A 72089-nucleotide genomic window follows, 5' to 3' on the forward strand; every position below is an offset into this window, starting at 1 on the left:
TATCCCTATAGGCCATCCATCTATGATACACACAAAACACCATGGGGCAGAAAACAATCCCCTTTGTGAGTATCTGAGCAGAAACTGGGAAGAAATGTTGAATGTTTTGAGATTCTGCATATTGAAGAATAAATTACAGCAGCAGGAATCCACTATAATGTCAAAGCCAAGAAGAGCAGACATCTGTGTAGCTCTTCTGTGGGACTGGACATGAGGCCATGCTTTCTCTTTGAAAGAGCTTGTTTATGTGTGCTGCCATGATAGACTTAAGTGGTATTCGTATTATGGCATGCTGTCCAGTAACTGCACATTTTCTCTTACAATACATAGTATTGAAATCTCAGAGCTTCTGCCCTTAACTGGCACATCAAATACATAGACCAGATCAGTATAATTTTTCTCTCCCCCAGTGTTTAAGGATGTCACTCTAAAGAGAATATAAATTGCATCCTGATCACTCTTAGCAGTTACAGTGAATAATTATCAGGTTAATGTAGATTATAGGTGGTTATAATTTGAGGAAACATTTTCTGTGTTCATTAGTGAGTTCGTCTTGTAATGTAGTAGCATGTTAGTGGTTCTTTGCATTAGAATTTCATAGTTTTCTAGAGCTTTCAGTAATGCTGTTAGGTCATTGATGTGAGCTTTCTCCATTTTTCTTATGTGGGCACTTAGTGCTATTAACTTTCCTCTTAGCACTGCTTTCATAGTGTTCCATATGTTTGGATATGTTGTGCCTTCATTTTCATTGAATTCAAGGAAGATTTTAATTTCTTTCTTTCTTTCTTCCTTCCTTCCTTCCTTCCTTCCTTCCTTCCTTCCTTCCTTCCTTTCTTTCTTTCTTTCTTTCTTTCTTTCTTTCTTTCTTTCTTTCTTTCTTTCTTCCTTGACCCAGGAGTGATTCAGTAGTTGACTGTTCAGTTTCCATGTGTTTGTAGGCATTCTGGGAGTTGTATTGTTGTTGAATTCTAACTTTGCTTCATGGTGGTCTGATAAGACACAGTGGATTACTTCATTTTTTTGTATCTGTGGGTGTTTGCTTTGTTACCAAGAATGTGATCAATTTTAGAGAAGGTTCCATGAGGTGCTGAGAAGAAGGTATATTCTTTTTTGTTAGGGTGGAATGTTCTATAGATGTCTGTTAAGTCCATTTGCAGATGATATGATAATATATATAAGTGACCCCCAAAACTATACCAGAGAACTCCTAAAGCTGATAAATACATTCAGTGATGTGGCAGGATACAAGATCAACTCAAAAAAATCAGTAGCCCTCCTGTACAAAAAGGATAAAGAGGCTGAGAGGGAAATCATAGAATCATCACCTTTCACAATAGCCACAAATCCGATTAAAATACCTTGGGGGGTAACAGTAACAAAGGATGTCAAGGAGCTATTTGACAAGAACTTTATGTCTTTGAAGAAAAAAATTGAAGAAGATACCAGAAAATGGAAAGATCTCTCATGCTCTTAGATAGGAAGGATAAACATAGTAAAAATGGCAATCTATAGACTCAATGCAATCCCCATCAAAATCCCAACATAATTCTTCACAGACCTTGAAAGAATGATACCCAACTTCATATGGAAAACAAGAAGCCCAGGATAGCCAAAACAATCCTGTATAATAAAGGAACTGCTGGAGGCATTACCATCCCTGACGTCAAGCTCTATTACAGAGCTACAGTAATGAAAACTGCGTGGTATTGGCATAAAAACAGAGACAACGACCAACGGAATCAAATTCCAAACCGGGATATTAATTCACACCCCTATGAACACCTGAATTTTGACAAAGAAGCAAGAAAGACACAATGCAAGAAAGAAAGCATCTTCAACAAATGCTGCTGGCATAACTGGATGTCAACCTATAGAAGAATGAAAATAGAGCCATATCTGTCACCATGCACAAAACTCAAAGCCAAATGGATTAAAGACCTCTATATAAAGCTGACCGCACTGAACCTGATAAGGAGAAAGTGGGAAGTAATCTTCAATGCATGGGCACAGGAGACCACTTCCTAAATATAACCCCAGTAACACAGACAATAAGAGCATCAATAAATAAATGGGACTTCCTGAAACTGAGAAGCTTCTGTAAAGCAAAGGACATATATCAATAAGACAAAAAGGCAGCCTACTGAATGGGAAAAAAGTCTTCACCAACCCTACATCAGACAAATGACTGATCTCCAAAATATATAAAAAACTTAAGAAATTAGACATTAAAATTCTAAATAACCCAATTAAAAATGGGGGTACTGAACTGAAAAGAGAATTCGCAACAGAAAAATTTCAAATTGCCAAAAGATACTTAAGGACATGTTCTTTGTCCTTAGCCATCAGGGAAATGAAAATCAAAACAACTTTGAGATACCATCTTAAACCTGTCAGAATGGCTAAGATCAAAAACACCAACGATAGCTTATGCAGGAGAGATTGTGGAACAAGGGGAACACTAATCCATTGCTGGTGGGAATGCAAACTTGTGCAACCACTTTAGAAATCAGTGTGGCAGTTTTCCAGAAAACTTGGAATCAACCTACCTCAGGATCCAGAAATTCCACTCTTGGGAATATATCCAAAAGATCCTCAATCATACTACAAGAGCATTTGTTCAACTATGTTCATAGCTACATTATTTGTAATAGCCAGAACCTGGAAGCCACCTAGATGCCCCTCAACTGAAGAATGAATAAAGAGAGTGTGGCACATCTACACATTAGAGTACTACTCAGCAGTAAAATAAAATGACATCTTGAATTTTTCATGCAAATGGACAGAATTAGAAAACATCATCCTGAGTGAGGTAACCCAGACCTAAAAAAACAAATATGTTATGTACTCACTCCTAAGTGGATAAGTGGATACTAGTCATAAAGAAAGGGCAATGAGCCTATATTTCAGGATCCTAGAGAAACTAAGTAATAAGGTGAACCCAAAGAAAAACATATATAGACCCACCTGGAAATTAGAATCAGACAAAAATTTGGGAGCAAGGGGGTAGGGAGTAGAAGGAAGGGGAGAAGGGGGATGAGGAGAACTTGAGGAAATGGGATGGTAGAGATGGAGGAAGGACAGATATGAGACCAAGGAAAGAGATATCTTGATTGAGGGAGCCATTATGGAGATAGCAAGAAACCTGGCTCTAGAAAAATGCCTAAGAACTCACAGGGATGAACCCAGCAATAGAGGGGAGGGTGTCTGAACTGACCTTACCTTGTAGTTAGACTGATGATTATCTTCAACATCACTATAGAACCTTCGTCCAACAACACATGGGAACAGAGGCAATGACCCACATTGGAGCAATGAACTGAGCTCCCAAGATCCAGTTGAAGAGTGGAGGGAGTGAGAGTATGAGCAAGGAATTCAAGATCATGAGGGGGTCATCCACTGAGACAGTTTATTGAGCTAATAATGACAGCTTACCAACTCCAACTGTACTGGGAGTGATCGAGCATGGGAACAACCAAGCCACCCCTGAAGGGGGTTGACAGCTGGGGCAGATTGAGGGGCCATTGATAGTGATACTGAGATGTGTCTCTTCTTGCATGTACTGGCTGAATGGGATCCTTTTCTCTTTGAATGTAAACCTTGCTCAACGTAGACATAGTAGGGAGGGCCTTGGACTTTCAACAGGGCAGGGTACATGGCACTCCCTTAGGGTTGTAGAGGTGGGGGCAGGGTCCATGGAGGGAGAGGGAGGGGACTGGTAGGAGGGAAGGGAGTGCAAATTTGGATTGGTATTTTTTTAAATAATAAAAAAGGAAAAATAAACATATAAGAAAAACAGAATTTCATAGTTTTTCTTAAGAAAGAAAATTAATAGGGTTACTTCCTATATGGATTATATTATACTCTATATACACACATCATGTATATGACTGAAGCACACATCCTATATATGATTTATGCACACACACAGATGGTCAGTATATAGTCTGACTACCATCTGCTGTCAACAAATGAGGTCTAAAGAAACTATGAAAACATAGCTACTGAAAACTTCAACTTGCATTCTAAGGGAATCCTCTGCTTAACAGCTAAGGATTTATAGCATTGGGAGAACCTAGCAATAAAGAAGATATCAAACTGTATAAGCATGAGACTTGGTTGTTGACACTGAAAATGCTTAATTTCTGAATCTTTTTTCTTTACTAAGTAGAAAATGTCCCAAAAATCCTACTGTGGATAGACATATTTCTCTTGGACAATGATTCCATTGGGATAAGCGAGGAAGTATAAAGCAGAGTTATAAGGTCATTACTCTTGTGGCTAATGGGACCGAGGAGCAGGAAGTAGACCACGGGGTAGCTCTTGGGTAATACCTCTCAATGTCATCACTACCTGAGCAAGTGTGTGGAAAGAAGGAGTGATTTCTTTCTTTCTTTCTTTCTTTCTTTCTTTCTTTCTTTCTTTCTTTCTTTCTTTCTTTCTTTCTTTTTTAGGAATTAACAATTTTTTTTTAAAAAATTTCCACCTCCTCCCATTTCCCCTCCTCCCCCTTCCTCTCCAGTCCAAAGAGCAGTCAGGGTTCCCTGCCCTGTGGGAAGTCCAAGGTCCTCCCCGCTCCATCCAGGTCTAGGAAGGTGAGCTTCCAAACAGACTAGGCTCCCACAAAGCCAGTACATGCAGTAGAATCAAAACCCAGTGCCATTGTCCTTGGCTTTTCAGTCAGCTCTCATTGTCAGCCACCTTCAGAGAGTCCGGTTTGATCACATGCTCCATCAGTCCCAGTCCAGCTGGCTTTGGTGAGCTCCCATTAGGTCAGTCCTGCTGTCTCAGTGCGTGGGCGCACCCCTCGTGTCCTGACTTCCTTGCTCATGTTCTCCCTCCTTCTGCTCTTCATTTATACATATAGTTATCCCCTTAGATATTGGAAGTAGATAAGATTGCCAGGCAAAAATTGAGAGATTGGGGGTGGGAGTAAGGGGAGAGATGGAGAGAGAAGTGAGAAGGGGAGGATGGGGGGAGCTTGGGGGAATGGGATGGTTGGGATGGAGGAAGGATGAATATGGGAGCAGGGAAGTAAACAGCTTAATGAAGGGAGCTATTTTAGGTTTGGCAAGAGACCTGACTCTAGAGGGGTTTCCAGGTGTCCAAGGAGATGTCCCCAGCTTGTTCCTTGGGCTGCTGAGTAGAGGGCGCCTGATCTGGCGCTATCCTATAGTCACACTGATCTTGCATATCACCATAGAACCTTCATCTGGCGAAGAATGGAGATAGTGACAGAGACCCACATTGGAGCACTGGACAGAAAGAGTGATTTCTAAAAGATTGGTCTTGCCAACAGCACTGCCCTCTCAAGATCATTAGCCCATCACTGATCCTAGTGGGCATAAACATGTCCATGAGAAATATTTAGGGATGAAACTGTCTCTTACAGGGAGGGAATAGAAGCAGGGTTAAAGGAACATGGGGAGGCAAGGCAAGGAAAAGCAGCTTCCTGAGACTGTCACTTCTTCTTCTTAGGAAACTCTTCAAGGGGAAGGAACTAGAAGGCACAGGGGTGGGTATCAAACAGAATCATCAGGAAAAGGGGATGCTCAGGGGCCCTGTAAAGTACCCAAGCCAGCATTTGTTTAATAGAGTGTTGGTCTTCTCCAATCTGGAATGAAAGAAGCTGTTACTTTCCTGAATCTATATAATTTTTTTCTTTTAACAACTTATGTACTTGTTTAGAAATAATTTTTACATTTTATCAGAACTTTACAGCTCCCTGGTATATCACTTCAAAGTTTCAATGCAGAATTCGTGTACCCATTGTTACACACAAATTATTAAGTATAAATCCACCTTTAAAATAGATTTGGGGTTTTCAAAATGATTCCACAATTATTGATTATAGATATGACTTTAATATACTTTTATTGTCTACAACACAAAACAATACCTCCAGTTTGTACCATTGTTGGGGAAAATGGTTAGAGGAAAACCCAGTAGAACACAACATGAGATGAATTTGTGTCAACTGTAACTTTGACATGCCTCAAAGAACTTGCATGTATGTTAGTATGGAACTATACAATGGTGGCATATGTCTTCATAACATACAAAAGCTAGGATCTAAATTCCTTTGTAGTTTGACCTGGTGAATAGAGCCTATAAATCCTGACTGAAAATATTTACTTAAGTTATAATTTCTGGACTTTTCTTGCCACAAAGATGTTAATACCTAGTACTGGTATTCAACTTCAACAAGGACTGTAAGGCCATAGCAACTAGTTAACATTTAAGTTTATTTCTAGGATTTCTAAAAAATTTGTAGGATTCTCTACAAAATCCTTTTGTTATAAAAAGTGTATCACAATTTGTAATTTAGATAATTGCAATTTAGATAATTGCAATTTACATAATTGTAATTTACATAATTGCAATTGCTATCACTTTAAACACAAGGCCCAGAAATGTTAAAAACCCAAAAGTCTTCAGTAAATATCTGACTATGCTTGCCTCTCCTAAGGTGCACCTGTTCCTCTGTGTAGAACAGATGTGCTACTGTGTTATGGCTTAATTTCCACTGGAAGGATGCTCTATGAACATGTTGAGAGGCATCTAGGTTGTTTACAGGTTCTGGCTATTACAAATAATTCTGCTATGAACATAGTTAAACAGATGTCCATGTAGTATGGTTGAGCATCTTTCAGATATATGCCCAAGAGGGGTATTGCTGGGTCCTGAGGTAAGTTGATTCCCAATTTTCTGAGAAATCACCATACTGATTTATAGAGTGGTTGTACAAGTTTGTATTCCCACCAACAATGGATAAGTGTTCCCCTTACTCCACATCCTCTCTAATATAAGCTGTCATTGGTGTTTTTGATCTTAGTCATTCTGACTGGTGTAAGATGGTATCTCAGAGTCATTTTGATTCGCATTACCCTGATGTCTAAGGATGTTGTACATTTCCTTAAATGTGTTTTGGCCATTTGAGATTCTTCTTTTTGAGAATTCTCTGTTTAATTCTGTACCCCATTTTAAAATTGGATTATTTGAAATTTTGATGTCTAATTTTTGAGTTCTTTGTATATTTTGGAGATTACTCCTCTGTCTGATGTGGATTTGAAGATCTTTCCCCATTCAGTAGACTTCCATTTTTTCTTATTGACTGTGTCCTTTGCTTTACAAAAGTTTTTCAGTTTCAGAAGGCCACATTTATTTATTGTTGTTTTCAGTATCTGTGCTAATTTATTGTTGCTCTCAGTACCTGTGCTACTTGTGTTATGTTTAGGAAGTGGTGTCCTGCGCCCATGCATTGAAGGCTACTTCTCACTTTCTCTTCTATGAAGCTCAGTGTGGTCAGATTTATATTGAGGTCTTTAATCAATTTTGACTTCAGTTTTGTGCATAGGGATAGGTATGGATCTATTTTCATTCTTCTACATGTTGACATCCAGTTATACCAACACCATTTGTTCAATATGCTTTGTTTTGTCCATTGTACAATTTTAACTTCTTCATCAAAATCAGGTGCCCATAAGTATGTGGATTAATATTCAGGTCTTCAGTTTGATTTGATTGGTGTACCTGTCTGTTTATATGCCAATACCAGATTGTTTTCATTGCTGTAGCTCTATAATAGAGTTGATGTCAGGGATGGCGATCCTCTGGAAGTTCCTTAATTGTATAGTATTGTTTTGGCTATCATGTTTTTTTTGCTGTTGTTTTTCCTTTTGAAGTTGACTATTGTTTTTTCAAAGTCTGTGAAGAATTGTGTTGGAATTTTTGATGGGGATTGCATTGAAGGTGTAGGTTGCTGGAAATCAGTATGGTGGTCTCTTAGAGAAATGGGAATTAACCTACCTCACAACCCAGCATTACCACTCTTGGACATATATACAAAGATATCTGCTCAAACATACTACAAGGACATTTGTTCATCCATGTTCATATCAGCATTATTTATAATAGCCAGAACATGGAAAATGTCTAGAAACCCCTTAACCAAAAAACAGATAAAGGAAATGTGGTGCATTTACAAAATGGAGTACTACATAGTGACAAAAAACAATGACATCTGGAAATTTGCATGCAAATGGATTGAACTAGAAAAAAATCCTGAGTGAGGTAACACGGACTTTTTTCAAAATGACCATGGTACTCACTCATAAGTGGATATTAGATGTAAAATAACCAGCCTGTAGTCCATGGCCCCAAAGAGGTTAGGTAACAAAGCGAACCCCAAGAGAAACATACATAGATCACCCTGGGAAGGAGAAATAGACAAGATCACTTGAAAAAATTGGGAATGTGGGAGTGAAGAAGAAGGGAGGACACAAGGGGGGGGAGGAAGAAAGAAGGGGAGGAGGAAGGAGAACATGAAGAAACAAAATGGTTGAGATGGGGAAAGGACAGGGAGGGAGAGTGAGGAAAGAGATATCTTGATTGATGGAGGCATTATGGGACAGGCAAGAAAGCTGGCACTAGGGAAATTCCCAGGAATCCAAAAGACAGCTAAGACCCTAAGCAGTATTGGAGAATGCCTGAACTAGCCTTGTCCTGTAGTCAGATTGATAACTATCTTAAATGTCACCATAAAAACTTAATCCAGCAACTGATGGAAACAGAGTCAGAGAGCCACAACTGAGTACTGGGCAGAGCTCCCAAAGTCTAGTCAAATAGTGGAAAGAGTGAGAATATGAACAAAGAGGTCAAGACCATGGTGGGGATACCCACTGAAACAGTTTACCTGAGATATAGGAGCTCACCAACGCTGGCAAGACAAGGAAGGAACCAGCATAAAACCAACTAGGACCTTAGAATGTGGGTGACAGTTGTATGGTTTGGGCAGACTGGGGGTGGCACTGACACTGTCGGCAGGATTTATCCTTACTGTTTGTACTGGCTTTTTAGAACCTGTTCTCTTTGGAGGAATACCTTGCTTAATCTCAATATAGTAGGGAGGACCTTGGTCTTTCCTCAAATTAATGTGCCTTACTCTCTCTGAGGAGTGGATGGGGTAGGGTGTGGGAAAGAGAAGGGTATGGTAGGAAGGGAGGGAGTGGAAACAGGTTTTGGTATGTAAAATTAAAAAAGACAGTTTTTAAATTAAAAAGTACAAAATGTTTTCTTGATTAACTATTTTCTTGATTGGCATGTACTCCCCAACTTTATCTTCTTTCATTTATTCTAGTTTGAAATATTTTTTCTCAGCTATGTGAATAGCAATCGCTGACTGCTTCCAGGACCTATTTGCTTGGAATATTTTTTCATCCTTTCACTTTGAGAAGGTGTCTTTCCTTTAGATCTGAGTTTCTTTTATGCAACAGAATGATATATTTTGTTTCGTAATCCATTCAACTAATCTATATATTTTGATTAAGAATTCAAGGCCACTAATATTTAAAACTATTATTGAAAATTGTGGGCTGATTTCAGGCATTTTGTTGTAGTAGACTGTGTTTCTGCAATTTTAGCTTTGTTTTCTTTCCACAGTCTCTTGCCTATATTTATTTCTCTCTTACACCAAATTATTGCTTCCAGCATTCTCTACAGGGCTGGTTTGTTGCATATGAATTCATTTAACCTTTTGCATCATAGAAGTGTTTCCTATTGACATCTACTATGATAGGTAGTTTTGCTGGGTATAGGAGTCTAGGTTGGCATTGTGTTTTATAATTTGAAGTACACTGCTTCAGACTCTTCTGGGTTCCAAAGATCTATTTGAGAAATCAGTTGGTTTTCTGATGAGCTTTTTCTTTACTTGTGGCTTGTGTTTTTTCTCCTGTAATTTTCAATACACTTTTTATGCTTTGTATATTTAGTATTATGCATATAATACAACTCGCGGAGTTTCTTATTTTTTCATCTTGTCTATTTGGTATTCTGTGTATGGGCATGTCTTTCTTTAATTAGGGGAAGCTTTCTTCCATATATTTTTTTGATCTGGTCTATGCCGTTGACCTGGACTACTCCCTTAGTAATGCTTATAATTTTAAGTATTTCATATTTTCATAAAGTCCAAAAATTCCTGCATACTCCTTTCTAGTATTTAATTTTTTTTCATATTTACTTGTGTGGCCTAATTTCTCTACTTTGTAATATGATATTCTCTCCTCTACTTGTAAGGTGTTTACTGGAGTTCTGTTACTGGGATATTGAGTTTTCAATTCCATCTTCATTTCAGACTTAGCTCTCTTTACTGTTTGGTTTTCAAATCCTGGATGTCCGTTTTTTTTTTTTTTTTTCCATTCAGCCTTATATTTGTGTTTTCCTGGGTATCAGCCAGGCTTTATTCTCTTTATGTTAATTCTCTTTATTTGTGTCTTTTAAAAATTTATTTATTAATTTGATTTAGTGTATAATAGTACTTTTAAAGATCTGTGTCCTGGGGTTTTAACTACATAATTCTCACTGGAGACCATTTCTAGAGGACGGGTGGTTTTGGGGACAGAGACATCTTGTTTTGACCTTTCATATTGTTTGTGTTTTTGTGAAGAGATTGACTTATGTGTACTTTTTGTTGTTTGTGTGTCTGATGTGGCCACAGTAAGCTGGGGAAGGAGCAGGGCTCCTCAGACTGTCCTGAGGTGTGGGGTATGGTACTCTGGTTCTACTCTGAAGATTGTGGTGAGGGTAGGATTATGACCGTGAACTCAACAAGCTGGGCTAGACTTCAGGCCAGGGTCAGCATGGAGGCAGGGTATGACATGGGGCATGACATGATACGATCTATAGAACAACAGTGAAAATACATATTTCATTTCTAACAGATGTTAAACCATCTTTCTAATATCATGGGCAGGGTATTGATGGTAATTATGAAGGCATAACATTTATTTAGGGTAAGAATTATTTAAGTCCCTGGTATTTGGTCAGTTGATGAATTTTAGCTAGAGATAAATTTAATTTAGAATCTGCACTCAGTGATACAAAATCTAGTTAAATTGCCTGTGTATTCTTTTTATATTTACATAATTAATTTTAGTTAATTTTGGATTTACAAGTACCCATTCGTAGTATTTGGTTATTTTATCTCTATGTATGGTTCTATTTATTTTTATATTCACCATTTAGGAAGACAGATAAAGAAAGAAAAGAGACCACCACAAAAAGTTTGTATATAATTTAATATGAAATAACAATAACGTATACATATAAACACAATAATTCATTTGGTTTTTATATGTATACATGTATGATCATATTTTGAAATAGTTCTTCCATTATTTTTATTTTGAACCTTCATGGTTCTTATAGAGCTTATTGAGAAATAAATTTTGTATCTGTCTTATACAAGCTTGAACTTACATTTTCTGCTGCTGGCAATGGTGCAGACACACTTGTCCCTGCCTGTTGTTTTTTTAGTTTGTGAAAACAGTATGGTATGTTGTTAGGTTTCTGGCTTCTGTCCATTCCTTTCTCATTTTAAGAATATCATGAAGATGCAAGTTCACAGTTAGTGTTTTTGTATGACACATTAGCAATCACTCACATCATCACTTTACATCCTGTAAGGACTGAGGGCTTTGTTTCATCTCATAACATAGGATTGACAAAGATCAAGTATGTTTTGCTACATTTGAGTGTGATCAGTACTAGTTGCCTTGTGGTTGAACTTGTTTTCCCAGCATGTTGGAAATCATATGCCTGATTTAATTCATGTACTCAGAGCACTTTTTTATGCATTCTTAATTTGTTCAAGAGCACTTTGTCCTCTATGGAGGCTCCCAAGGCACAGAAGAGGTGCAGAGACTCCCAGGAACTCCCCAAGTGGTGAAGATCACTGGGTGTCTGACACAGTGTCATCCTTTTGTCAGAGACAGACTCTTAGCTGTAATTTTCTCCTGTAGATGAGACTGGGATTATGCAGAGTACTCAGACAGATGTAACTGGGAAAATGAGTTCCCACAGGGAAGAGGTGACAACCCAGCAGGTCCATCTTTGTTGTTTTTTTACAAACTAGGTAAGTTGAGTTTTCCCATTGGTTGTGCCCTCTTCTACATTCTCAGGCCAGGTCTGTCTTGGTGAAGAGCAGGACTTGACTAGCAGTGCAGTGGGAGAGGAGAGGATGGTGCACCCTCTATATAACCCCATCTGGGGCCTCCCTTCACTTCATTCACAGAAAATTCTCAGACTGCCTAGTGCTTATTTCTCTACTTCATTTGCAGTAAGTGCTTAAGGCTGAAGACCTGGGGGAGAGCCAAGGAGCAGTAGAATGGTTTCCACGAAAACAACAGAACTGTATCTGGTCTGTGTGCTCACTGAATCATAAATAAGTAGCATACATGAAAAGAAAACTTTCATAAAAGGTTATTACACATATATTTGTAGTTTTGATCATCTTAACTGAGGGAGCCATTTTGGGTTTGGCAAGAGGCTTAGCTCTGGAGGGGTTCCCAGGAGTCCGCGGGGACGACTCCTGCTAGGATTCTGGTCAGCAGAGGAGAGGGTGCCTAAACTGACCTTGTCCTGCAGTCAGACTGACAACTAAATTGAATATCACCATAGAACCTTCTTTCGGCAATGGATGGAGATAGAGACAGAGACCTACATCGGAGCACTGGAATGAGCTCTCAAGGTCCAGTTGGAGATTGGAAGGAGGGAGAATATGAGCAAGGAAGTCAGGACCGAAAGGGGTTGCACCAACCACTGAGACAGTGTTCCTGATCTAATGCGAGCTCACCAACGCCAACTGGACTGGGACTGAAGGAACATGGGATCAAACTGGACCCTCTGAATGTGGCTGACAATTGGGGCAGACTGATAAGCTAATGACAACGGCACTGGGATTTGTCTCTACTGCATGTACTGGCTTTTTGGGATCCTATTCTATATGGATGCATACCTTCCTAAGCCTGGATGTAGGAGTGAGGCCTTGGACTTCCTACAGGGCATGGTACCTTGCCCTCTCTTAGAACTGAGTGGGGGAGGTGTGTGGGGGAGTGGGAGGGAAGTGGAAGGAGTGGAAACTCTGATTGGTATTATTTATAAAGTAATAAATAAAAGTTAAAAAAGAAAAGAAACAACTTTTAAAAAGATGGGAAAGTGACTGAAGAATGAGCTCCAGCTCTGGGTGTAGAGCAGGACGGAGAGATGAAATGTGTACTTTGTCTTCTTCCAAGATAGGGTCGAAAGCAGGAGAATTATAGCTTCTGTTGAGAAAATAACAATTCATTGGGAATAAAAGTTAAGTAACAGAGGCAAGATTACATAGAGATTTGTGAAAGAGGCAGGAAAACAAAGCAACAAAAAGAAAGGAAAGGGGATAGGGGAAAGAGATGAAAGGAAGAATAAGGAAAAAATGAAAGGAGAAAGAGAAAACATAGGCTATGTGTGGATGAAAAACCTGGAAAAGAATAGGAAGGGACATTTTAGAAGGAATAAAGAGGTATATTGAAGAGAGAAACAACTTCAACAGAATTTGAGGTTTGATGTTGTGAGTCTTTATCTGAACAGCCACTAAGCTCTCAAATCGGGACAAAGAGACTTCTTATTAATTATGAAAGCTTGGCAAATAGCTTAGATTTGTTCTACCTAGTTATTATAACTTAAATTAACCATATCTTTTAATATACATTTCTTTACATTGGTGGGGGAGAGTTGTCTGTATTCTGTCAATCATATTTTAAATAAACGCTGATTGGCCAGGCAGGAGGTGTAGGTGGGAAAACCAGACAGGAAGCGGAAATGATGCAAGGAGAGCAGGAGGAATTCTAGGGAAGAGGAAGTTGATTCCTCCCACTCCTGTCCAGACTACCGAAGCAGCAGGATGTGAGCTGCCCCACTGAAAAAGGAACTGAGCTACATGGCTAACATAGATCAGAAAAATGGGTTAATATAAGCTACAAGACCTAATAAGAAGCTTGAGCTAATGGGCCAATCAACATTATAACTTATAGAGATTTCTGTGTGATTTTTCTCTGGAACTAAACAATTGTGGGGACCTGGTGGGAGGATAGAAAAACCCCCAACAAACAGGCCCCATCATGTTACAGAATGGCGCCCAACGTGGCCACCTCATGTTACATTACATGGCATAACTACCTTTACTTTGTGAAACCCATGCTGTTTGCTTTGCATCCATGGTGTTTCCTCTCAACTCTGCTCTTCTTCTCCCTTGCATTCTCACTGTCCTGAGAGTTCTCACTATTTATTGACCATTCAGCGTTTTTATCAAACAAATCAGTGACACATATTAAAAGTACATAAAAGACTGTTATACAGCATTTTCCCCTTTTCATCTAAATAAAAAGGAAAAAGTTGAACTCTAACATAGTAAAGCTATATACAATAGGAACAGTTATCAGGTATTATCTAAACAGAAAAGCAAGGTATTAACTTTTAAAAATAAAACTCTATACAGGAAGAACAATTATCCAATAAGAATTATATTTAAAATGTCCAGTCCTTTTGTATTTGACAAATTTAGAGAAAATACTCATTATCTATCCTCTTGATGAGTCTAAAGTTTTGTACTAATTTATCTTCTGTTATAACTAAGAAAACTGTAGCTATTCTTCAATTCCAACAAAGACACCAGCAGAATATACTAGTATCTTAGTAAACAGGAAGTGCAGTGCAAGCTGCTTTCAGACCTATAGAATTACAGACATCTGGCTATCTGGACAGTCACTCGAGATCCTCTTCAATGTTGAGACATCTATCTTTACCCTACAGCCCTCGAATGTCTGGCAGACTTTTTTATGAAACAGGAACTTTTAAGGACTGTCCTCCTTTATATTGGCAAAGTTTGGCAGTCTTTTTCCTTTGTGTCCTGATTATGAAGTTTTTACAGCATACTGTCAGCATTCAAGGCAAGAACAGTTTCTTAGTCCAGTGGCTAACCTTGCCACAAGGAAATGAAACTCCAGAAGGTATTTCTTCAATGCTCATCATATTTTCTCACTATCCTGAAAAGCCTCAGGTTATTCAATCTTAAATGCAATATACTGTAAATCTTTGAAGTGTTTGGAAACCATCTATCTAAATAAATAGGCTTAACCTTGAAAATATACCCAGTATGACTACAAGTTTGATTATTATAGATGACTAACTACTAATATTCATTTCTTAGTTATACATTACATTTAATAAGCTGCATAAGAATAATACCCCAAACAAGAATGGAAACTTAATTTAGTATAACAAAAATAATCTTAAATTTATATAAATATACAAAAATTTATACCGATGTAGATTGAGACAGTGGTTGTTCAAAAGTAAACTTAATAATGTACCCTTTTATCTCATCATTTTTATATCATACTTCCATTTTCCCTTCAGAAAGAGATCCTTGAATCTAATCTCCTTCATTTAACTTGTTCTGTGTCTATGACCAGTAACAATTTGTAATTCTCAAGTGATGACAAACATCCATAACCCAACAAATGACCAAAAACACCCACTCCACCTCTCAGGAATGAGGGCATTGTGTTTCTAAACTGCTTTTTGTTGCCTGTAGGTAAAGGCATCTTTGGGGGACCCAAATTTTTTAAAGAAAATTAGGATAATGGTCAAATCCTGGTTAGAATAGTCTGTGAGGCTGGACCATTTCAGCTATCACCTTTGAGGCTGTTCTGGGTGCAGAATTCTGAGCAAATTACAACAGAGGTACTCTAAGAGGTTGGATCACCTGGATCATCTATTTTCATTGGTGTCTTGTCCCCTTGCTTTAAAAACACAAACTTTGTAAGGTAACATATATAACTGTATTAACTGTAACTGTAAGTTACATATATAACTGTAAGTCTGGGCTGTGTGTTGTATACAAACCTGCCAAAGATGTGTCTTCATCGTTTGTTTGAGCACCTAAAATATACGTTACCTATCTTGTAGCTATTTTAGGTTTATTTCTTTATATCTGTAAGCAGGCTTTCAGGGGATCTTCCCCTATCAAAATTGACATCTATCAAACTTGAGCAAATCCACAGCCTTTTGTTTCCTGTAGAAACAAAATCATAACCTTTTCCCCAAAGCAAGACTTTTTTGATTTTAATTTTGAAGTTAAGGCATTCTTAAAGTTTCCAGACTTGTTTATTTCAGCAATTCCTTTCATGGTCCTGTCTTGCAGCACCTGTCATTTGCTTATCAGCAATCAAAAAATTAGACTGCACAGTAACAATAATAATCATACAGTATCAGACTCCCTGTATATTTCCTATCTCTATGTGACTTATTCTTTCTTTAAAGAATTTTCTCTATCAATTTTAAATTACTTATTTTTTCATAAGTGTCTATACCCTTTTTTCCTTATGCCTACACACATTTTTAAAGACACTACATCTTGTTTAGAGGTTATTTTCCATCTGAACCTGTTTAATGCCTATATGTAACCTTTTCTGTCTGCATGAGCAAAATCTTAAAATGCAGCTTCACTCGTGGTATGATGGTAGCTAGCTCTACCTGATTAGTTTTATGAGAGCTTAGCCTCACTGTTGAGATACTGACCAGAGCCATGTTTACTGCTCCACCATTGAGAAGTTTCTGGGTCCATGCTGCTGTAGGCATTTCTACCTAGTCTCATGCCACCAAGTAGATCACTGCCTGATGCTCATGGACCCCATTCAAGTGCTTAGTAGCAGAACCTCTTAAAAGAGGCATGCCTCTGTATACCACTAGTGCTGAGCCTATCTGAGAGAATACGGCTTCCAGGAGATTGTGTTTGCAAGTTCTTTCTCTTTATCTGTCTATCTCTCTTATTCTCTCTCTCTGGAAAGCTTTTTCAGGCCTTATATAGATATACATGGCCCCACATTGGGTGACATATGCTGCAAATCTTCCCCTGTCCTACCAGCCAGTTCCCATATCATGACATGGAGACTTCTTATTAATTATGAAATCTTGACTGATAGCTTAGACTTGCTTATTTTAATTAGTTCTTATAACTTAAATTAACCCATATCTTTTAATGTATGTTCAGTATTGTGGCTTGGTTACCTTTACTTTGTGAAGCCCATGCTGTTTATTGTGCATCCCTGGTGTTTCCTCACAACTCACATCTCTGCCATTCCTCTTCCTAGTATTTTCTCTGTACTGAAAATTCAACTTTTTATTAAACCAAATATAGTGAAACATATTATGTACAAAAGATTACTTTACAACATTTTGAGGCCAGCCTGTGAAGAAGAAGCAACCTAGAAGAGCAACAATAAAAAATACAAAGCAGACATACATAGAGGTACATGGCCACAATGAGATTTAATGCAGTTAAAGAATAAATTATGAAGTTTCAGGAAAGTAGATGCAACTGTAATTCATGTTTTGTGAAAAAAACCATACTCAGAAGGAGAAATACTAAATATTTTTATGCAAAACAGATTTTATATTATAAAGATTTGTGCATATGCGTGTGTTTGTATTTATATGTTTATAGGTCATGAAAATATAAGGGATCATAAGAGAGAAGAAAACAATCTTAAAAGAGATGAAGAATGTAATGCATATGACATGGAAACAGAAGGGAAAAGAGAATCAACCAGGAGGAGACTGTATACAAAATGTGGAAAGGATGAGTAATGAGTGATTTTATAAGAACACTCAGGGTATGAAGATGCTGCAATAAAGCCCATTACTTTTTATGTAAATGTAAAAAACAAAAAATAGGACCAATAAACTTAAAAAACATACTGCCCTTACTAATATCCTTAGTACAGAGTAGTACTGGATTCTAAAAATGGGATTAGTTGTGATGGTTAACCTCCAATGTCTGCTTGTTGAGCTATAGAGTCAACTGAAAGATGGGCCTCTAGGCATTCCTGTAAGGGAGTATTTTGATTAGGTTAATTGAAGTGAGAAGACCTGCCCACTCCGGGTGGTATCATTTCCTGCTAAGAAGAATGTATATAACCAAATATGATGGTTAATATTGATTGGATGGGATATTCTGTAGGAATATGCTAAGTCTATCTGATCTATGATATATAATTTAAGTCTGGTGCATCTTTGTTGATTTTTAGTTTGGATGACCTATCTAGTTTGGTATTGAATTTACTACTAATATCATATGAGGACTAGTTCTTCCATTTCATGTTTGGTTTATGAAGTTGGAGTTCCAACATTTGGTGTTGTTGGTTTTAATGCTCTTGATAGAATGTCTTCTATCTTTTGATTTTATTAATGAGGTATGTTTCTTGGAGACAATATAGAGTAGGATCTCGTTTTTTCTTAAATATATGAATAGATTTTATTTTTATTTTATAAGAATTCTTTAGAGCTTACTGTTTACTAGAACATTGAGAGAAAGACACAGAGGTTTCAAATTGTTCCCTTTCCCTATCATGTGTAAGCCTCTTCCACTGTATACCACTTCATCACAGTGGTGTATTTGTTATAATCCACAATGACACATCCTCACCCAAAGTCTACACTTCACATTAGTGTTCATATTTTCTGTCTCATTCTTTTTTATTGAATTCAGATTTAATCTGTAGCCCAGATTGTCCTTAAATTTGCCCTCCCATTAGTCTCCAAAATGCCACAAATACATGTGTACACCGTCACACCAAACTAGGGTTCCTATTTTGTATCTTACAATCAGTGGGTTTCCACCAATGTGTAATGGCCTGTGTTCACAACTGAAATACCATATAGAGTTATTTCACAGCCCCCAGTCCTCTATGCTCTTCTTAGTTACACTTTCTTCTTCCTAACCCCTGCCAAGCAGTAACTTTACACCATGATATTCCTTTTCCATTTTTGTTGAGTCCATTACATGGAAATTATTAATGAGAAATAGCTATTAATTTCTGTTTTTGTCTGTCAGTTGGGTTATTGTCTGATAATAAAGAATATTGCATATTTTTTATGCAATCCCATATTCATATCTGGCTTATTTTGTTTGGTATAATGGACTGCTTCCAGCTCACCTTTGCTCAGCATGTCTGAACATGAAATCTATTTTTTCCTCTGCATTAGTGGCTGAAATTTCTTCTATTGCTTACAGTATTCCTTTAGTGTCCTTTGCAGTGCTGACATGGTGTTCATTAACACCCTCAGTTGTGTTTACCTTGAAATGTCCTTATTTTTTCTCAAATTTAGAAGATCACTTGTCTGGCATAGTAGTCCTGACTGGCAATTAATCTATTTTTAGGACTTGAAAGATACCATTTCATGACTTTCTGGGTTTTAGTTTGCTAATATTATTCTGTTATTTGCTTCTGTAGGTGATTTGGTGTTTTTTCCTTGACAGCATTTAATATTGTTTCCTTGCTATGTACTTTTGACATCTTGACTGTACTATGTCATGGGAAGGTTCTTCTCTGGTCATGTCTGTTTGGGGTTCTAAATGTGTTTTGTGTTTGAATGTCTGAATGTTTTCTAGGCTTGGGAATTTTTATGCTGTAATATTGTTGAATGGATATCCTACACCTTTGGTGTTTATGTTACTCCTTCTAGTCCTGTGGGTTCTTGGGTTTGGTCTTTCATGAACATTGTGGTCGTGCTCATTTATTTTTTGCTTCTTGGTGTCTGTAAGCATTATTTTTCATCCTTCTTCATCTGGAAGTCTTTCTTTTCCTTCTTTGAGTCCATTGTTCATGCTTCCCACTGTGCTTTTTTATTTGATTTATTTTTTTCACTTTTAATACTTTTGTCCCTCCTCATCTCAGTTTCATTGTTGAAGTTTTCTCTCATGCTGCTGATTGTTTTCTAGTGTATGAGGTCCTTCTGCTTGTGTGTTGCTTTCATTGGTTAATTAATAAAGAAACTGCTTGGCCTGATAGGGAAGAACTTATGTAGACAGAGAAGACAGAACTGAATTCTGGGAGGAAGAAAGTAAAGAAAGCCACCATGGAGCTGCCAGGTCAGACATGCTGAATCTTTCCAGATAAGCCATGACGTCGTGGTGATACAGATTAATGGAAATCTGTTAAACTAAGATGTAAGAGTTAGCAAATAAGAGGCCAGGCAGTGATTTAATTAATACAATTTCTGAGTAATTATTTTGGGTGTGAGCTAGCAGGTTGGCCCTAACAAAAGGGCTTGCTCCCTACAACAGATTGGCTGCCCAACGTGGTTAACTAACACCATGTAAAACCTGAGAGGGCTTGAAAAGGAATTCTAGACACATAGAAAAAACAGAGTTTAATACAGCTTTTTGCTGTTTGCTGGTGGCATGCCGCAGAGAGATTTTCCTGACTCAGCAATAGCAGCAGAACAAAAGCTGCTCCATTTTAAAATGCAGCTTCCTCATCTGTGCCACCAGCATGAACTCTGGCTATTAAGCATTTCAATGGCATTTGTGTGCCCACTCGGGGTCAAGAGAAAAGTATCTGAGATCATGCCCACGGCTCAACTCTTCCTGCCTGGGCAGATGGCAGGATAAGACTACTAGGCTTGAGTAGGTGGGAGAGCATGGTGAATTCCTACCACCATACAGAGAGATATTTCCAGGCTGCACAGTGCTCTGCATGGCAAATTTGGTTGTAACTCAGATAAAAATAGTTTATGTGCTGCACCCTCATTCTCAGAGTTAAAGTGCTGAGCGTGGCTCCGACCTGGTAGCCCCAGAGCTAGAAGAAATTATACGTCCACCATTTTGAAATTGGAGAGAGCTGGAGCCAACATCCAGAGCAGCTTCAACCAAGATGCTTAACATTTTAAAAGCTCTTCAACACAGTAAAGAATTCACAATAGGACAGATTCAGACATAAGTGACCTCTAAATGGATCACAATGTTGGATAAATGTATGGAGGCTTGGGAGAGAGAAGAAAAAGAATATAGAGAGTCATAAAATAAAGTTAATGCTTTAAAAAAGGGTAAAGTCTTTAAAGAGACAGAGTACAGATAGTCATAGATTAAGAGAAGTAAAGAAATATAAGCAATGTAAAAATGGTAAATTCACAGAGAGAGTCTGGATTCTGTATATTATTGTGTTTTATTTGAATTTTTTGACTGTGAAAGGGCTAAGTACAGAGAGACTTTTCATTGTATGTGCTGCAAAATTACACCAACATATATATTATAAAGGTATTATGACTTCAGAATTTGGGTCTAAGGATATGATGCTTTGGAAAAGAGGTTCTTCTTTTGTTTTCACAGAGGATGAGACCCTGTCAATTGCTCCTAGACCAATATGGTATGATAGACCACGCCCTCATTAAAGGTTGCCATAAACACCCTCAGAAAATTACTTCACTTGTTTTTCCCCTGCCACCGCTGAGGCAGAATCACGGGTGCGTTCAAGATTCAGCCTCATCCATAATTCACTGCCATGGCCGAGGAAGGCATTGCTGCTGGAAGTGTAACGGACATCAACACTGCTCTTGAAGAGGTGCTGAAGACCACCCTCATCCACGATGGCCTCGCACGTGGCATCTGTGAAGTTGCCAAAGCCTTAGACAAGCGCCAAACCCATCTCTGTGTGCTTGCATACAACTGTGATGAGTTTATGTATGTCCAGTTGGTGGAGGCACTTTGTGCTGAGCACCAAGTCAACCTAATTAAGGTTGATGACAACAAGAAACTCAGGGAATGGGTAGGCCTCTGTAAAATTGATCGAGAGGGAAAGCCACGGAAAGTAGTTGGTTGCAGTTGTGTAGTGGTTAAGGACTATAGCAAAGAATCTCAGGCCAAGGATGTCATCGAAGAGTACTACAAGTGCAAGAAATGAATAAATAAAAAATTTGGCTCATTTAAAAAAAATACTTCACTCAACTGCTGACTGAGATAAACCTAGCACACAGGATATACCATAAAGGACCTGATTAACAGCGACCCCATACAGCAAGAAGAAGTTTGGAGAAAAATAACTACGCCCATATTCCCAAATGTTGTTTATAAATCTTTGTTTACATTTAAAGGGAGATATGATATAGATATGAATAATTTGCAATGGTATGGATCTTGAATTATTGATATAAATTTAAGGTCGATCTTATATATATATATATATATATATATATATATATATATATATATATATTTCTGCTCTAGATTAAGGTATTGTGATTGTGTAGTTCATTTAAAATGTTATGTATAATTAGGAAATATAGGTTGTTAATGGATAATCATCGATAATAATCAAGTTTGTCATCATGTTAGTTAGATTTCCTAGATGTGCATTTCAGGTGGATAGACATTCTTCATATCTTTCAAAGACTACAGAATATGGCATTTTTTAATAACTTAGGACTTTTCATGACAATGAGGCACGACTGCTCCTGGCAGCACCAATCTTTTTCAAGAGGAAGATGGGCATTGAAGAGGCTCTTTATGGAGTTGATTAACTATTTCGGCAAAAAACTGCTCTTGCTTGGACTGATACATAAACTAGACATGAAGAGCCCACAGAGAGATGACTGCTGAACTTGTCTAAATGTGAGATGATCCTTTGGGGTTCCTGTTTCATGAAAGGGTCTGTGGGACATTCTGCAGGATACAAAAGAAAGTGACTGTACTGTCTTTAAAATTTCCTGCTTCATGGAAAAGTCTGCTGGATACTATGGGCCCCAATGGTACAGAAAAACTTTGGGTGACTGTTCAGGCAGTGAGATGTCTCTGTCAATTCTAGAGTTTTGAAAGTTGCTTACAATGCATTTCCTGTTTACTTAAATAATATTATATCATTCTGCGGTCTTTGATGGAATTTATAGCTATAAAATTTATAGTTATAGTTTTCTTTTGTTATGATAAAAGATAAAATAGATATAAATATTGTAACTGTAATTGTTGTTTGATAACTGTTTTGTTATATGTAATTTTACTATGTTAAAGTTAAAGCCTTCCTTTCCTTTTTAAGCAGAAAAGGGGAAATGGTGTAGGAGGACATTCTGTTTGTTCATTGCTTTCTTTGACTAATTAATAAAGAAACTGCTTGGCCTGATAGGGCAGAACTTAGGTAGGCAGAGAAAGACAGAACTGAATTCTGGGAGGAAGAAAGCAGAGAGAGAGAGAGCCGCCATGGAGCTGCCAGGTCAGAAATGCTGAATCTTTCTAGGTAAGCCACGACCTCGTGGTGATACAGATTAATGGAAATGGGTTAAACTAAGATGTAAGAGTTAACAAAAAAGAGGCTAGAGATGATGGCCAGGCAGTGATTTAATTAATACAATTTCTGTGTGATTATTTTGGGAGTCAGACTAGCAGGGCGGCCAGAACAAACAGCCCGTTCCTCTTGTTACAGTTTTCCTTTGTCTTGCTGCTATTTTCCTCTGTATTAATGACTTTATTTACAGGTATTGAAGGTATGTATGGAATAAATCTGCCTATGGATATCCTTGTTCTGGTCTTTGATCATTTTTTTTGCAAGAAAACTTCTGAAATGGTCTGATCATTTACTTATTTCAGAATGTTGACTTCACCAGTTGAACTTTTTCAGGAAAATTATGTTAACTTTCTCTGTTATGTTTCTTGTATTTTGTGGTTATAGTCCCAGGTGTGCTAGTTTGTATGTCTCCTCTGGATTTTGAAGAAGTGGTGGTGGGGAATTTCAGCAGTGGCTTAAATCACGGGGATAGTCAGCACCACAGGTTCACAGGTATCCTTGGAAAGCTGACCCCCACACCCTGTTTTTCCCTTAATCAAATTTGTTACATGTTTAGTAGGATATTTGTGCCACTGCAGAAAGCAGAGTAGAAGTTACTAACAATATTACAAAGAGAAATACCATTCAATCCACCATACAACTCCTAGATATATAGACTCAGAAGACATCTACAGAGGTAATGCACATCCACAATTACTGCTGTACTTTTGTTGTAATAAGAAAAGAAAGCATGCAGATATCTATAAGCAGGTAAGCAGATAAAGTAAATATGAAGCATATTCACAGTGGCATTTCTTCAGACTTAGAGAAGAATAAAGTCATAACATTTAAAAAGAAAATTTTGGAACCAAAATTGTTTATTTGGTCACCTAAGCCATAGTCATAAGTATAAATGCCACAGGGGGCTGGCATTCTCTCTCTCTCTCTCTCTCTCTCTCTCTCTCTCTCTCTCTCTCTCTCTCTCTTTCTCCCTCCCTTCATTCTTAAAGTGGAAGGTATTCAAGAGAGGAGTGAAAGTATGGGAGGTGGGAAGGGGCAGGGAGTAAAGAAACACGGACATGAGTGTGAAAATGAGGAATATTTTAAGATAAGGAAGAAACAGGAAGAGGTTGATAGAAGGGATGCAGTAGTATCAGTTTGTGAGACAGATGAATAGGAACAAAATATATGTATGAAAATGTATTAATGAAATATAGTTCATGTGCTAACTTGAAAGTTAATACAAAATTTATTAAGTCTTGTACCTATAATGTGTTTTGTTCCTGAGACCCTGAATAGAGTTCATTTGTGGTCTGAACAAAATGATGTAGCACTTGGGGGCAAAGATACAACCTAGGAGCCCTGCACTGGATGCCAAGATGGAGAAGACCTCCACAGTCACCATGACCTTCCCTTTGGTGCTGTGGTAGACAGGGAGGAAGGTGACCCAGATGCTGCAGAACACCAGCATGCTGAATGTCAGGAACTTGGCTTCATTGAAGGTGTCAGGCAGGTTCCTAGCCAGGAAAGCTACAGTGAAGCTTCCCAAAGCCAGAGCCCCCAGATATCCCAGCACACAGTAGAAAGCAGAGACTGAGCCCTTGTTGCACAGGATGATAATGTGTTCACGTTCAGAGTATGTGTCTGTGTCAATGAAGGGGGGAGATTTTCCCAGCCAGATCCCACACAAGATAATCTGGATCAAGGTGCAGATGGGAACAATGAAGTTAGGTGCCCGTGTTACCAACAACCACCTGATTCTTCTTCCTGGAGCAGTGACCTTGTAGGCCAGAACCACAGTAATAGTTTTGGCCAAGACAGTGGAAACAGCCACAGTGAACAACACTCCAAATGTGGTCTGCTGGAGGATGCAAGTGGTTGTGTTTGGGTGGCCAATGAAGAGAAACGAACAGAGAAAACAGCAGTTAAGGGTGATGAGCAGGATGTAGCTGAGAGTCCGGTTATTTGCCTTCACGATGGGAGTGTCTTGCTGCTTCAGAAAGATCCCAAGAATGAGAGCTGACAGTGCAGAGAAGTACAAGGCCATGCATGACAGACCCATCCCCAGGGGGTCGTCATAATCCAGGAAGGTCATAGATTTCTGGAGGCATTGGTTTCGGTCTGTGTTGACATATTGATGATCTAGACACTTCACACACTGATCTGCATCTGTGAAAGCATGTATATTTGTTATTTCAGGTTAGTTTTCTTTCGTTCACTTTATCCACTCACTTGAGTAGTTTAGCCTAATAGATATCCCTTGTTACTTCAGGCATCAAATGAAAGAATACTTTATGGGGAGTAACATGACTACCGTGTATTTCCTTTAATGTGACATGAACAAAGCTACAGTTTTTCCTCCTGATTCAGCTGTGTGTTGTTTTGAAGATTCTGATATCATTATTTTCCCCTTTCCAGAATCTTACATACTTACTTACAATATACATATTCAATTTGGTTACAATATTGAATTCACATGAAATATTTCCTGGGCTGGGGAGAGCTGATTCATGGGTAAATGAATTGTGCCTAAGCATGATGATTTGAGTTTGAATTCCCAGGTCCCACATAAAAACTTGATGCAGTAGCACAAGCATCTATAATCGCAGGGCACCCCTATTATAAGATGAGAGACAGACAATATTGTCCAGGTGGTCATAGGGCATCTAGCCTGGCTAATGCATCTGTGAAAAAATGTGAAATCAAGCAAAGTGAGGGTGATGACTGACTCTCCAGTTCCATCTGTGCACCATGACACATGTACACCCACACTTCTTCCTCTCTCTCTCTCTCTCTCTCTCTCTCTCTCTCTCTCTCTCTCAATATAAGTTTAATGAGTTAATAAGGTGTTTCTCAAGTTCTTTTCTTGTAATGGCATTTTCAGATATGGTGTTCAAATGGAGTTACCCAGTGAACTGACTTCTCTGGTTAATTTTCTTCTGTCTGAAGGCATTTTAATAAGTAAGTATTGCATTCTAACAGTTTGTCACATGATGGTATGTATCTGCAGTTCTTGTGCTTGGGATGTGGAATCAGGAGAAATAGGAGTACAAAGCCAGACTTAGCTACTTGGCAAGTTAGGGCACAGCCTGGCCTTCATGAGATCTTTTCTGGAAAACAACAACAAATATCAAAAAGGGAACTGTTTAAATGTGTTAACACAACAATTGTGGGGTGGAATTCACTTCATATGGAGACATTGGATTCTTTTTTAAAGATTAATTTTTATTAAAGAAAAATTTAAAATTTTAGTTATATGTTTGTGTGCATGTGTGTGGATTTGTGCACATAATGCAGATGGCCTAAGATCACTTGGAGGTTTTGGAGTTACAGATGATCTCCCAAAGTTGCCTTTGAGTTTCACATACATGCCATGCATATTGGAGTGATTTGAATAAGAATGGCCCTCAAAAGTCACAAACATTTGGATACTTAGATGTCAGGAAGTGGCACTACTTTGGAAGGATTAGGATGTATGATCTTGTAGGGGGAAGTGAAGTGTGTCACTGGGGGCAAGTGTTAAAGTTTCAAAAGCCCAAGCCAGACCAAGTGGCTTTACTCTTGCTGCCTGTAGATCCAGATGTAGAGCTCTCAGCTACTCTTCCACTACCATGTCTGCCTGCATGCTGCCCTGCTTCCTACCATAATGATGATGGACTGAACCTCTGAACCTGTAAGCAAGCCTCAATTAAAGACTTCCTTTTATAAGAGTTGCTGTGTTTATGTTGTTGGTACACAGCATTAGAACAATGACTAAGACAGAAGATACCAGGCACAGGGTGTTGCTGTGGCAGGACTGACCATGATGTTTGTTGGAGGAATGTGGAAGATTTTGGAACTTTGGACCTACAAAATAGTTGGAGGATTTAAGTGGGGCTTAATGGGCCATCCTAATAGGAGCATCTAAGACAGTGGTGATGCAAGCAGTGTAGATTTGATGGCCTGTCTCAAAAGGAGAATAATATTAATAAATAGCATAGAGATATTTCTTGTATTTTAGAGAAAAATGTGGCTATTTTCTGCTCTTGCCTAAAAATCTGTCTGATGCTCAATTGAAGAGTTTTGGATTAATTACACTAGAAGAGAAGATTTCAAGACAGCCAAAAATGGATTGTGTCACATAGTTTATTAGTGGTCACTCTTATGTGTATCTGTAATAAAAAGGAGGAATCTGAACATTGAAAAGTACAATATATACAGTTTGAGGGGAAAAAAAGAGCACATAAAGTATAAAGGAGCTAAATCCAGTGCTCAAGGGGGTTGGAGTGGTTTGAATAAAAATGTTCCTCCATCTGTCTATAGAGAGTGGCATTATTAGGAGGTGTGACCTTATTAGAATATATGGCTTGACTAAAGAAAGTATATCCCTAGGGGTTTGGCTTTGAGGTCTTAACATGTCTCACTCAGTTCTTTTCTTGCTACCTGTAGATCAAGATGTCGAAATCATAGCTACCTCTCTAGCACTATGTATGCCTGTGTACGACCATGATTCCCACCATGATGACAGTGGACTAAGCCTCTAAACTCTGAGCCAGCCACAATTAAATGTTTTCCTTTATAAGAGTTGCCATGGTCATTGTGTCTCTTCATAGCAATAGAGATTCTAACTAAGACAGACATAAACATTCAAAGAAAAGCCCCATAATAAATGTAATAAAAGGCACAGCCCCTCCCCCCTCAGCTTCTGCGGCAGGGTCTTCAGTGTTCCATGGGACCCCTCCTTCCCCGCACTGCTGCTGGCCCTTTGTCTCCCGGGTCCTGGGAAGACCAGCTAGCCCTGTTACACTGCTGAGGAGCTCTTCCCAGAGAGGTGAGTGGGTGCTCGCCTGGGCGGCCTGCCTGTCCGGGAAGAGAGCACAGCCCCTCCCCCCTCAGCTTCTGTGACAGGGTCTTCGGTGTTCCACGGGACCCCTCCCTCCCTCCACTGCTGCTGGCCCTTTGTCTCCGGGTCCTGGGAAGACCAGCTAACCCTGTTGCAAAAACTGAGGAGCTCTTCCCAGAGAGTGCTGAGGAGCTCTATCCAGAGAGTGCTGAGAAGTCCTACCCAGAGAGTGTTGAGGAGTTCTATCCAATAAGTGCTGAGGAGTTTCATCCAGAGTGGAGGAGATGGGCAGGCACCAATGCAAGAATTCCTCCAACAACCTGAAAGGCAACATGACATCTCCAGAATCCAGGGAGCTCAAAACTAGAAGAATTGAACACCCTACTCCAGAAGAAATAGAAGAAATCAACTCTAAGCGGATCTTTATGAAAATAATAGAGGAACTTAAACAAGAGGTGAAAATCTGCCATAAGGAAATGGAAGATAAGTATAACAAAAAAATTGAGGAAATGAGTAAAGAAATGGAAGAGAAATATACCAAAAAGTTTGAAGAAATGAGTAAATCCGTAAATGAAATTCTGGGAAACCAAGAAAAAACAATCAAACAGGTAATAGAAACAGTTCAAGATTTGAAAACTGAAATGGAGTCAATGAAGAAATCACAAACCAAGGGCCGGCTGGCTATGGAAAATCTGGGTAAACGAACAGAGACTTCAGAAACAAGCATAACCAACAGAATAGAAGAGATAGAAGAAAGAATCTCAGACTCTGAGGACACCATAGAGAAATTAAACACTCTGACCAAAGAAAACAGCAAATCCAACAAATTCTCATCACAAAACATTCAGGAACTGTGGGACACAATAAAAAAACCAAATCTAAGAATAATAGGAGTAGAAGAAGGAGAAGAATTGCAGATCAAAGGTCCAGAAAATATACTCAACAAAATTATAGAAGAAAACTTTCCCATCATAAAGAACGATATTCCTATGAAGGTTCAAGAAGCATACAGAACACCAAATAGACTGGATCAGAAAAAAAACATCCCCTTGCCATATAATAATCAAAACACAAAACATTCAGACTAAAGAAAGGATATTGAGAGCTGCAAAGGAAAAAGGTCAAGTAACTTATAAAGGTAAACCTATCAGATTTACACCAGACTTCTCTATGGAAACCATGAAAGCCAGAAGGTCCTAGATAGAGGTACTGCAGAAACTAAGAGACCATGGATGCAAGCCCAGACTACTATACCCAGCCAAGCTATTGTTCACTATCAACGGAGAAAACAAAATATTCCAGGATAAAAACAAATTTAAACAATACGTAGCTACTAATCCAGGCTTACAGAGAATATTAGAAGGAAAATCACAACCCAAGGAATCCAACATTCCCAACACTGCCTACAATAACTCAGACATCTAGCGAACCTTCACAAGCACAACTCAAAGAAGGAAAACACATACACTCTACTACCCAAAAAAATGACCGGAGTCATCAATCACTGGTCATTAATAACACTTAATATCAAAGGCTTCAACTCACCTATAAAGAGGCACAGACTTAGAGATTGGATACGAAAACAGGATCCAACATTCTGCTGTTTACAAGAAACACACCTCAACCACAAAGACAGACACCTACTCAGAGTAAAGGGTTGGGAAAAGGTTTTCCAAGCAAATGGATCTAAGAAACAAGCGGGTGTGGCCATTCTAATATCTAACAAAATCGGCTTCAAACTAAAATCAATCAGAAGAGATGGAGATGGACATTTCATACTCATAACAGGAACAATTCATCAGGAAGAAGTCTCAATCTTGAATATCTATGCCCCTAATATAAAGGTACCCACATATGTAAAAGAAACTCTTCTAGAACTCAAGGCAGTCATCAAACCACACACACTAATAGTAGGAGACTTCAACACTTCTCTCTCACCAATGGACAGGTCAATCAGAAAGAAACCTAACAGAGAAATAAGAGATTTATTGGAGGTACTGAATCAAATGGACTTAACAGACATCTATAGAACACTCCACCCAAATAGGAAAGAATATACCTTCTTCTCCGCAGCTCATGGAACCTTCTCGAAAATTGACCACATACTTGGTAACAAAGCAAACTTCCACAGATACAAAACAATATTAGTAACCACCTGTGTCTTGTCAGATCACCATGGATTAAAATTAGAATTCAACAACAATGGTACCCCCAGGAAGCCAACAAACTCATGGAAGTTGAACAGTCAACTACTAAATCACCCCTGGGTCAAGGAAGAAATAAAGAGAGAAATTAAACTCTTCCTTGAATTGAATGAAAACAAAGACACAACGTATTCAAACCTATGGGACACTATGAAAGCAGTGCTAAGAGGAAAGTTCATAGCATTAAGTGCCCAATTAAAGAAAACGGAGAAAGCACACATTGGAGACTTAACAGCACACTTGAAAGCTCTAGAAAAAAAAGAAGCTGATTTACCCAGGAGGGGTAGAAGACTGGAAATAATCAAACTGAGGGCTGAAATCAACAAAATAGAAACACAGAAAACAATCCAAAGAATCAATGAAACAAAAAGCTGGTTCTTGGAGAAAATCAACAAGATGACAAACCCCTATCCAAACTAATCAAACGGCAGAGACAGAACTTGCAAATTAATAGGATCAGAAATAAAAAGGGGGACATAACCACAGACACAGAGGAAATTCAGAGAATCATTAGATCTTACTACGAAAGTTTATATGCCACAAAGTTGGAAAATGTAAAAGAAATAGACATTTTTTTTAGATAAGTACCATATACCAAAGTTGAACCAAGAACAGGTGAACAATCTAAATAGACCTGTTAGTCGTGAAGAATTAGAAGCTGTTATCAAAAATCTCCCTACCAAAAAAAAGCCCAGGACCAGATGGTTTCAATGCAGAATTCTACCAGAACTTCCAGGAAGAGCTAATACCTATACTCCTTAATGTATTCCACAATATAGAAACAGAAGAGTCACTGCCAAACTCCTTTTATGAAGCTACAGTCACCCTAATACCAAAACCACACAAAGACACAACTAAGAAAGGGAATTCCAGGCCAATCTCACTCATGAACATTGATGAGAAAATTCTCAATAAAATACTGGCAAACCGAATCCAAGAACACATTAGAAAAATTATCCATTATGATCAAGTAGGCTTCATCCCAGAGATGCAGGGATGGTTCAACATGCGCAAATCTAACAATGTAATCCATCATATAAATAAACTGAAAGAAAAAAACCATATGATCATTGCATTGGATGCTGAAAAAGCATTTGACAAAATTCAACACCCATTTATGATAAAGGTGTTGGAGAGACTGGGGATAAAAGGATCATACCTAAATATAATAAAAGCAATATACAGCAAGCCGACAGCTAACATCAAATTGAATGGAGAGAAACTCAAAGCCTTTCCACTAAAATCAAGAACACGACAAGGTTGTACACTCTCTCCATACCTCTTCAATATAGTGCTTGAAGTTCTAGCAATAGCAATAAGACAACATAAGGAGATCAAGGGGATTCGAATTGGAAAGGATGAAGTTAAACATTCGTTATTTGCTGACGATATGATAGTGTACATAAGAGACCCCAAAAACTCTACCAAAGAACTCCTACAGCTGATAAACACCGTTAGTAATGTGGCAGGATACAAGATCAACTCCAAAATATCAGTGGCCCTCCTATACACAAAGGATAAAGAAGCGGAGAGGGAAATCAGAGAAATATCACCTTTCACGATAGCCACAAATAGCATAAAATATTTTGGGGTTACTCTAACCAAGGAAGTGAAAGGCTTATTTGATAAGAACTTTAAGCCTTTGAAGAAAGAAATTGAGGAGGATACCAGAAAATGGAAAGACCTCCCCTGCTCTTGGATTGGGAGAATCAACATAGTAAAAATGGCAATTCTACCAAAAGCAATCTATAGATTCAATGCAATCCCCATCAAAATCCCATCAAACTTCTTCACAGACCTTGAGAGAACAGTAATCAAGTTTATATGGCAAAACAAAAAACCCAGGATAGCCAAAACAATCTTATACAATAAAGGAACTTCTGGAGGCATTACCATCCCTGACTTCAAACTCTATTACAGAGCTACAGTATTGAAAACAGCTTGGTATTGGCATAAGAACAGAGAAGTCGACCTATGGAATCGAATAGAAGACCCGATACTAACCCACAAACCTATGAACACCTAATTTTCAACAAGGGAGCTAAAGGTATACAATGGAAGAAGGAAAGCATCTTTAACAAATGGTGCTGGCATAACTGGATGTCAACCTGTAGAAGAATGAAAGTAGATCCATATCTATCACCATGCACAAAACTCAAGTCCAAATGGATTAAAGACATCAACATTAATCCATCCACTTTGAACCTGATAGAAGAGAAAGTGGGAAGTAGTCTACAAGATATAGGCACAGGAGGCCACTTCCTAAGTAGGACCCCAGTAGCACAGACAATAAGAGAAGCAATGAATAAATGGGACCTGCTGAAACTGAGAAGCTTCTGTACAGCAAAGGACACTGTCAGTAAGACAAAAATGCTACCTCTGACTGGGAGAAGATCTTCACCAACCCCTCATCAGACAAAGGTCTGATCTCCAAAATATACAAAGAACTCAAGAAACTAGACACTAAAACTCTAATTAACCCAATTAAAAAATGGGGTACTGATCTGAACAGAGAATTCACAACAGAAGAACTTTGAATGGCCAGAAGACATTTAAGGTCATGCTCAACCTCCTTAGCGATCAGGGAAATTTGAGATACCATCTTACACCTGTTAGAATAGCTAAAGTCAAAAACACCAATGATAGCCTATGCTGGAGAGGATGTGGAATGAGGGGAACACTCATCCATTGTTGGTGGGAATGCAAACTTGTGCAGTCACTGTGGAAATCAGTGTGGCGGTTTCTCAGGAAACTGGGAGTCAATCTCCCTCTGGACCCAGCAATTCCACTCTTGGGAATATACCCAAGAGATGCCCTATCATACTACAAAAGTATTTGTTCAACTAAGTTCATAGCTGCGCTATTTGTAATAACCAGAACCTGGAAACAACCTAGGTGCCCCTCAATAGAAGAATGGTTAAAGAAGGTGTGGAACATATATACATTAGCGTTTTACTCAGCGGTAAAGAACAATGACATCTTGAATTTTGTATGCAAATGGATGGAAATAGAAAACGCTTTACTGAGTGAGGTAACCCAGACCCAAAAAGAGGAAAATGGTATGTACTCACTCATTAGTGGATTCTAGCCATAGTTAAAGGTCTTTGAGTCTATAATTTGTGATCCTAGAGAAGCTAGATAAGAAGGTGAACCTGAAGAAAATTTATATAGTTATCCTCCTGATTAATACAACTAGGCAAGATTGCCAAGCAAACTCGGGTACATGGGGGGTGGGTGGGTGGAAGTAAGGGAAGATGGTTAGGGAGAGGGGAGAGGGCAAGAATTAGGGATGGCTTGGGGGAATGGGAGGGGGGGAGGTAGGAAGGATGGTTATGGGAGCAGGGAAGTTTATATTCCAACTAAGAGAGCCATTCTAGGGTTTGCAAGAGACTTGATTCTGGAGGGGTTCCCAGTAAAAATTATATAAAAATAAATAAATAAATAAATAAATAAATAAATAAATAAAAAGAAAAATAAAAAAAAGAAAAAGAAAATGCTTTACTGAGTCAGGTAAGCCAGACTCAAAAAGAGGAATAAGGTATGTATTCACTCATAAGTGGATTCTAGCCATAATTAAAGGTCTTTGAGCCTATTATTCGTGATCCTAGAGAAGCTAAATAAGAAGGTGAACCTGAAGAAAATGCAGGTAGTTTTCCTCCTGGAGATTGGAAATAGACAAGAGTTCCAGGTAACCACGGGTGCATGGGTTGGGGGAGGGTAGTTGGAAGGGGAGAGGGTTAGAGAGAAGGGAGCAGGGGAGAAATGGGAAATGCTCGGCGGATTGGGAGGGAGGGAGGGAGGAAGGATAGATATGGGTTCAGGGAAGAATATGCCTCAACTATGGAAGTCAGTTTAGGGTTTACTAGAGACTTGACTGTAAATGGGATCCCAGGTCCAAGGAGAGATCCCCAGATTGTTCTCTGGACAGAGGAGAGGGTGCCTGAACTGACCTTGGCCCATAACCATACTGATGAATATTTTGCTTATCACCATAGATCCTTCATCTGGCAATGGATGGAGATAGAGACGGGGACCCACGTTGAAACACTGAACTTAACTCCCTAGGTCCAAGCGAGAAGCAGAAGGAAGAAGAACGTGAGCAGGGAGGGCAAGATCAGAGGGAACCTTCATCCGGCGATGGATGGCGATGCAGACGGAGACCCACATTGGAGTACCGGACTGAGCCCCCCAAGGTCCAAAGGAGGAGCAGAAGGAGGAAGAACATGAAAAAGGAAATCAGGACCGCAAGGGGAGCGATCACCCACTGATACAAGGGGACTGATCTAATGAGAGTTCACCAAGGCCAGTTGACTGAGACTGAAGGAGAGCTTGATCCAACCAGATTCTCTGGAGGAGGCTGGATTCCCTGAATGTGGCTGACCCGAAATCTTTCTAAAAAGCCATTGACAATGACTCTGGGACTTGTTTCCTCTGCATATTCTGGATTTTGGGGGATCCAGTCTGTTTGGATACTCACCTTCCTGGACCTGGAGGGAGTGGGGAGGACTTGAACTACCCACAGGGCAGGAAACCCGGACTGCTCTTAGGAATGGAGAGGGTAGAGGAGAGGGAGTGGGGGGAGTGGGAGGGTGTTGGGAGGAGGGGCGAAAATGGAAACTTTTATATTTTAATAAACTTTAAAAAAAATAAATGTAATAAAAGGAGTGTTGACTCCAGGAAGACCCCACCCAGCAAATCTCCCAACTTATGGAAAGAAATGAAAGAAAAGTTTAAACGGCGAGGAAAACCAGAAGAGAAAGCTGGTGCAAATGTAATAGAAGTAGGGGCCTTGTTCCAGTGCTCCCAAATACCAAATCTTGAGAGCTTTGGCTACATGGTTCTGATTTTTAGAGTCAAGAATATATGAAAGAGGTTGTGGGATCTACTCCACGGTTACAGAAAGCTGTTGAGATTGGGTATAGGTCAGGGGTGTGCATAGAAGCCCAGAAAAGCCATTGTATGACACTGTGAAGATGAAGCCTGGATTTGTTGGTGACCCAAAGATGTTGGAGATGTCACAGTTATGAGATGCCTGCCAAGAAAAGTTGTAGACTGGGTGTACAAACAGCCCAACAGAGAGATATGTGTTGCAGTTAACAAAGCTGGAAGGAGTTAGAGTACTGGAAAGTGCTTTGGCATCAAATATAGAGATGCAGTGGGTGTTGACCTGAATCAGAGATCTCCATGAGAGTGGGCCCTGGCCACGAACATCTACTGAATCAGGCCCGAACCATCAAACTCCTCTGGAGTAGGCTTAAGGCAGCAAACTCCACTTGAAAAGGTACAAGGGAGCGACCATTGTGGAATCAGGCACAAGTTAGAGACTTCTCAGGACCAGGTATCCAGGTATAAGGGAGCCACCAATGAGAAAACAGGCCCGAATCAGAGACCTCTGAGAGAGCAAGTGTGAATCAGTGACTTCTGAGATAGCAGGTCTGAGCCAGTGACTTTCACTGGAGTAGGCCTGTACCAGCGACTTCCACCAGAGCAGGTCTGAGCCAGCGACCTCTGCCAGAGCAGGCCAAAAGCATCAACCACAGCAGAAACAGCTCTAAGCAAGCAACCTCTGTGGGAACAGGCTCCAAATGCCCCCAGTATTACAGGGCAATCCCCAGGAGTGATGTGGGATTCCCCTCTGTATGCTGTGAACATGATAGGCTAATTAATAAAGAAAACTATCTTGGCTTGTTGTTAGTTATAACTAAGGTCATAACTTAGGTAGGTGGGGAAAACTAAACTGCTGGGGAAAAGAAAGGCAGAGTCAGAGAGAAGCCATGCAGCCCTACCGGAGCTGGACATAACTTAACCCTAAGGTAAGCCACAGCCACGTGGTGATACACAGATTAAGAGACGTGTTAAATTAAGATGTGAGAGTTAGCCAAGAAGAAGCTAGAGCTAATGGGCCAAACAGTGTTTTAAATAATACAGTTTCTGTGTGATTATTTCAGTGCTGAGCAGCCAGGAAACAACAAGTGGCCCTCTTAAACACAGGAGCACTGAACGACCTCCAAAAACATGGAGTGATCAACAGGGTAACAAAACCATGACCCTGACTGCATCACCAAGAGGAACCATCTGAACCTTGGATTCACTGGTATCTAGAAGGCTGATCACCAGAGACACAGAAAGTCCCAACTACTTCAATCAGAGGAAAAGAGGGATAAACAAGGTAAGAACACATGTAACACCACAAAGAGCAACATGACAAGAATAAAAACTAGTCACCCAACATCAAGACTTGAACAACCAAGTATAGATGAATCAGAAGAAAATAACCTAAAAAATAACTTTAGGGGGATGTTTGAGACCCTTAAAAAGAAAATGAATAGTTCCCTCAAAGAAATGGAGAAAAAGACAAATGAAAAATTGGAAGAAGTCAACAAATCCCTTAAAGTAAACCAAGAAAAAGTAACCAAAAGTATGAAAGAAACTAGTCAAGACTTGAAAACTGAAATAGAGACAGAAAACACAAACTGATGAAATTATAGAAGTGGAAATTATGAGAAAATGATCAAAAACCACAAATGCAAGCATAAACAGTGGAATACAAGAGATGGAAGAGAGAATGTCAATCACTGAAGATACAATAGAGGAAATACACTCAACAGTCAAAGAAAACATTAAATTGAACAAAAGCTTAATGTAGAATATTCAGGAAATATTGGACAACATAAAAAGACTAAACCTAAGAGTAATAGGTATAGAAGAAGAAGAAGTCCAATTCAAAAGCACAGAAAATATAACTAACAAAATCATAGAAGAAGAAAACTTTCCCAAACTAAAGAAAGATATGCCTATAAAGATACAAGAAGCTTATAGAACACCAAATAGACTGGATCAAAAAAAGACCGTTGGCCAAATAATAACTAAAACACTAAACATACAGAATAAGGAAAGATTATTAAGAGCTTCAAAAGAAAAATGCCAAGTAAAATATAAAGGCAAACCTATCAGAATTACAACAGACTTCTCAATGGAAACCATGAAAACCAGAAGGTCCTAGATAGATATGTTGAAGACACTAAGAGACAATGGATGCCAGCCCATATTACTATACCCAGCAAAACTTTAAATCACCATAGATGGATAAAACAAGATATTCCAAGACGTAATCAGATTCAAATAATACCTAGCCACAAACCCAGCCCTACACTAAGTACTAGAGGGAAAACTACAACCCAAGGAAGTTGGCTACATCAAAAAACACACAGAAAATAGATGATTGCAGAACAGAAAATCTCAAAGAAGGGAAAAACACACCCAATAATACCACCAACAATAAAAACTAAAATAACAGGAACTGGCAAACATTAAAAGTTGTAAGCATGGGGGTTGGGATGGGATTGGGAAAAGGGGAGAGAGAGAGAGAGAGAGAGAGAGAGAGAGAGAGAGAGAGAGAGAGAAGAGAGAAGGGGAGGGTTGGGAAGAGCTTGGGGGAGTAGGATGGTAAGATGGAGGAAGGACAGATATGAAAGCAGGGAAGAAGATATCTTAATTAAGGAAGGCATTGTGGGATTGACAAGAGGCTTGGCTCTAGAGGTGTTCCCAGGAGTCCACGGGGATGACCCCAGCTAGGACCCGGGGCAGTGGAGGAGAGGGTGCCTGAACTTGCCTTGTCCTGTAGTCAGACTGATGACTATCTTGAATATCACCACAGAACCTTTATCCAGCAAGAGATGGAGATAGAGACAGAGACCCACATGAGAGTACTGGACTGAGCTCCCAAGATCCAGTTGAAGAACAGAAGGAGGGAGAATATGAGCAAGGAAGTCAGGACCACGAGGGGTTGGTCCACCCACTGAGACAGTGTGCCTGAACTAATGGGAGCTCACCAAAGTCAGCAGAAATGGGACTGAACAAGCATGGGATCAAACTGGACCCTCTGAATGTGGCTGTCAATTGGGGCAGACTGAGAAGTCAATGATAATGGCACTGGAATTTGCCTCTACTGGCAGGTACTGGCCATTTGGGATCCAAGTCTATTTGAATGCCTACCTCCCTAAGCCTGGATATGGGGGAGGGGTCCTTGGACTTCCCACAGGGTGGGGTACCTCCAGTCCTCTCTTAGGACTGGAAGGGGAGGGGGAAAGGCTGAGTGGGAAAGTAGGAGGGGAGTGGGAGGAGGGGAGGAAGTGGAAAGTTTAATTCCTAGTATTAATAAAGTAATAAAAATATATACCTTAATGTAAATGGACTCAACTCACCTAAAAAAAGATACAGGGTAACAGGTTGAATAAGAAAACAGAATTCATCCTTCTGCTGCATACAAGAAACACACCTCAACCTCAAAGACAGACATTACCTCAGAGTAAAGGGTTGGGAAAAAATTTTCCAATCAAATGGACCTAAGAAATAAGCTGGTGTAGCTATCATAACATCTAACAAAATAGGCTTCAAACTAAAATCAATCAAAAGAGACAAATAAGGACATTTCATATTATTCACAGAAAAAAAAATCTATCAAGAGGAAATCTCAATACTAAACATCTATGCCCCAAATACAAGAACACCCTCATATGTAAAAAAGAAGAAAAAAAATAACTTCTAAAACTTAAATCACACATTAAACTCCACACCCTTATACTGAGAGACTTCAGCACCTCACACTCACCACTGGACAGGTCTGTCAGACAGAAAATTAGCAGACAAATAAAGGAACTAACAGATGTTATGACTCAAACGGACTTAACAGGCAATTATAGAACTGATCATCCAAACATAAAAGGCTATACCTTCTTCTTGGCACCTCATGGAACCTTCTCAAAAATTGATCACAAGTAGGCAAGAAAACAAACCTCAACAGATACAAAAATTTGGAATAAGTCCACGTATCTTATCGGATCACCATGGCTTAAAATTAGAATTAAACAACAACACTAATTCCAGAATTCTCACAAACACATGGAAATTAAACAATATTAACTTAAATCATCAATGGGTCAAGGAAGAAACAGAGAAAGAAATTAACAACTTCCTAAAACTCAATGAAAATGAACACAAAACATCCCAAAATTTATGTGACACAATGAAAACAGTGTTAAGAGTAAAGTTCATAACAGTAAATGCATACATAAAGAAGCTGGAAAATTCCACACCAGTGAATTTACAGAGCATTTGAAAGCTCTATAACAAATAGAAGCAAACTCACACAGGAGAACTAGATGGCAGGAAATAGTCAAATTGAGAGCTGAAATCAACAAAATAGAAACAAAGAAAACAATACAAAGAATCAATGAGACAATGTTGGTTCTTCGAGAAAATCCACAAAATAGACAAACCTTTATCCAAACTGACCAAAAGGCAGAGAGAAAATATCCAAATTAACAAAATCGGAAATGAAAAGGGGGACATAACAACGGGCATAGAGGAAATCCCAAGGATCATTAGGTCATATTTTAAAAACCTGTACTACACAAAATTGGAAAACTTAAAGGAAATAGACAACTTTCTGGATAAATATCACTTACCAAAATTAAATCAAGACCAGATAAGCAAATTAAACAAACCTATAACTGCTGAAGAAATAGAAGCAGTCATCAAAATTCTCCCAAATAAAAAAAGCCAGGATCAGTTTGTTTCAGCTCAGAATTCTACAAGTGTTTCAAAGAAGAACTAATACCAATACTCCTCAAAGTATTCCACACAATAAAAACAGAAGAAACATTACCAAACTCTTTTTTTGACACTACAATTACCCTGATACCCAGATCACATAAAGACATTACTAATAAAGAGAATTACAAATCAATCTCAGTCATGAACATTGATGCAAAACTAGTAAATAAAATACAAATTGAATTTTTGGCGAATTGAATTGAAGAATACATCAGAAAAATCATTCACCATGATCAAGTAGGCTTCATCCCAGTGAAGCAGGGATGGTTCAACATATGAAAGTCTGTCAACGTAATCTACCATATAAACAAACTGAGAAAGTAAAAACCACAAGAACAACTTAGATGCTGAGCAAACCTTTGACAAAATACAATATCCCTTCACAGTAAAGGTCTTGGATAGAGCAGCAATAAAAGGAACAAACCTAAACATAATAAAGGCAATATATAGCTAACCAACAGCCAGCACCAAACTAAATGGAGAGAAACTCACAGTTATCCCACTGAAATCAGGAACAAGAATAGTTTGTCCACTCTCCTATATCTATTCAATATAGTTCTTGAGGTTCTAGCTAGGGCAGTAAGACAACAAAAGAAGAACAAGGGAATATAAATTGGAAAGGAAGGAATCAGACTATCGCCATTTGCTGACGGTATGATAGTTTATATAAGTGACCAAAAATTCTACCAGGGAACTTCTCCAAACTTATGAACACTTTTAGTAATGTGGCAGGTTACAAGATTAACTCAAAGAAATCAGAATCCCTCCTTTACACGATAATAAATGGGCCGAGAAAGAAATCAGAGAAACATCACCCTTTACAATAGTTGCAAATATTCTATTGTCTCAGCATCTCTGGGGTCAGAAACACCTGCCTTTTCTTATTTCTAGAACGGTCAGTGGGTGTCACTCATTTGACAATCTTAGTTCTGGGATGCACCTCTGATATAAACCTGCTAAGAGTTCTATACTGTGCGGGATTCAGACTTGCAGAATGAGGTGAAAAGTGTTTCCCTTGAAAATGAATGAAACCTCTCTGAGTGTGGGGGAGTAGAGGGTTGCCAATGTGTTAAGTTAGGGATCAAGTGTGAGGGCTCTAGCAATGAGGTTAGCAGATCATGTTTGTTGTTCTCTCCCAGCTCAGATCTTTGAAGATCTGTCACCCCTTGTCCATTTTCAGAGGTATCTGGAGACACACCCAGTAGGGGAACATTTGCCCTGACTCCAAGGTGGTGAAGAATTTGTAAACAATCATTGTCTAGCTCATTTCAAATCCCCCACCAACTCCTTCAAGTGTGTAAAGAAGCAGAGAGGAATTTCACCTACTTTTTGGTTCAAATCACTTCGGTTAATCACCTTTTGTGTATCCAAACCAAAAAGAGACAGACAGTGTGCAAATGTGAGTGTTAAACAGTCTAGTCATTCTGCGTGCTGCACAGCACCTAAGAAGACACAGAGAAGATCACCGGTACACGTAGGCTTCAGTCGCCTGTAATCACCTTCAAAAACATCAGTGTGAAGGAAATTTATTTGCTATCAAAATCACTTTTGAAACAGTTTCCATTATTTAGCCCTGACTGTCTTGGAACTTGTTATGTAGAACAGGCTGGTTGTAAATTCACAGAGATCGGCCTGCCTCTGTACCCTGAGTGCAGAAGGTGTGTATTACTTTGCTTAATATTCTTTTTCTTATTAATAAGCATCTTGGGTTAAGGGGATGGCTCAGTGTGTAAAGTGCTTGAAGTACAAATGTGAGAATCAGAGTTCAGATGCTCAGAATCTTCATAAAACATACTGTTAATTAGAAGTAGAGAATTTCTTCATAAAACGCACTTACCTGTCTCATTGGAAATCTCATTCTCTGGACACAAAGTGCAGTCAAAACAACAAGCCACATTTCCTTCTGGGAGGGATTTTCTGAACCCAGGACTACAACTTTCACTGCAGACAGACTGGGGAGTCTGAGGAAAATCAGATGTGAGCAAGTTACAATTCAGATTTTTGCCCACTACTATATTAAGCACATTATTCATAGAACTGGATCATTAGTAAACATAGTTTTGTATCTATAAACAATCAACTGATTTGATGTTGCTGTAGCTTGGACATCACACTCCCCCTTAAGGGTGATGACTACTGAGACATGGTGAAGTCTTTAAGTGGAGAGGTATTGGGTTGTAGAAATGATTCAGTATTAACAGCATGGGATGCTCTTATAGAGGTCGTGAATTTGGTTCCCAGACCCACATTACATGGCTCAAAACTCCAGCTCCAGTAGATCCAACAGCCTCTTTTGGCCTCCATAGGCACCTACACTCAGCATGCAGATAAGATAGTCCCTTCCTCCACATGCATATAAACAGTAAAAAATAAAAACAAAATATTTTTTAAAAGGTGAGAAAGTTAGTGATCAGAGGCTTTCCATTGGAAGGTGTATTGGACTCATCCTACCTCTAATGATGCTGTCATAATGCCCTCATTAAGACATTAGGACATCCTATGCTCAAGAACTGGTAGAAATAATATTGTGGACATGACCAGTCTACCAAAAACTATTTACATACCCATGCAATACAATTTTAAAATTTCTATTTCATTCTTCACAGAAATAAAAGTATCCTAAATTTTATATGAGTTCACAAAAAACAACATATAATATTTTATATATTTATATTTTAATACGCAATAATATTTTTAAAATTTATATAGAAAACATAAAAATATCAGTACATAAAAAATCATGGAACTGCTAGGTAAAAGAAAAAATGAAGAAAGTGTGTATTATAGTATAAAAACATTAAAAATTTTCCACACAAAATATTTTGATCATGCATCTTTCTTCCTTCAATTCCTCATATATCTCCCCACATTTAACTTCCTGCCCTTTCTTTCTCTTTGTTTACAAAACAAGCAAACAAAACTGAAAACAAACAAAACTCCCAAGAAGCACACACACACACAGCAAAAGATCAATAAAATAAAAAGTTCCCAAACAAAGAAATATTATATAAAACTTCTACAAAAATGGCATTGAGACTCTTGGGAATGGACACTTCCCTGAAATGAGACACCATTGGAAGAAATTTCTCTTTTCTTTACAAGGGGGTATCCATTGTAGATAGCTTTTTGGTTAGGGGATCCTGATGAAGATTTGTTTTACTAGGTGTAGTTTATAGTATTACAATTATACCCAACTCACCTCTGTAATTCCTGTGGCCCATTCTATCATGTCCTCAGATAAAGAAAATTGTTGGCCAAGTGGACCATATGGGGAAAACTGTCCAACTTTTGCCTTAAGTCCTAGACCTTCTGGAAAGTTCCAGTAGTTGAGAATGTCATACTCTGCATTCAGCTTCATTTTCTCATTTAAATTCACTTGTTCTCCAGCATGATTAGTAAACTGCATGTCTTTTAGAAAAGGATGCAACTAAAAAAGATATATTATTTTCTGAAGTTGGTAAAAGAGTAAAGACAGAGAACTGAAGTGTTTTGGAATGTCTTATATTGTTCAAATGCTTGATGCATTAAGCTAATTTAATATAGATATCAAGAATGTTGGGCAAATGGCAATCTATGGATAGGTAAAATATGATATTTTTGAAAATAGCTAGTATTTTCAATAGATAGTAGGTTCTCAATTACAAGCATTTAGATAATCAGAAAATGAAAGAAAACCTGGCAGTTGTCAGTTTATCTAACAAAAGTTAGCCATATTTATTGATTTTCAGAATTAACCTTTCCTGTTTTGCTTTCTGTTTCTGTGATAAAGGTTTACATGTTACAGTCCATATTGTAGGTAGCCAAATCAAGAACTCAAGACAGGAATCTGGAGGTAGGAAATGAAGCAGAGGCCATGGAGGAATGTACTTACTGGCTTGTCTTCCATGGCTTGCTGCACTTTCATACTTAAACAATCCAGAACTATCTGACCAGGGATGGCATTGTCCACAGTGGGATGGACTCTCCCACATCAATTATTTATCAAGAAAATGCCCCATAGACTTGCCCACAGGTCAACATGATATCAGTTATAATTTCTCAACTAAAGCTACTCCTTCCTCAGGTGACTGTCATTTGGGTCAAATTGACAAAAACTGACCAGTACATTGCATAAAAGAGTGCTTGTATAATGAGTCTCTGACTACCTTTTGGTGTTAGATGAGATTCTTTATGTAAAGTGTGAAGAGCAGTTTTGCATCACTTAGATTCTTATATAGTTTTTGGAGCAGGAACATAACTCAGTTGGTAGAGTTGCCTAATGTGTGAAATCTTGGGTATGATCCCCACTCTGCAAACCTGGGTATGGTGGTACATGACTGTTATCTCAGCATTTGTGTGGAGGCACCTTGAATGATTGGATACTGCTCCTCTCGGAGGCCAAAGATTGTTAAGCAAAAATCCCAGTATTGGTTATAGTATAATTTCTTTTGAGTTGTTTGCTGTGGAGGCCCTGAGATCCTTCAGACAACACTGGCTCTTGTCATGTTCCTGCTTATCCAGAACTGAGATGCTATTGTTCAAGACACCAAGCTAGTACTGAGCTGGAAGTCCTCCCTTCAGGATAGCCTTCAGTAGTGGATACCATGGATGTTGTTGGGGAAGCAATGTCATCAATGGTCCTATCCAGATGCAAGCCCCTTAGTTATGATAATGGCCTTCTTGTCACTGGTATAATAGTAGCATGAATGTTATGGTGAATTTTCAGCATACATCATAGGAGGAATTCATAGCTGAAGAGGTGATTGGCCCTAAAGGGAACATACTTCTGTTATTTTGCTAAGTGGACATGGTGCCAAACTGCTTATACTGATAGATTGGTGCTGCTTTCAGTACTCACTAGGGAAATGTCTTGGAAAGAGTAGAGATTCACAAGTGATCAAAGTGCTAAGAACAATGGCTGAAGCATATAGTGGTCTGAATGATGAAATGTCTTTCATAAGCACAGACATTTGAACACTTGGTGTTATTTGAGGAGTTCTAGGAAATGCTGCCTTGTTGAGGAATTATGTCACTGGGTGTGAGCTTTGAGAGTTTAAAGATTCACACCACTTTCAGTTTGTTAGCTCTGACTGAGGCCAAAGGTGTGAGCCCTTAGATTCCTGCTCTAGTTGATAACCAGGCCTATTTCTTGCTGCCATGTTAGCCTCAAGATTATGGACTCTGAACCTCTGGTACTGTAAGCCAAAATAAACCCTGCCTTCTGGAAGTTGCCTTGGTCACAGTGTTTCATTACAGCAATAGAAAAGTAATTAACACAGAGGTTGTTGCCAGGAGAGAAGTATTGATGTAAAGAACCAAAATAGGTTGTGTTATGGAGGACTGTGGGAATCTTTGAAACTTTGGACTAGAAAACCATTGAATGTTGTAGTCAGTGATTAAAAGACTTTTCTAGTAAGATCCTGGAGGATAGTGTTGCTCAAAACAGTGTGTACTGCTGGGGTAACTCAAGAGGTTACAGAAAGGAACAATAGCAGAGCAACTGAGGTAAACACCGTTTCTGTAATATTTTGAGAAAAAATTCTGTTTGCCTCTGCTTTTCTTCTAGAAACACACCTAAGGCTAAATTAAAAAGTAATGAACAAATTTCTTTAGTACAGGAAAGTTCAAGACTGACTAATATAAAATCTATGGCATCATTCCTATTACTAACTCTTATGTAGAGTTTTCTCTCAATGGAGCAGAAAAAAGTGAAAATGTGGTTTGGAGAGAACAAGAAAACTCGGAAACTCAATGTTGCAGATAAGGCGTATGGTAGAAGAGAGACTGTAATTGTTTGGGAGATTAGTGCCATTAGGAAGAGACTTCTGCCTATTCAGGAGTGAGGAAAAATCTTTTCATTTTCTGATATATTCTTCAATTTCTTTCTTCAAAGACTTAAGTTCTTTTCATACAGGTTTTTCACTTCTTTGGTTAGCATTACCGCAAGATATTTTATATCATTTGTTATATCATAAAAGGTAATGTTTACCTGATTTCTTTCTCAGTTATTTTAGCATTGACATATAAAAGGGCTACTGACTTTTTTGAGTTGATCTTGTATCCTGGCACATAAATAAAGGTATTTATTACCTGTAGCAGTTCATTAGTGACCATGGTAGAGCTTATATATACTATAAGGGTCACTTATATATACTATTATATCATTTGCAAATAGCAAAAGTTTGACTTCTAATTTTCCAATTTGTATTCCCCTGATGTCCTTTTGTTGTCATATTACTCTAACCAGAACATCAAGAACTATGTTGAATAGATGTGGAGAGAGTCAACAACCTTGTCTTGTTCCTGATTTTAGTGAAATCACTTTGAGTTTCCATCCATTTAATCTGATGTTGGATGTTGACTTGCTTTATATTGATTTTATTATGTTTAGATACATTCCTTGTATCCCTGATCTCTCCCAAGACTTTTATCATGAAGGGGTGTTAAATTTTTTGGATGCTTTTTCAGCATCTAATGAGATGATCATATGTTTTTTCTCATTTAGTTTATTTATATGGTGGATTACATTGACAGATTTTCATCTGGTGAACCATCCCTGCATCTCTGGGATGAAGTCCACTTGATCATGGTGTATGATTCTTTAAAGTGTTCTTGGATTTGGTTTGCCAGTATTTTATTGAGTATTTTAGCATTAATGCTCATGATGCAGTTAATCTGTAATTCTTTTTCTTAGATGAGTCTTTGTGTGGTTTGGGTATCAGTAACTTTGGCCTTGTAAAGAGTTTGGCAATGTTCCTTCTGTTTCTATTGTGTGGAACAATTTGAAAAGTATAAGTATTAGGTCTTCTTTGAAGTTCTGGTAGAAATCTGCACTAAAATCTTATGGTCCTGGGCTTTTTTTTTTTTTTTGGTTGGGAGACTTTTGATGACTTCTTCTCAACACAGTAAAATGACAGTCTTACCAAAAGCAATCTACAGATTCAGTGCTATCCCTACCAAAGTCCCAGAACAATTCTTCACAGATGTCAAAAGATCAGTACTCAACACATATGAAAAGCAAAAAACCCAGGATATCCAAAACAACCTTGTACAAGAAATGAACTAATGCAGGTGTCCCCATCCCTGAAATCAAGTTCTACTATAGAGCTATAGGAATGAAAACATCTTGGTACTGACATAAAAATAAACAGATGGACCAACTGAATGAATATAAGACTGGTATTAATCCTCACATCTGATTTTTGGCAAAGAAGCTAAACTTTTACAATGGAATAAAGATAGAAATTTCAACAAATCGTGTTGGTATAACTGGATATCAATGTGTAAAAAACCCATATATATCCCCATGCACAAAACTCAAGTCCTAATGGATCAAAGACCTCAACATAAATCCAGCTTCACTAAACCTCAGAGAAGAGAAAGTGGGAAGTAGCATTGAAAGCATGGGTACAGGATTCCACTTCCTACATATAACACCAGTAACACAGACATTGAGATCAACAATTAATAATGGGAACTCCTGAAAATGAGAAGCTTCTGTAAGGCAAAGGATACAATCAATAAGACAAAATGGCAACCTACAAAATAGGAAAAGATCTTCACCAATCACACATTGAACAGAGGACTCTAAAATACATAAAGAACTCAAGAAACTAGACATCAAAATATCAAATAATCCAACTCAAAATAGGGGTACATAACGAAACAGAAATTCTCAGCAGAATAACCTAAAATGTCTAAAATACACTTAAGGAACTGCTCAACATTCTTAAATATCAGGGAAATGCAAATCAAAACAACTCTGAGATAAGATCTTATACTAGTCAGAATGACTAAGATCAAAAACATCAATGATAGCTTATGGAGGAGAAGATGCTAACTATGAGGAATACTCCTTCATTGCTGGTGGGAGTACAAACTTGTGTAGCCACTTTAGAAATCACTATGGTATTTCTCAGAAAATTGAAAATCAATCTACCTCAAGTCCCAGCAATACCACTCAAAACTCAACCAATACTCAAATGATGTACACTCTTACCACAAGGACATTTGCTCAACCCTGTTTATAGCAGCATTATTTCAAATATTTAGAATCTAGAAACAGCCTAGATTTCCCTCAACTAAATAATGGATAAAGAAAATGTGGTGCATTTACACAATTGTGTACTACTCAGTGGTAAAATATCAATGGCATCTTAAACTTGGTTGCAAATGGATGGAACTAGAAAATAAAACCATCCTAAGTGAGGTAATCCAGATCCAGAAAGACGGGCACAGTACATACTCACTCATAAGTAGATATTAGACACAAAGTAAAGGATAACCAGCCTATAATCTATGACTCCAGAGAAGCTAGGTAACAAGGAGAACACTAAGAAAGATATACATAAATCCCCCTGGGAGAGGGAATTATACAAGATCTCCTAGGAAATTGGGAGCATGGTGGGGGAGAAGGGAGGGTAGAAGATGAGGGGGAGCAGAAAAAAGAAGGGAGGAAGAGACTATGAGGGAATGGGATGATCAAAATAGGGAAAGGACAGAGAGGGAGAGCAAGGAAAGAGATATCTTTATTGTGGGAGCCATTATGGGGCTATCATGAAAACTGGCACCAGGAAAATTCCCAGAAATACACAAGGATGACCCCAGCTAAGACCCCAAGCAGTAGTGAAAAGGGTATCTGAACTGGTCTTCTGGTGTAAACAGATTGATGACTACCTTAATTGTCATCATAGAACCTTCATCCAACGACTGATGGAAGCAGATGCAGAAGTCCACAGTCAAGCACTGGGCCAAGCCTCTGGAAACCAGTCCAAGAGAGGGGGGAGCAATAATATGAGCAAAGGGGTCAAGAATATGGTGGGGAGTTCCACAGAAACAGCTTACCTGTGTTAGTGGGAGCTCACTGATTTGGACTGACAGTGGTTGAACCTGCATAGGACCAAACTAGTCCCTCTGATTGTGGGTGACCATTTTGTGGCATGGCCAGTCTGAGAGGTCACTGGCAGTGGGACCAGGATTTATCCCTAGTGCTTGAAGTGACTTTTTGGATCCCATTCTTTTTGGAGGCATATTTTGCTCAGACAAAATATAGGGGGGAGGTCCTTGGTCCTGCTTCAAAATGATGTACCAGACTTTGTTGACTCCCGTGGGAAGTCTTACCCTCTCTGATGAGTGGATGGGATGTGGAATGGAGTGAAGATGGGGGCAGCAGGAGGAGGAGTGGGAGTGGTAACTGTGATAGATATGTAAAATGAGAAAAGTTTGTTAAAAATATTAATTAAAATTTAAAAAGAAGGGTCCTCTGCTTTGGAATAAAGAGAAAGGTGGTCTTAGTTCAAGGTCCTAATAGAAGTTTCCACCCTTGGTGAGTGCCTAAGGTAAAGTTTGTACTCCTAAAAAGCAAGTGAACAAAAGCATTGCTGCTAATGTGAATGAGAGTGGTGGGAGGGTGTATTCTAAAGTGGCAGCCAAATTTGGCCATGTTTTCTATATGATATTGGTTTAGGGATATATATGATGTATGAGTGATTTGTCCTCCTTGGTTTATGAAAGTTGTCAAGGGCAGACAGCATGTGGTAGACAAGTCTCTGTGTGTTGGTCCTCTTGGAGGCCCCAACAGGCTAATATGTGAAGCTGTGGATGTGATAGAGATCCCATGATGTTGGAGATGTCAGAGATGTGAGAGATCTGTCAAGGAAGCTGCATATAGGGAACAGAACCATCCCATGAGAAAGATGTACGTGGCTGGCAGCAAGATTGGAGAGGTGGAGCCCTTTGGAAGGAAATTTCCAGACACTGGACACAGGACTTCAGGGTTAAATATTTATTTTGCTGGGTTTCAGTCTTGCTTTGGTTCAGAATTTTATTATTATTCTTCAATTTCTTTCTTGTAATGGAAATGTTTGTTTTGAGCCATTACACGTTAGAAATATATAACTTGCCTTTTGATTTATAGTTAAGTGATTACCTTGAGTCTCACAAGTTTCTTTGGATCTTTAAATAATGTTGAGGCTGTGAAAGACTATGGGGAAAATTTGGATTATGGTGTGACCATAGACATTTGGGGGCTAGAAAGTTGAATGTAGATGTTTGATTGAGAAACATTCCCCATAGGCTCAGATACATGATCATTTGGTCCCCACTTTGTGGCATTGTTTTGGGAATGTTTAGGAAGTGCAGTCTTGTTGGAGGGAATATGTCACTTGAGTATTATGTTGAGAATTTAAAATCTTATTCAACTTCTAGGTCCCTCTCTCTGCTTTGTGGTTGAGGTGAAAGGTGTGAGCTTTCATTTTTTCTGTTCCAGATTCCATGCCTGCTGCCACACTGTCTACCATTATGGACTTGAATTCTGTGGGAATATTAGCCAAAATAAGCAGTTTCTTCTATAATTTTCCCTAGCCTTGATGTTTTATCACAGCAACAGAAAAGTAATACATAGTGTTTGATCCTAAACAGGGCATAAATCACTCATACCAAGGGTCAGAGCTTATTGTGGAAGACAGGGACCAAAGAAGGTAATATTCAGTGGATGAGGAGAATTGCTTCAAAACAGTGTATTTTGGATGAGACTATGCTGTTGCACTCATGAATTTATTGCAGCTGTTATTATCTATACAAGTTTAAATTGTGCCTACCCATTATCTATAATCCAGCGGGCAGGACCTCATGAGTTTCCCATACTGAAAGGCTACAGGCAGTCAGTGATTTCTGTGTGTGTGTGTGTGTGTGTGTGTGTGAGAGAGAGAGAGAGAGAGAGAGAGAGAGAGAGAGAGAGAGAGAGAGAGAGAGAGAGAGAGAGATTATTTTCTGTGTTTTAACTACTAGTAGATTTCATATTTCCATAAATAACCATATTTCAGAAATTACCCCCACTAATGCTTGTGTGAAGAATCATAATTAAACTCAGCGAGTCACAAAAACGATGTGAAAGTGGGAGATGGGTGGATTAGGGAGAGGTTTCAACAGGAGGAGGAGTGGATTAATTAGGGTGAAGATACCAAAACATCTTAAATACATGTAAAAATGGTCAAAATGTTTAAAAAGCTATATAATAGGAATGGCAGAAAAGGTGACTTCCCTTTCCTGTCATTTAAGGAGTTCATGAGGGAAGCTGGGGCCTTCTGATTGATCATAGTTTTAAATTACTGGGGCTTGGGAATGAGTTGCCAATTGGTTAAAAATTGAAGATAATGACTTCCAATATTCTAGACATTTTAATACCCATTAGTACAACAGGGAGAGGGTAGGGTCCCCTTCCATGTCTATAACTTATTGGTGATAGAGCTAATCTTGTGCAGACTCAGCACAAGTAACTTCCTTCAGCTGCTAAGAGTTGAAGGCTGCAACTGCTGTGTTGTTAGAAGAAGGCATTTTGCAGCACTTCTCTCTGCCTTCCAGCTCAATATTCTTTCCATCCTCCTCTTCTTCAGTGTTCCCTGAGCCTTAGAGGGGTTATTACAAATGTCTAGCATAGGGCTCACCACTCAGCAGTCACTTATTCTCAGCATCTAGAGCAGGTATAACTGGTCTGGCACTAACTTTAAGGAGAAGCTTCTCACATTGATGCTGAGAATAGCATTGCTATACATTCTTAAACAGATATTTAAAGGACAGTTTGGTACTATGTAAATTTAACAAAACAGTAGTTGCTTAGTTCTCCATTAGAGCTTATGATATCCACAATTATATGTTTTTGAATAGTTTTACGGTGCTATAAGAATTCCCTAATGTGGAATGGCTTCAAATACAATTAGAGACTTTACCCCCATAAAAGCAGTGCTACTATTGTACAAATGGGTACATCTTGCTTAGTCAGCTGGTACTAAAGCTTCCGGGTTTCACAATTAGGTAACATCATTGTCTCAGTTAATGTTCTATTGCTGTGAAGAGGCACCATGACTGTGACAGTTCTTATAAATAAAACCATTTAATTGGGGCTGGCTTACAGTTTCAGAGGTTTAGTTCATGATCAGGGAACCATGCAGGCAGACATGGTTCTGGAGAAGAAGTAGTTGAGAGTTCTATATCCAGATCCACATGCAGCAAGAAGTGTGGGTCATTGGGTTGGATTGGGTTGGATTCATATTTTGGAAAACTCAAAGACCACCCCCAGTGACACTCTTCCTTCCAATAATGTTTACATCTCCTAATCCTTTCAAATAGCACTACTCCCTGGTTACGAAGCATTCAAATCTATGAGTTTATAACAGTCATTCATATTCAAACCACTACATTCCACTCCCTGCCACCCATAGACTTGTATCATAATGCAAAATGCAATTAGTCCAGCTTTAGAAGACCCCATAGTCCATCAATCTCAACACTGTTTAAAAGCTTGCAGTTAGTCCAACTTCAGACGTCTCCATAGTCCATCACAGTTTCAACACTGTTTAGAAGTGCCAAGTCTCTTCTGAGACTCAAGGTACTCTCTTAATTGTCACCTCTATAAATTAAAATATAAAACAGATCTCATACGTCCAATATATATTGGCACAGAATATACATTGCTGTTGTAAAAGATAGGAAAGGGAGCATAATGAGGAAATACTGGACCAAATCAGGACCAAAAGCCAGCTGGGAAAACTCCAAACTCTGCATCTCCATTTATGATGTCAAAACACTTTTCAGATCTCTAACTCTTTTAAGCCTGGTCCCAGTAGCTCTTCTTAGTCCTGAAGAGAGAATCCATAATCCTTTTCTTTTGTTCTTGATTCTAAAGTAAATTTAGTTCTAAGATGCCTAGTTCTGTTGCTTGCTGGGATTGGGACATGGCCTCCTTCTTGTTCAATTACATCTGTGTCAGATTTCTTATTTATTTATTTAAAAAGAAAACAAACTATATTTTTTTAATTATACATACCAATCCAAGTTCCCACTCCCTTCCCTCATCCCATTCCCTCTACATAACTTCCTGCCCTGCCCCTATCCAATCCTAACTTCTTTATTACTCTAGTCTAGTCTAGTCTAGTCTAGTCTATTCTAGTCTATTCAAGTCTCGTCTATTTCTTTGATCATCTATCTGTTTTTGTGCCAGTACTATGTTATTTATTTAATACCCACCAATAGCTCTATAGTATAGTTATGACTCATGACTCTGTATATAAGTTTTGTGTAGGTATGATGATGCTTCTAGTATTCAGTTGTTTAGGATTGCTCTGAGTACCCTTGTTTTTTGTGCTTTCATATTAATTTTAAAAATTTTTATATCTCTATGATGAATATACAGTTTTAAAATTATTTTCTAGAGAATCTCATACCTGACTAAAGTAAACTAAATCAAACTGTATTTCTATAATTTCTACTTTCCCCTTTCCAACTCAATTCCTCCTATGACCCCCACATCCCTCTTAATTTTGTGAACTATGCATTGCGCATGTGCACACACACACACACACACACACACACACACACACACACACACACACACACATAAGCTACTGAGTCCATTTAGTGAGGTTTGTGTGTACATGTGTTTAGTGCTGATCATTTATGTTTGGAAAAGCTGTCAGGGTGCACATCTCTGGGGAAAACTTTTTCTCCCTCTCCCAGCAGGCATTGATTGTCTGAAGGTCTTCACCTAGGGGTGGGACTTTGTGAATTTCCACTGTGCAGACTGACAGATCAACTTGTACTGTCATTGCATGTTGACATTTCATGGTGGGATTGTAATTTGATTAAAATTACATTTAATATGTCAATTGCTCTGTGTAGGATGGCCATTAGACAATATCAGTTTATACAATCTATTAACAATGGAGGTCTTTCATTTTTCTGGTATCTTCCTCAATTACTTTCATGGTGTCTTAAAGTTTTTTATGGTAGAGAGGGTTTATTTTCTTGGTTATGTTTTTAATTTAATTTAATTGATCAAATATTACATTTCTTTGTGGCTATTGTCAATGGGATTATATCCTCAATTTTGATTGATATCTTAAACATTGGTATACATAAAGATTGATGATTTTTGTGTTAATTTTGTGTCTGGACAATTTGCTAAAAGTGTTTGTCAGTCTGAGAGTTTTGATGGAATCTTTAGGGTCTCTTATTTTTAGAATACTATCATCTACAAGGAAGGATATTTTGACTTCTCATTTTCTTATTTGTATCCTTTTTAGTCCCATTTCTTAACTTATTGTTTCTGTTGAAATCATGTTAGCTGTCTGCATCTGAACACTGCTGTGGAATAACCCTTGTGAATAAGTTTAATTTCCATTGGTTAAAAAAGAAGCTTTTTTGGCCTATAATAGGGCAGAATACAGCTAGGCAGGAAAGCTGAACAGATACAGAGAAGAGAAGGGCAGAGTCAGGAGAGACATGAGGAGCTGCCTAAGAAACAATATGCCAGCATATTGGTAAAAGTCATTGCCACATGTCAGTACATAGATTAGTAGGAATGGGCTAATTTCAAATAATTCAATAAAAATGGGGCACAGACCTAAATACAGAATTCTCAACAGACAATATAAAATGGTTGAAAGACACTTAAGGAAATGCTTAACATCCTTAGTGATATATGATTCCCTTCTGTATACTATGAATACCATTGATTAATGAATAAAGAAACTGCCTTAGCCTATTGATAGAGCAGAATAAAACTAGGTGGGGCAAAACTATATTGAATGTTGGGAGAAAGAAGGAGGAGTTAAGAGATACCATATGTAGTACTGCTGGAGACAGATGCCAAAACTTTACCCTGTTAGCCACAGCCCTGTGGCAATACACAGATTCATGGAGATGGATTAATTTAAGATATGAGTTAACCAGAGAAATGCAAATCATAAGAACTCTGAGATTCCATCTTATACTTGTCAGAATAGTCAAGATCAAAAACACTGATGACAGCTTATGCTGGAGAGGATGTAGGGTAAAGGGAACATTCCTTCATTGCTGGTGAGAATGCAAACTGATACAGCCACTTTGGATATTAGCATGGTGATTTCTCAGAAAATTAGGAAACAACCTACCTCAAGACCCAGAAATACCACTTTTGGGTATATACCCAAAGGATGCTCAATCACACCATAAGGACATGTATTCAACGATGTTCACAGCAGCATTATTTGTAATAGCCAGAACCTGGAAACAACCTAAATGCCCCTCGACCAAAGAACGGATAAGGAAAATGTGGTATATTTACATAATGGAGTACTACACATTAGAAAAAAATATATTTTGAGATTTGAAGGCAAATGGATGAATCTAGAAAGCATCATATTGAATGATGTAACCCAGACCTAGAAAGACAAATATCATATCTAATCACTCATAAGTATCTTTTAGACATAAAGCAAAGAAAAACCAGGATACAATTCATAACCCCAGAGAAACTAGACAGCAAAAAGAACCCTAAGAGAGACATACATGGATCTAATCTACATGGAAAGTAGAAAAAGAAAAGATTTCCTGAGTAAATTGGGAATGTGTGAATCATGGAATAAAGTAGAAGGGAAGGAGAGGAAGTGAACAAAAAATATATATCAATAAAAATAAAAAATGAATGGATTAATTTAAATTTAAGAACTAGTTCATAATAAACCTGAACTATAGGCCATCAATTTATAAATAATATGAGCATTTGAGTTATTATTTAAAAGTGGCTTCAGGATGGGGTGGGATAGAAAAAACTGTATTTATGGAGCACCTTACTCTGGGACAATTCCACCCCTCCCTTCTTCTGTGGTCTTTACTGCATGTTGTGGAGTTATATATGCCTTGTTAGTCTACCCTCATTCATCTCCACTGCCCGGTCTGTCTGCATAGGCTTTGCTGCATGTTGTGGTAGTCCTGTGAAGTATCCCTTCTTTAGTCAACTCAGTCCTTTCCCTTTCTTTTAAAGCCTTTTCTCCATGGATAGGACTCCACATACTTAAGTTTTATATTCTCAGTTGGTTCCTTCCTCCAGTTTTTCTCCGGAGATTTCATTCTCCATGTTGTATGATTCCTTCCATATGCCTAGGCACTCCATCCTCCAGCATCATCTCTGGCCTCTAAGCCAATGTCCACAGACCCCATTGAATCCCATGGAACTTACAAGATTAGAACTATTCTGTATTTTTCATACAGAAATCATTGATCTGGCAACATAAAATACCGGTGTGGATTTAGAACACATTTTCTTCCTTCCTTTTAGCCATTTCTTATGCCTTTGTTAGTGTTTTTAGTAGTTTATTGTGTTCTTTTAAAGATACTAAGATAAGTAGTATGGCCTCCTAATGAATACATTTAGAAAAATCACATTGTTTATGTTATGAGCAATCCAATGGGACACACATTACCTGCCAGGCTGAAAGCATCAACTCTTCTGCCTTTCTTAATAGTTTTTCTTCTGCTTGATGAAGAAGCATCTCATGAAGGCTGTGGGCCACAGCATACACAGCATTGTATGTATTGTAAGCATACTCAGTCATGACCTTATCAAAATGGTTGCTAGGTGAGTCATGCAAGGAAACATTAGGCACACAGTTCTCAACTGTAGTACAATCATCGTCAGCAAATGAGCAGTTAAAAAAATAGAACCAGAACCTTTGAAGGAAAAAATCTTCTGGGTATTTGGAAGGGTGAAGTGTTTGGGTAAAATTTCTGAAACCAGAGATTTCTTTGTGGTGATGTGAGAAAATGAGGCTCCCATGGAATGACTGCAAAATGAAATGCTCTGAATGGATGGCATCATTGCATTCTGAGTTCATGATCCAAACTTTCCCTGTAACTAATGTTTGTCTTAAATAAGTCAGGAAGCCTCTCAGAAAGTCACTGTCACCATAGGTGATGATCACATTTGCTGATGATTTCAGAATCCGTGTAGGATTCAATTGTTTCTTTGCCAAAAAAGATGCTTTACTGACTGGGATCATTTCCACAAAATCTATACATATTCTGTTTCTGTCCATTTCTGTCCTCAGGTCTGAGATTATCTGAACACCTTTTTGTCCTTCAGAAACAATCAACCCCACCCAATTCCAGTGGAAATAATTCAACAATAAGACAATGCCACTGGTCAGATATGTATCCTTGGGGGCCATTTGATAGAGATCAGGAAACTGATCATGATTATTCAGGTTAGGATCAAAAGACCCAATGGTCAGCTAAAAGGAAAAGAAATAGAAGCAGAATTAAGAGGAGGAAAGCATTTGCCCAATCATGACAGGCTTTAGAATCAGCTGGAGTGATAAAAAGAATTTGATCATCACTTCTGTATATATGTAAACACGAGGTAAAAGGCTAATATTGGAACTACCTTGTCATTCTTCACTTTACTTTTTTTCTTTTGAGCATAGATCTCTAAGTGAACCTGCAGTTCACTGCTTTGGCTAGCCTGACTTTCCTATGAGGGACTCTCTGCTTTACCAGAACTGAGGTTAAAGGTATGTCCTGTCAGGACAGATTTTATGTGCTAGAGATTCACACTCAGGTTATCATGGCTGTGAATCCAATACTTTACTCCAAAAGTCACTTCTCTATATTATAATACCATTAAAATACTGGTATCATACTTTCTGAGAACTTTCTAGAAAATTCCTCATAACTCACAGTTCCAGGTAATCACTGCCTGCTTCTGCCTATCCCTCTTCTGTCCTAGACCAAGGAAATATGGATATGTCACCAAGTCACTGAACTCTTACTCTTTGGCATTATAAACTTTGTTAGATGTATAAGCATAATTTTCTTTCACATTGTTTTGCCACCTTGGAATGACCCTGAACTTGTAAGGGTTTTTCATCTCTTTATTCCACTCGTTCTCACCTGTGGATATTTGTAGAGTCCCAGCAGTGTTCCTATCTGGGCAGATATTATCCAGGATACTCCTGAGAGTACGGCAATAGACTTCATTTCCTTCCTGCAGTTGTAATTACTTATATATTTCTTCCCTGATAGCCATGTGATGCATCTATCCAATGTCCACCATTCACTATACAGGACATTATAAATATCATAGCCCAGAGACACATTGGGTAAAAGGTGAGGGTTCATGTTGATCTCCTCAATGGCAAAAACCATTGCCAGAACAATCTGGTAGTTCTTTATATTTAACCTGAACAGAAGACACAAGAATATTTAAGAGTGTTCTCTTTTGAATGTCAAGTGTCTCCCATATATTCACATCTGAACATTCTGCCTTCAATTGATGACATTGATGAAGGCTGTGGAACTTTAAAAAGTTTGAGCATTACTGGAAGAAGTCTTACTGGAGACAGGCCTTTGGACTTTATACCTTGGCTTCAGTTCCTGTCCAATCTCTTGTTTCCTGAGTGAAAATACAATGCAACTAGTGAAATTCCAGCTCCTGTCATTGTGATTTCTCTTCCTGTTGTCATGCTTAACCTAACACGATAGATAGTATCTCTCTAGAAGAATAAGCCAAAATAAATCATTTCCCTTAGCTAGCTTTTTTAACGGTATTTTATCACAGTAATGGAAAAAATATCATCAAGGGGAAATATTCAAGCCATGACTATTATTTTTGCATGCAAAATTACTTTTAGAGATTAGATGTTTGCATCTTTATAACATTAGCATTTTAAAATTTATATCTATTTGGACTGGAATATTAACAATGTAATTTTAGGTCATGAAAGTGGGGTCTCATAAATGACATTAGCATCTTTCTGACAGCCCAGAGGCAATATTCAGTCATTGACTATGCCAGAGAAGAAGGTGGAAGAATGTCTTTAAGGAAAAAAATTCAGATTAAATTTCAGACTTCAAAACAGAGGAGCTAGGATTCTGCAAATACCAGTCTCTGTATTTGGAGTCTGTGAAGCACATTCTCATGGGTGCCGTATATATCAACATTTGATCTTTTAAAAAAATGTCACTATAGGCAAAAAGTAAACAATGTGCCAAAGTATGGGGTGTGTGCATGGAAAGTCTGAAGCAGGGAATACTGTGGTAGTATGGTGAAAAGCAACGGGATGAAAGGGAGATGTAATCTAAAGGACGATGACATGAAAGCATAGGAAGCTTTACAGGCTAACCTAAAAAAGTAAGTAGAGGCCTAGTAGAACACATGAGGGCTTCTTTCATTTTTCATTTGTTCTTCCCTTTCTCCCTCCCTCCCTCCCTCCCTCTCTCTTTTCTTCCCTCCTTCCCATTCCCTCTCTCTTTTTAATTAGTTTAATCTACACTGAAAGACTAGAACTAAATATGGACATTTACACATACAAAAATTTTCTATCCAATACTTTGATGTTGGGTAAAGTCTGAAGCACAACAGCAGATTTTACCATTTGTGCTTTTTCAGTCTCATCCGGTGTAGATATGATGATTTTTCCAATTTGAATAATCACAAATTGTCATCTGACATTCTGATTATGATAGATGAACCCCTACTGAAAGGCTTGTCACATTTATCATAGTCAAATGAATTCTCTCGAGTATTTATTGATATTGAAGGAATATTTGTTACAGCTGAATAATTTTCTGAGACAATTTAAGTCATTTCAGATCAGATTCAATGATCTACCCTTTTATCCTATCATATCTGTATCTCACCTTTTTCCAAAACAAGAACCCTGAATCTAATCTCCTTTGTTTAGCTTTTTCCTGACAATTACCAATAATAACTTGTAACCAATCTGCCTAAACAATGACAAATATCCATAACCCAAAAAAGACCAAAAACCATCCACCCTACATCTTAGAAATGTGGGTGTTGTGTTCTTAAATTTACTTCCTACTGTCTGGGAGCAATGGCATCTTTAGGGGATCCTGAAAGGAAAAATTTGGGTTAATTCTCAAGTCCTGGGAGAGGTAGCTGTATCATTTGTTATCCAGTCTCTGTGTAAAGGAAAGTGCAGGGCTTTTCTCCAGTCCTAGCTAAAGTAGTCTGTGTGGTTAGATCATCTCTGCTAACAACCTTGACATTGTTCTGAGCAGTTTGTAGTCCAAAGTCAATCTTTAGGTGATGTTTTTCAGCTTAGTGGTGCTATAATAGTCCTGGTGGAATTGTTGCTCTGGGACCCCATCCTCCTTTTGGAGACTTCAGAGATTGCATTAAGTCAGAATATTCCTTTCCTTGGTAATTTTTCTTAATAGTCCCTTATACTTTGGATTTTCTTTTTGTACAAAGGTCTTTAAATTCCTCAAAATGATTGTTTTTATTTCCTGGAAAGACAAAAGAAAAATCCTATCCCAACCCTAACTTTGGAGAGGTTTCCTTTTGGCAAGTTACATCTGATCAAATAAAAAACATATGTTAGTTTTGTAGGTTAGTTTAGATTAAATGGCCATGCTGTTTGGTGAATTATCATCTCTTCTAATTAAGAGGTCTCTCTTGTTTAATTCAAATTGTTATCAATTTAGATAGTATTCATACATTTTTATCCCCTATAAAAACAAAAGCAAAACCAACCCCCGTGTTCCAGTTTTCATTCTAAGGTCAACACATCTTTAAAATATCCTGGCTGATTTAATTTCATAGGTTTTTCTATTATCCAATATCTCTCTGCTGTTTTTGTTCCTTTCTCAATAACATTTAGAAAACTCAGAGCTATAAAGCATTGTGCAATCTCTTTCTGGGGGTCTTTATTACCCGTTATGGTTTATTTAACACATCCTTTAGAGTTCAATTTGATCTTTCAATAACTGCTTGCCCTTTCAGATTGTGTGGCATATCTATAATGTGCTTCATATTATCATAAGCAAAACACTGTTTAATTTTCTTAGAGATATATTCTGGAGCATTGTTCACCTTAATTTGTACAGGTATATCCATTATGGTCATAATTTCTAAGAAATGTATGAATCCTGAGTTCGCCTTCTCTAAACTCAGAGCAATTGTCCATTGAAATACTAACTAGGTATCACTGATGTAGTGTACATATTTTAATTTTCACAATTATACAAAATGGAACACATCCATCTGGCAGATTTCATTCCTTTGAGTATCCTTTGGATTACTTTCTACATGTAGTGGTATTTGGTTGTATAAAAAACAAGTAGGATATTTCTTTATAATTCTCTTGCCTGTCGGCACATGATGGAAGAGTGTTTTTAAATCTTTACTATTGATTTGATGTTTTTTCATGAAATTCTGAGTCTTTCAGAATATTTCCTTTCAATAATTAATCTATTTATCCATTTCCTTTTGTTAGAGAACCTGGCAAACCTGTAGGGGTTTGGATGTGTGTTTTGTATTTGGGATGATTCCTATTCCTGATTATATCTTGTAACTGAATGATTAATAATGTCAATTCTGTATCATCTGGTATAAACTCGGTGATTTCAATCTGCAAAACAACTCTTTCAGCATATTGTGAATTGGTAACTATGGTGAGAGGATCTTTAAAATCTCTTAGTATCATGAGAATATCATATACTCCTGACTTTTGGAAAGAATCATAAATTTTGATCCTCATTTAAATTTCCTGATTTGTTTTTTTTTGTTGTTGTTTTTGAGACAGGTTTTCTCTGTAGCTTTGGAGCCTATCCTGGAACTACCTCTTGTAGACCAGGCTGGCCTCAAACTCAAGGAGATCCCTCTACCTCTGCAGCCCAAGTGCTGAAATTAAAGGTGTGCACCACCACCACTGGGCTAAATTTTCTTATCTGTAACCTGCCTTCCCTGATTTATCTGCCTCAGTATAGAATGTATTGGTTCCTGATATTTGTGTTTCCCTTACAATGTAAGGAATGATCCAACTAGCTTTCTTTATAAGTTGAATACTCTTGCTTTTGGGATAATGGTTGTTAATTTCTCCCTTCAAATTACTGTATGTTCTTTATCAATGTTCACTTTCTATCCATAATTTGTCAATTTCATCATTGACAAAGGGTACTATAAGCTCTGCTGGGTCTCTTCCCCTAATTGACAAAGTCTCAATTTTCCTTCTAGAATAAATTCAGAGACCTTTTCCACATAAGTTAATTTTTTAAAACTCTGTTTATGTGGTAAAATAAAAAAGATCCATTCTAAGATAATATCTTCCCTTTGCACTAAAATTACTTTTGGGAAATTCATTGAGCAGTTAAGATTTGGATCCACATGATCCACATGCGCATTCTATAATTTCTTTCCCACCAAAGCCAATTCTCTCTCAGCTTCAGCTGATAATTTCCTAGAACAATTTAAGTTCTTAAACTCTCTAAGGTTTTGAACAAATTACTCAGTTCATCAGGATTTACTCCAACAGTGAGCCATAGATAGAAAATATCTCCTAGCAATCCTTGAAGGTCATAAAAGTCTACAGGAGGGCAGCTGGGTTCGGGGAGCAGGGTGGGGCTAGTAGCTCATAAGGGCTGCTGCGTGTGTTTGGGTTTTGGGGGAGGCTATCCACAGGAAACTCCCTACAGACTGGGTAGAAAAGCCAAAGGAGTAGCCTTTAATACATGGGAACAAGAGACTAACTCCTAAATATAACCCAAGTAGCACAGACAATAAGAGCAACAATAAATAAATGGAACCTCCTAAAACTGAGAAACTCTATAAAGCAAAGAATACAGTCAATAAGATAAAAAGAGAGCCTGCTGAATGGGAGAATATCTTCACCAACCCCACATCAAAAAAAGGACTGATCTCCAAAATATATAAAGAACTCAAGAAATTAGACAATGAAATTCTAAATAACCCAATTAAAAAACGGGGTATAGAACTAAAGAGAGATTTCTCAACAGAAGAATATTAAATGGCCAAAAGATACTTATGGAAATGTTCAACATCCTTAGCCATCAGGGAAATGCAAAGCAAAACAACTCCGAGATACCATCTTAAACCTGTCAGAATGGCTAAGATCAAAAACACCAATGATAGCTTATGCTGGAGAGGATGTGGAGCAAGGGGAACATTCATCCATTGCTATTGGGAAGGCAACTGCCACGGACCGGCTCAGGGGAACCACTCTGACCGTGGGATAATCAGGGCGAAGGCTCAGGAGAATTCAGGAATCGGTGAGGAAATGACAGACAGACACATTCAATGTGGTTGAATATGCTGCTGCAATTTTACTTTTTTCAGCGTATGATTTATATTCCTTTACAATCAAAAAAAAAACTTGACAAAGACATACATCATAAGATCATTAAAAAAAGAAAACAGCATAAAACAGTTTACAAAGAGAATCTTTGAAAATGCTTTGACTTGGGTACAAGGACTTTTGCTCAGTCTGTACCAGGCGGCTGGCTGGGCTAAGTGACCTTGTGCCCAGAGTATCTTGGGGTGTGAGAGGAGAAGGCCACCATCTTCCTGGGAAAACTTTCTGCTAGGAAATTTTAAAGACATGATCTCAAACCTGTCTGAAACTCGTCTCATACCATTAATCTCAACTCTCCTCCCTCCCCGACTCTCAGGGTCAGATGTTGTAATCAGCCTAGGTTTTTTCTGGCCATAAGGAAGGCTTCATAGGCCTCCTGTTAAACTGCACATATCCCCCAGGCAAATGTCTAGTGGGGGTTGCTGCAGTTGTTTTCCTACAGAAGGCTTCTAAGGTTTCTCCTGATAAGAGCAACTCCTTTTGCTCCACATCATCAAGGAATTATTCTAATGATGACCCCCAATTCCCAGAACTGGCTACTTTTTTAAAGGCTTTAATGAATGGTGGGGCAGAGCTCAAAATGTCCTCAGCAGTCTTGTTTGTATCCGCAACTGCTTGGAATAGTCTGATCTCTTGGCAATATGCAAAAATCACAGAGAACAGAAAGACAAAGAAAAGACAGCCATATTGGCACCAAGGACAGCGAGGTCGAGTCAGTGCAGGTAGCAACTTCAGGTGGCATCATGACAACAACTGATTGCCAAGGGACAGCCTGGGGCACATAACTCCATGGAGTGCTAGCCCCAATCCTACAGCAACAATCCATCCAGTCAGCATTTCTGCTACACTGGCGTGACAGCTGTGAATGTAGCAGGCAACCATCTACAATCACTTTAGAAATCAGTATGGTGGTTTCTCAGAAAATTGGGAATCAATTTACCTAAGGATCCAGCAATAGCACTCTTGTGCATATACCCAAAAGATGCTCAATCATGTTACAAAAGCATTTGCTCAATTATGTTCATAGCAGCATTATTTGTAATAGTCAGAACCTGGAAACAACCTCGATGTCCCTCAACTGAAGAATGGATAAATAAATGTGGCACATCTACACATTAGAGTACTACATGGCAGTAAAAAAAAAATGTCATCTTGAATTTTGCACGCAAATGAATGGAATTAGAAAACACTCTTCTGAGTGAAGTATCCCAGACCCAAAAATATGAATATGGTACATACTCACTCATAAGTGGATACTAGCTATAAACAATGGACATTGAGGAGGCTATCCACCAAGAGGGGTGAATGAGCACCCACCTGGCAGGAGGGGAGTGCATGGCACCTCTAGCTCCTGCTTCAGGGGCTTCTTGATTCCACACAACCCTCCTTCTCCCCAAGTTTGCCTTTTTGTCTGCAGGGTCCTTGGACCTCCAAGAGTCCTGTCCCTGTGCTGAGGACAAGCTTTCAGACCAGTGAGTGGGTGCCATCCTGGGGCAGGGTGGAAAGTCTGAGAAAGAAGCACTGGGCCCCTTCAGCTCCTGCTGCAGGGGCTTCTTTGTTCCATACATCCCTGTTTCACCCAAACCTGCCTTCTTGTCTGCAAGGTCCTTGGCCCAGGAACAGTGACTACTCCTGCATTGAGGCTATCCACCCAGAGGGGGACAGTTCCTGCTCCTGCACTGAGGAGATCCACCCAGATTCAGTCACAGCATAGATTGGACTAAGACACCAAGACTCTCTTGGCTGCATTTGAAGGAAGATATTGGCAGGTGCCAATGCAAAAATTCCTCCAACAACCTTAAAGGCAATATGACAACACTAGATTCCAGGGATCAGGCAACAAGACTTGAACACCCTATTCCAGAAGAAGTAGAATAAATCAACTTTAAACGTAAAATTATGAAAATAATAGAGGACCTTAAAAACAGGATGTGAAAAACTGCTACAAAGAAATGGAGAAGAAAAACAAAAAGGTAGAAGAAATGAATAAATCTCTCAAAGACACACAGGAAAAACAAGACAAAGCAATCGAACAGGTACAGGAAACAGTTCAAGACTTGAAAAATGAAATGGAGGTAATGAAGAAAACACAAACTGAGGGAAGGCTAGATATGGAAAACCTGGGTAATCGATCAGAAACTAGAGACAAGCATAACCAACAGAATACAAGAAATAGAAGAAAGAATCTCAGACACTGAAGATACTATAGAGGAAATAAACTCATTTATTAAAGAATAAAACAAATCTAACAAATTATTAACACAAAACATCTAGGAAATCTGGGACACCATGAAGAGACCAAACCTAAGAATAATAAGGGTAGAAGAAAGAGAAGAATTGCAGCTCAAAGGCCCAGAAAATATATTCAACAAAATTATAGAAGAAAACTTTCCCAACCTAAAGAACGATATTCCTATGAAGGTACAAGAAGCATACAGAATACCAAATAGACTGGATCAAAAAAGCATCCCCTTGCCATATAATAATCAAATCACAAAACATACAAAATAAGGAATGAATATTAAGAGTTGCAAGGAAAAAAGGTCAAGTAACATAAAAAGGGAAACCTATCAGAATTACACCTGACTTCTCAATGGAAACCATGAAAGCCAGAAGGTCTTGGATAGATGTGCTGCAGACACTAAAAGACCAAGGATGCAAGCCCAGACTACAATACCTAGCAAAGCCTGCATTCACCATCGATGGAGAAAACAAGAGATTCCTGGACAAAAACAGATTTAAACAATACATAGCCACAAACCCAGCCTTACAGAAAATATTAGAAGGAAAACCATAAACCAAGGAAGCCAACAACACTCCTCATAATAACACAAGCATCTAACAACCCTCCACCAGCGCAACTCAAAGAAGGGAAACACACAAACACTACCACCAGAAAAAAGTAACCAGAGTTAGCAACCACTGATCATTAATATCACTTAATATCAATAGATTCAATTCACCTATAAAAAGGCACAGGTTAAGTGAATGGATACAAAAAAGGATCCAACATTCTGCTGTTTACAAGAAACATACCTCAAACTGAAAGACAGACACTACCTCAGAGTAAAGGGTTGGGAAAAGGCTTTCCAATCAAATGGACCAAAGAAACAAGTGTGTGTGGCTATAATAATATCTAACAAAATTGATTTAAAAATAAATCAATCAGAAGACATGGAGAAGGACACTTTATTCTCATAACAGGAACAATTCATCAGGAGGAAGTCTCAATTCTGAATATCTACGCCCCTAATATAAAAGGAAACACATATGTAAAGAATCATTACTAGAACTCAAACCATACATCAAACCCCACACTCTAATAGTGGGTTATTTTAACAATCCTCTCTCACCAATGTATAGGTCAACCAGACAGAAACTTAACATAGAAATAAGAGAACTAACAGATGTAATGAAACAAATGGACTTAACAGATACCTATAGAACATTCCACCCAAACAGAAAAGAATATACCTTCTTCTCAGCATCTCGTGGAACCTTCTCAAAAGTTGATCACATAGTTGGTAACATTTAAAAATTTATAAAGCAAACATCCATAGATAGAAAGAAATTGTAGTAACCAAATGTGTACTATCCGATCAACATGGAATAAAGTTAGAATTCAACAACAATTCTATCCCCAGATAGCCTACAAACTCATGGAAACTGAACAGTCAACTACTGAACCATGCCTGGGTCAGGGAAGAAATAAAGAAAGAAATTAAAGTCGTTTTTGAATTCAATGAAAATAAAGACAAAACATACTCAAACCTATGGGACACTATGAAAGCAGTGCTAAGAGGAAAGTTCATAGCACTAAGTGTCCACATAAAGAAAATGGAGAAAGCACACATTAGAGACTAAGCAGCACACTTGAAAGCTCTATCCAGGAGAGAGTGAACTTCTAGCAGACTCCCATTGGAGGAGGGGTGAGTTTTCTCCTGGCCAGAGGGCTTCCTCTAGGAGGAATTCAGCCTTTCCCCACCCCCCCCTCGACAATCTGGTCACCAGGCAGAGGCGACTCCTCCCTGCGGAGCTCTCCTGAATCCCGTCCCAGCCTTTATCCAGGTACACCTTCCTCTCTTCCCCCCCCTCCCCGCTGGAGACACAAGATCTCCCCAGAGTTGCTCCCTTGCACGCTGGGCCTGGACTGTGGGCTCAGTCCGGCAGGGGCAGCTCCGGTGCTTTGAGAGCCTGCCTGAGGACAGGCAAGCCCTGTCTCAGCTCAATCACGTTCCTGGTCAGCAAGAGAGAGTGAACTTCTAGCAGACTTCCATTGGAGGAGGGGTAAGTTTTCTCCTGGCCAGAGGGCTTCCGCTAGGAGGAATTCAGTCTTTCCCCGCCCCCCTCCACAATCTGGTCAACGGGCAGAGGCGACTCCTCCCTGCGGAGGTCTCCCGAATCCCGTCCCAGCCTTTATCCAGGTACACCTTCCTCTCTTCCCCCCTTCCCTCTGGGGCCACAAGATCTCCCCAGAGCAACCCCCTTGCTCACTGGGCCTGGGTTGTGAGTGCAACCCGGTAGTAGGGAGTGCCTGTGTTTCAATAGACTGCCTGAGGAAAGGTAGGCCTTCTGTCAGTGAATTCCCTGCCCAACAAGGGAACCTGACCTGGTACTAGAAGATCCAGTAGAGAACATTTGAAGGAAGAGATGGGCAGATGCCAAGGCAAGAACTCCTCCAACAATCTAAAAAGCAACATGAAAACACCAGAACCCAATGACCCTACAATAGAAGGACTTGAACCTCTTAATTCAGAAGAAGCGGGAAAAAATGCCATTATGAAAGCAATAGAGTCCCTTAAACAGGATATGAATAACTCCCTTAAAGAACTGGATGAGAAGTATAACAAAAAGATTGAAGAAATGAGTAAAGAAATGGATGAAAAATATAAAAAAAAAACATCGAAGAAATGAGTAAATCCATGAATGATATACTGGGAAACCAAGAAAAAACAATCAAACAGGTAATGGAAACAGTTCAAGAATTGAAAACTGAAATGGAGGCAATGAAGAAAACACAAAACGAGGGCCGGCTGGATATGGAAAATCTAGGTAAACGAACAGAGACTACAGAATCAAGCATAACCAACAGGATACAAGAGATGGAAGAACGAATCTCAGAGTCTGAAGATACCATAGAGAAAATAAATGCTCTGATCAAAGAAAACAGCAAATCCAACAAATTCTCATCACAAAACATTCAAGAAATCTGGGACAAAATAAAAAAACCAAATCTAAGAATAATAGGAATTGAAGAAGGAGAAGAACTGCAGATCAAAGGACCAGAAAATATATTCAACAAAATTATAGAAGAAAACTTTCCCAATCTAAAGAATGATATCCCTAGGAAGGTTCAAGAAGCATACAGAACACCGAATAGGCTTGATCAAAAAAAAACATCCCCTCGCCATATAATAATCAAAACACAAAACATACAGATTAAAGAAAGAATATTAAGAGCTGCAAAGGAAAAAGGGCAAGTAACTTATAAAGGTAAACCTATCAGACTTACACCGGACTTCTCTATGGAAACCACGAAAGCCAGAAGGTCCTGGATAGAGGTACTGCAGAAACTAAGAGACCATGGATGCAAGCCCAGACTAATATACCCAGCCAAGCTATCATTCACTATCAATGGAGAAAATAAAATATTCCAGGATAAGAACAAATTTAGACAATTCGCAGCCACAAACCCAGCCTTACAGAAAGTAATAGAAGGAAAATCACAACCCAAGAAGTCCAACATTGCCAGCACTGCTTACAATAACTCAGACATCTAGCGACCCTTCACGAGCTTAACTCAAAGAAGGGACACATACAAACTCTATTAATCAAACAAACAAAAAATAATAATAACCGGAGTCAACAACCACTGGTCATTAATATCACTTAATATTAATGGACTCAATTCACCTATAAAAAGGCACAGACTAAGAGACTGGATACGAAAACAGGATCCAACATTCTGCTGTTTACAAGAAACACACCTCAACCACAAAGACAGACATTTACTCAGAGTAAAGGGTTGGGAAAAGGTTTTTCAAGCAAACGGACCTAAGAAACAAGCAGGTGTGGCCATTCTAATCTCCAACAAAATTGACTTCAAACTAAAATCAATCAGAAGAGATGGAGATGGACATTTTATACTCATAACAGGAACAAGTCATCAGGAGGAAGTCTCAATCCTGAATATCTACGCCCCTAATATAAACCCTCCTACTTATGTAAAATAAACTCTTCTAGAACTCAAGGCAGTCATCAAACCACACACACTAATAGTAGGAGACTTCAACATTCCTCTCTCACCAATGGACAGGTCAATCAGACAGAAACCTAACAGAGAAATAAGAGAATTATTGGAGGTATGGAATCAAATGGACTTAACAGACATCTATAGAACATTCCACCCAAATAGAAAAGAATATACCTTCTTCTCTGCAGCTCATGGAACCTTCTCGAAAATTGACCACATACTGGGTAACAAAGCAAACTTCCACAGATACAAAAAAATATTAGTAACCACCTGTGTCTTGTCAGACCACCATGGATTAAAGTTAGAATTCAAGAACAGTGCTACCCCCAGGAAGCCATCAAATTCATGGAAGTTGAACAGTCAACTACTGAATCACCCCTGGGTCAAGGAAGAAATAAAGAAAGAAATTAAAGTCTTCCTTGAATTTAATGAAAATAAAGACACAACATACTCAAACCTATGGGACACTATGAAAGTAGTGCTAAGAGGAAAGTTCATAGCACTAAGTGCCCAATTAAAGAAAACGGAGAAAGCACACATTGGAGACTTAACAGCACACTTGAAAGCTCTCGAAAAAAAAGAAGCTGATTCACCCAGAAGTAGAAGACTGGAAATAATCAAACTGAGGGCTGAAATCAACAAAATAGAAACACAGAAAACAATCCAAAGAATCAATGAATCAAAAAGCTGGTTTTTGGAGAAAATCAACAAGATCGACAAACCCCTATCCAAATTAATCAAACGGCAGAGAGAGAACATGCAAATTAATAAGATCAGAAATGAAAAGGGGGACATAACCACAGACACAGAGGAAATTCAGAGAATCATTAGATCTTACTACGAAAATTTATATGCCACAAAGTTGGAAAATGTAAAAGAAATGAACATTTTTTTAGTTAAGTACCATATACCAAAGTTGAACCAAGAACAGGTGAGCATTCTAAATAGACCTGTTAGTCGTGAAGAATTAGAAGCTGTTATTAAAAATCTCCCTACCAAAAAAAGCCCAGGACCAGATGGTTTCAATGCAGAATTCTACCGGAACTTCCAGGAAGAGCTAATACCTATACTCCTTAATGTATTTCACAATATAGAAACAGAAGAATCACTGCCAAACTCTTTTTATGAAGCTACAGTTACCCTGATACCAAAACCGCACAAAGACACAACCAGGAAAGAGAATTACAGACCAATATCACTCATGAACATTGACGCAAAAATACTCAATAAAATACTGGCAAACCGAATCCAAGAATACATTAGAAAAATTATCCATTATGATCAAGTAGGCTTCATCCCAGAGATGCAGGGTTGGTTCAACATACGCAAATCTATCAATGTAATCCATCATATAAATAAACTGAAAGATAAAAACCATATGATCACTGCATTGGATGCTGAAAAAGCATTTGACAAAATTCAACACCCATTTATGATAAAGGTTTTGGAGAGACTAGGGATACAAGGATCATACCTAAATATAATAAAAGCAATATTCAGCAAACCGTCAGCTAACATCAAATTGAATGGAGAGAAACTCAAAGCCTTTCCACTAAAATCAGGAACAAGACAAGGCTGTCCACTCTCACCATTCCTCTTCAATATAGTGCTTGAAGTTCTAGCAATAGCAATAAGACAACATAAGGGGATCAAGGGGATTCGAATTGGAAAAGATGAAGTTAAACTTTCGTTATTTGCAGACGATATGATAGTGTACATCAGAGACCCCAAAAACTCTACCAAAGAACTCCTGCAGTTGATAAACACCTTTAGTAATGTGGCAGGATACAAGATCAACTCCAAAAAATCAGTAGCCCTCCTATACACAAAGGATAAAGAAGCAGAGAGGGAAATCAGAGAAACATCACCTTTCATGATAGCCACAAATAGCATAAAATATCTTGGGGTAACTCTAACCAAGGAAGTGAAAGACCTATTTGACAAGAACTTTAAGTCTTTGAAGAAAGAAATTGAGGAGGATATCAGAAAATGGAAAGACCTCCCCTGCTCTTGGATTGGGAGAATCAACATAGTAAAAATGGCAATTCTACCAAAAGCAATCTATAGATTCAATGCAATTCCCATCAAAATCCCATCAAACTTCTTCACAGACCTTGAGAGAACAATAATCAAGTTTATATGGAAAAACAAAAAACCCAGGATAGCCAAAACAATCTTATACAATAAAGGAACCTCTGGAGGCATTACCATCCCTGACTTCAAACTCTATTACAGAGCAACAGTATTGAAAACAGCTTGGTATTGGCATAACAACAGAGAAGTCGACCTATGGAATCGAATAGAAGACCCGGGTATTAACCCACAAACTTATGAACACCTGATTTTTGACAAGGGAGCTAAAGCTATACAATGGAAGAAAGATAGCATCTTTAACAAATGGTGCTGGCATAACTGGATGTCAACCTGTAGAAGAATGAAAATAGATCCATATCTATCACCATGCACAAAACTCAGGTCCAAATGGATAAAAGACATCAACATTAATCCGACCACTTTGAACCTGATAGAAGAGAAAGTGGGAAGTTGTCTACAAGATATAAATACAGGAGACCACTTCCTAAGCAGAACCCCAGGAGTGCAGACAATAAGAGAAACAATAAATAAATGGGACCTACTGAAACTGAGAAGCTTCTGTAAAGCAAAGGACACTGTCAGTAAGACAAAAAGGCTGCCTTCTGACTGGGAAAAGATCTTCACAAACCCTTCAACAGATAAAGGTCTGATCTCCAAAATATACAAAGAACTCAAGAAACTAGACACTAAAACTCTAATTAACCCAATTAAAAAATGGGGTACTGAACTTAACAGAGAATTCACAACAGATGAACTTCGAATGGCTAAAAAACACTTAAGGTCATGCTCAACCTCCTTAGCGATCAGGGAAATGCAAATCAAAACAACTTTGAGATATCATCTTACACCTGTCAGAATAGCCAAACTCAAAAACACCAATGATAGCCTATGCTGGAGAGGATGTGGAATGAGGGGAACACTCATCCATTGTTGGTGGGAATGCAAACTTGTGCAGTCACTGTGGAAATCAGTGTGGCGGTTTCTCAGGAAACTGGGAGTCAATCTCCCTCAGGACCCAGCAATTCCACTCTTGGGAATATACCCTAGAGATTCCCTAACATACTACAAAAGCATTTGTTCTACTATGTTCATAGCAGCACTATTTATAATAGCCAGAACCTGGAAACAGCCTAGGTGCCCCTCAATAGAAGAATGGTTAAAAAAGGTGTGGAACATATACACATTAGAGTTTCACTCAGCGGTTAAAAACAATGACATCTTGAATTTTGCATGCAAATGGATGGAAATAGAAAACGCTTTACTGAGTGAGGTAAGCCAGACCCAAAA

General features: G+C 38.5%; 1 protein-coding gene and 1 pseudogene across 1 annotated transcript; one reads left to right on the forward strand and one right to left on the reverse strand.

Annotated features, from left to right (window-relative positions):
- The first annotated feature begins 21155 nt into the window (after positions 1-21155).
- Positions 21156-21586, forward strand: LOC148123068 (small ribosomal subunit protein eS12 pseudogene; annotated as a pseudogene).
- Positions 21587-24159: 2573 nt separating this feature from the next.
- LOC125411963 (vomeronasal type-2 receptor 116-like) lies at positions 24160-57500 on the reverse strand. Its single transcript, XM_087897451.1, has 5 exons — positions 57231-57500; positions 55766-56572; positions 42748-42975; positions 41386-41509; positions 24160-25076 (listed from the first exon to the last, which is right to left on the reverse strand). Exons 1-5 carry the CDS (start codon positions 57483-57485, stop codon positions 24160-24162), a joined length of 2331 nt encoding a protein of 776 aa, XP_087753577.1. The 5' UTR covers positions 57486-57500.
- Between the last annotated feature and the right edge of the window lie 14589 nt (positions 57501-72089).

Source organism: Myodes glareolus, chromosome 2 (assembly GCF_982192425.1).
Source record: "Myodes glareolus chromosome 2, mMyoGla1.1, whole genome shotgun sequence".
NCBI lineage: Eukaryota > Metazoa > Chordata > Mammalia > Rodentia > Cricetidae > Myodes > Myodes glareolus.

Coding starts and splice junctions, on each gene's coding strand:
- LOC125411963 (XM_087897451.1), bottom strand. CDS start 57,485: ATGGTTTTTGCCATTGAGGAGATCAACATGAACCCTCACCTTTTACCC. Junction 41,510..42,747: donor GGGCCACAGGAATTACAGAG/GTGAGTTGGGTA, acceptor GATTTTCCTCAG/ACTCCCCAGTCTGTCTGCAG. Junction 25,077..41,385: donor TGAGATTTCCAATGAGACAG/GTAAGTGCGTTT, acceptor ATGCTTTCACAG/ATGCAGATCAGTGTGTGAAG.